This window comes from Lissotriton vulgaris, chromosome 8 (genome assembly GCF_964263255.1).
Source record: "Lissotriton vulgaris chromosome 8, aLisVul1.2, whole genome shotgun sequence".
Lineage (NCBI taxonomy): Eukaryota > Metazoa > Chordata > Amphibia > Caudata > Salamandridae > Lissotriton > Lissotriton vulgaris.
In genome coordinates this window covers 31025314-31097402 of record NC_141696.1, presented here as the reverse complement: position 1 = coordinate 31097402, position 72089 = coordinate 31025314, and positions in this window count along the sequence as shown.

The window sequence follows — 72089 nt, the reverse complement described above, 5'->3', positions numbered from 1 at the left end:
ATAGAATCAGTAAGAGACTTCATGAAAAATTTAACCAGTCCTCATTATGTTAACATTTGAAGAATTATTGTAGTGAAATGAGAGAGTAAAGTACTCAAACACACGTCAGTTGATTAAAGCCCCTTTATCGGGGACTTCTTCTAATAAAGAGTGACTAGTATATTGAAAGAATAGTTTGAAATTAGCAACTTCTTACAGAGCAATAATTAAAAGAGGCAAGTAAAAAAGAAAGTTTTTGAAATTAAAAGCAACACTCAATCATTTAAGTGAATTTCAACTCTGACATTTCAAACTAGGCTAGAGCCCACTGGTTTTAAGGCTTACACAGACAGCTAAGAGGATGCTGAATGTGTCCCATTTGAACAAAAATAGCATACTATGCCAGAAATGTAACAAAAAACCCGAAGTAGGTATAGAGTTGCCCTGTTCCCTCTGATGTAGCTCAATTTATTTTTCATTTTTGGGGTGCTTCATAATCATGAGTAATCCACACTTGCATATATTCTCTTGTTTTAACTTGAGACCGTAGGATGTGAACTGTAAGAGTGTTTTTTGGTGTATTAAGGCTATTTCAATGCAAATGTGAAGAGATTAATGTTAAATCTGAATAGCTCAAAACAATAAACGTGTAGAACTTGTACATACTGCTAACAATTATTCACGTATTAGATGTGCTTATGTAACGTGTTAAATTAGAAGTGCTCAGTAAGAATGTTAATTTTATATGTAATTTCATAGCACCTGTGTGCCATTTTCCTATGTTGGCCAATTTCTGTAAGCCTGAACCGCATTTTTATCGGAAGCTCTTGTAATAATTCTGCATGTTGGATTTGTTCTTTTCTCACGTTTCTGTTGCAGGTGGAAAAACCATCATGATTTGTTAGAGTAATGTCTTTGGGGGATATGTGCAATGAAGTGGCGGAGCGTTTGGTTAGCCTCTTGGGCTTAACAACACGCTCCGCCACTTAGGAAACAAAAGGCTGCACCATATTTACAACAATGTTGTGTGGTCTTGCGTATCCCCCTGCAATGGCACTATGTACAATAACTTAGCGCCAACGCAGGCACCCTTCCACCAGAGTGCAAGGGTGACTGTGTGCAGGGGAGGATTGGTTATGTGTAGGAAGGCATCCCTTCCTGCACATCAAGAATCCTAAAATGCCATGTTGTAACTTTCATGTGTGCTGTTTCATGCAGGAGTTACAAAATGGCATGTTTTAAAAAGGTTTGTTTATGCACAGGAAGGGGCACTTTCCTGTACATAAACAAACCATGGCATTTTGCTTTTTCCATGTCTGCTGCACAAAGCAGCACACATGGAAAAAGCAAAAATGAGGAGAAATAATGCATTTCTCCTCATTTTGTCAAGTCACTGCCTACTATGTAAGCCACCCTTGTACATAGGGGACAGCGTCAAATACAATGGGTGTTGCGGTGGAACGCCCACCACAAACATCCACTGCATGACCCTTTCATGCTAAACATAGCGTGAAAGGAAGCCTTATATACAAGGCAGCGTTAAGCCACATTAGGTGGCTTAACGCTGTTGGCTTGTACCTAAGACAAGGACCCTATCCTGGTGCACAGTCAAAATATCGATTCTCTATTATCGACCTACAGTAATATTGAGTCAAAAATATCGAAGGTGAAGAATTTGGAGGTCAAGAATATCGTTGGACCGAATATCCACCCTAAGGTAAGTAATATCGATTTTTTTTATATCGATGTAAGTAATATCGAAGTTAGTAATATCGATACCAAATATATCAATGTCACTAATTTCGATGTTACTAATATCGATATTTGTTTGTTGTTATGTATTTTATTATGTATTTTATATGTATGTGTTATATGTTTTTTGTTAAGTATTTTATTTGTTTTAAATTATATATGTATTATTTTTTATATATTAAAAAGGTGATTTTCAATTTAACTTTATATTTTAGTACTGGAGCGGGTTGTGGGTTTATAGGGGAATAGGGTGGAATGTAATTTAATTATAGTAAATTAATTATTACATTTTAGTAATTGTAAATGAATTTTAAGTAACTTGTGTGTTTACGGTCTGTAGCGGGTTGTGGGTTTATAGGGGAATTGGGTAGGAAGTAAATTAATTGTAATTAAGTAATTATTATTTTTTATTGGTATTGATGATTATTTTATTTCTAATTAATTATTAATTGGTAATTAATTATTTTAATTGATAATACATTTTTTTAATTGGTTTGTAATTGGTAATTACATTTTTTAATTGGCAAATAAATTTTTGAATTGGTAATTAAGGTTTACAATTGGCAATTACATTTCTTGATTGGTAATTCATTTTTTCAATTGGTATTTTTTTTTTAAATTGGTAATTGATATTTTTAATTGTTAATTATTTTGATTAATTGGAAATGTATTTATTAATTGGTAATGAATTTTTCATAAAAAATACCTATTTTTTAAAATAAATTTAGTGTTTACCATTTTTTATTGTTAATCAATTATTAATTATTATGTTTTTTGTTTTGGAAAATATTTTAGTGTTCAATATTTATTATTTGGTAATTTATATTTATCTATACTACTATTATAAAGAGAGAACAGAAACCTTTTGGCAAGGTAAACTCGGGAACCACACGCCAATCCACACACCCAATACATTGTTGTAATCCTCAGGGTGTGTAGATGGACATAGGCTGCATAAAATTAAAAAAAACGTAAATTAAAAAATGTAACTTTAAAAACAAAGTAGTCCCCTAAAAGTAGCGCCGGCCGCAACGTAGCGCTGGCCGCGACCTAGCGATGTTCGCAACGTGCGTGATGATGACAGGCGGGGAGGAGCGGTGACGAGCAGCGAGGAGTGGCGGTGAAGTCCGGAGCGCGGGGAAGAGCGGCGGCTCAGGTAAGGCAAAGGCGGGAGGCGGGAGAGGCGGGAGGCGGTCTGGGCAATGTCGGGGCGGGCGGGGTAAGGCAAAGGCAAAGGCGAGGCGGGAGGCGGGAGGTGGGAGGCGGGAGGCGGGAGGCGGTCTGGGCAATGTCGGGGCGGGCGGGGGCCAGGGCGGGAGTGCACCCAAGCATGAAATGTTGCCGCAGGCCCCTTCTGCCCCGGACAACGCTACTGCAATCCAGAAATGCTGCCCCCAGCCCCCTTCTGCCCCAGGCAACGCTGGGGCGGGCTGCTAGTCAATTCATATTTATTGGTATTCATTGTTATTTTATTGTTAATTAATTTATCAATTGTAATTATGTTTTTAGTAATTATTATTGGGTATTTGCAAATGATGTAGAGTTATTTAAAAAATTTATTTTACTATTTTTTTTACAACAATTATTTATAAGTATGTTATATTTCACTTCTTCACTATCCAATGCTTTCCCTACTGTTGCACTCTCTGGAGTAGGAATAGTAATTTTTACCACAACGCTATCCAACGCTTTCCCTACTGTTGCACTCTCTGGAGTGGGAATAGTAATTTTTACCCCCGCGCTATCCAACGCTTTCCCTACTATTGTACTCTTTGGAGTGGAAATAGTAATTTTTACCCCTACGCTATCCAATGCTTTCCCTGCTGTTGCACTCTCTGGAGTGGAAATAGCAATTTTTACCCCTACGCTATCCAACGCTTTCCCTACTGTTGCACTCTCTGGAGTGGGATTAGTAATTTTTACCCCTACGCTATCCACTGTTTTCCCTACTGTTGCACTCTCTGGAGTGGGAATAGTAATTTTTACCTCTACGCTATCCAACGTTTTCCCTACTGTTGCACTCTCTGTAGTGGGAATAGTAATTTTTACCTCTACTCTATCCAACGTTTTCCCTACTGTTGCACTCTCTGGAGTTGGAATAGTAATTTTTACCCCTACGCTTTCCAACGCTTTCCCTACTGTTATACTCTCTGGAGTTGGAATAGTAATTTTTACCCGTACGCTATCCAACACTTTCCCTACTGTTGCACTCTCTGGAGTTGTAATAGTAATTTTTACCCCTATGCTATCCAGTGCTTTCCCTACTGTTGCACTCTTTGGAGTTGGAATAGTAATTTTTACCTCTACGCTATCCAATGTTTTCCCTACTGTTGCATTCCCTGGAGTTGGAATACTAATTTTTAGCTCTACGCCATCCAACGGTTTCTCTACTGTTGCTCTCTGTGGAGTGGGAATGGTAATTTTAAGTTCTATGCTATCCAACATTTCTATTACTATATATTTTTTTACTTATGGATCTTGAATAGTATTTTTTTTATTTTGCTATTTTTTGTTATTAATTTAGATAATGTAGTATATAATTAATTTAAAAAATAATAAAGGATATATATATTTTTTTATTTATTAAACATTATTCTTTATTTTTTATTTTTGTTTTTGTTTAATGTTTGTAAATGTATTTGTAATTTATAATATGTTTTAAGAATGTATAAATTATTAAAAGAATATTACAACTTATTGTTAAGTATGTATATATTATATATTTTCTGTATATGTTTAATTAATGTATTATTATATATGTATTTATTAATTTGAACTATGTTTATTTTATTTATTAGTGTTATTTACTTTATTTTACATTTATATTTTCACAGAAAAAACTATATTTTTAACATCGATATTTTTAACGTCTATATTTTTTTCGATATTTTTGTACTTACCATGTTGTAGATAGGATGTCGATATTCTTGCTTTCCATATTTCTGCATCGATATTCCTGTAGGTCGATTTTTTCTTGGTCGATATTTTGTCAGTGATCCCCCTATCACCACAAAAACTTCACAAAAGTGAAGTTCCTATGGCAATAGGGGATTGTACATATACCCCTTTGTTTTAGGAGTTAGGCTTTGAGAGAAGAGAATACATTGAGCATTAGTACAGATAGTGGAGAACTGTTCTACATTCCCATCGGAGCGAGCCTTGGAATCAAGGTAACCTTGCCAAGCTTAGGAGCATTCTTGCCTGGTGAAAAGTTACCTATGAGGAGCTGGCCTGACCGAATGGTGTGATTCACAAAGAACCCTGGGATACTACCCGTGGTATTGATGTATCGTAACTAGGGATAGTGTCTGGGGATTTCTGCCTTGCCTTGAGAGAGAGAGCATCTTAGAACAAGCTCCACCTTAACTGATCTTGCTTTCTTGCTTGGGAAATGCTATGTAGGGATGTCATGCTAGTGTTAGAGTAGTGTCAGATTAATGCTTTATACCCACAAATGTCCAATGCTGGGGACTCTGGATGTCTGCTCTGTAATCTTCTGTATCCTTATTCTGAAACTAATAATTTTGTGAATGTTGCACCACCATAATTTCATCTGTAGATTTGGCTTTGCATTAGATATAATGTATTTCTACACCCTCACTTTGAGGTGCCTGTGTGTCCAGTTATTCTTGGCTTTGTAGTAAATCAACTAATCTTAATTGGGAGTCTGTGATTCATCAGTCATAGTAAATTGGAACAGAAATAAATTATCTGCGAGCGATTTCTCCCACGCTATGCTTTCATGCTGAGAGAAAGAATCATCAATTTGAGGTTCCAGGGTGGGTCTAGAACATGGAACCTGGCACCTCTATGCATAAGCATTTACTTACCAATAAAACTGGACTAGGAAAGGAGCACACACCTTTCTTCTCACACTGATAAATCCCAAAGGTAGATGTCAGAGCTGACTGGACCTCCAATGTAACCTTACAAATGTTGATGGATGATCTATTGTTATGCACACATTTTATGAAAATGCACAAAGGCTCACCTGTGGCACATCAGCTATCACAGGTCGGCTGATGGTACCTGAATATCTGAAGCAGGGCAGAAGGGGAACCCCTGAGCTCAAGCAACTTCACTTCCCACTCTGACACCCATTGGCCTTCATCACCCATGACTCAGCAGACCCTCCCGCTGTGCCTGCACCAATAGGTTACAGGCAGCCAAGTGTGTGGGGGCAGGTTCAGATTTAAGGCACCTGGCTCCACCTTGACATGTCTTCCTACTAGTGGTTCCTTAAATCGCAAAGATTCACCTAAACCTGTCTGCCTAGTATTTATCAGTTAGATTAAACCCGCTAGAGGTAGGGGTGGGTGCATTTTTACCATCCCTAATGATGCCCTTCCATACTCCTGCATCCACTGCTTTCATCTCCCAGGGCTCTGTGGCATGTGACAAATCCTATACCCTACCCCCGCACATGCTCTGGCAAGTTGCCATCTTCCAATGGCACAGGGGCAGGCCTTCCTTCACAATTTTCTGACGCAACTCAATGGACCCTGTAGGTGAACATCACCAGCTGGGCAACAAAGGATAGTAGCAAAGGGTGTTATCTGTTTACTACTCTGTGCCAGCTGAAGCTGCAGGCACAGGCAGTGCTGGTCCTATTTCGATTCTTCAGGTGGGAAAGTATTCAAAAGATCATCATTTTACATTTTATTTACTCCATCAATGCAACATTTTAAAGCAAACTGAAAGCTCTGAACATTCTGCATGGAGACTCATACCGTCCTCAGCATAAGCACTTCAGTGTGGCTAATCTTCATAGGGGATCTCAGACAGCATTGAAAATATGGAATATTGGTGCAGCAGTTAAGCATCAAACCCAGGGGCCTGATTATGAGTTTGGCGGCCTGCCTCCCGTACTGTCAGAGTGGCAGTCCCAAGAGGATATTCTTTCATCTGTGTTGATGCATGTACGTATATTTTTACTGCACAAGTGTTAAATACACACTTATGCATGACCAATGTCAAAAAATACCTTCTTCAAGTAGTTTCCCAATGCGGGCATCCGGCCCATTTGTGCCACTTCCAGTCAATAGGTAAATAGTACAAAATTGAATTACCCGGAACTTGGTGCCAACAGGTTTGTTTTCTTCAGGGTCAAGATGCTGTTGTGAAGGGGGGACCCGGAGGAAGGTATCCACGTGGGAAACTGAAAGAAAGAAAAGGAAACAGCTGTGTATTGCACCCCAGTTCATTAGATTCCGTTAAATCGAAGCAGGCGGTCTTCCCGCCATGGTTGGCTCATTGGAAAGCCAAGTCTTTATGTTAATGGCAGTGCAGAGACTTTTCTGCACCGCTTTCCAACAGCTGTTTTTCCTCGACTGCCATCGTGGTAGTCAGTGAATTTCTAACGGTGGCAGTGGTGCTCCGGTGGTCTTTTGTTTAGCAAACTGACAATATCGCAATATTACAGATGGACTGCCAACTGTGCGTCGGGATTTCTGATGCTGTTTCGATGGCATTTGGCTACTACCAAACTGGTAATCAGGCCCAAAGTTACAGACCTAAGGCATCACGTTTTAGATCGACGTAGCATCTCTAATACAAACCTATTTTTCAACAGGCACTAACACCACCCTACTACAAATTCTGTCAATCATGGACAGGAGGTAGAGTTGTCTTTCTCTTAATCCCATGCCCTCTTGTCTATGCAGATTATTGAAGATATATTGGATTTAAATGCTATTATTCTTTCCTCATATGACTACGTCCTCCAGGTCAAAACTATAGGACATGAGTTTTGCCCATTAAATTCCCCTGTATTTTTCACTTTTGACTACCGTTGCATGAACGAAATCTAAATTACAGTAAATTCTGTGGAAGTGGATGGAACATGCTTATTGCCAGTGTCAGCCTTTTAGGAGATGGTTGCTGCTGCACAGCTAGGGTTAGCTGCACTGAATTGGTTACATGTGAATACGTGAGCACAAATGTGCAGGTTGCACTTGTGAGACAATTGTCTTGCATAACTCAGTATTTGTGCATAGGTAGCCTGTCACAGAATCAATCAATCAATACATTCAGGGTTCCTATTGAGTGTGGCTAATCACCTGTTAGGGTCTCAAGGTACTGGGGAGGGGTACTGAGGTTCATTTGAAGAGCCAGTACAGTCGAAGTGTCAGGTTTTGAGGGCCTTCCTAAATTGAAGCAGTACGGATGATTGCCTGAGATTTAAAGGAAGAGAGAATAAAGGCCAGATGAAGGTACCCAAATACCGGTCGGTAACGGCCGAAAATACCGAATTTAGGCCGTTACCGACCGGTATTGGGCTATTGAGATGTAGGAGCCCAAAAAAGACCGATTCGGTAAATACGAGTCTGTAATTTACCGAATCAGAATTTACCGAATCTGAATTTACAGAATCGAAAGTTACCGAATCGGTAAATAAGAAATGGTAAAAATTAGTTTTGAGATGTAGCAAACTTCTAAAATACTGAATTTCATGAAATTCGGTATTTATGAGTCGGTAATTACCATGGAGTGAAAGCAGGTGGTAAGCAGGTGCTGGCTATAAAAAAGGCCCAGAAATGCAACGATGTGACCAGAATGGCGGCATTCTACATGATAACAAGGCGGCTACGGCTACAGGCAGCAGGAGAGAGGGTCTGGAGATGGGATGAGCAAGTCTACAGGCAGTGGATAACGCTCTTCCAGCTCACTGAGCCAGAGATCTTGCAAAGGTACAGGCTAGACCCCCAAACCATCCTGGACTTGATCAGGGACCTGCACCCACTCCTGGAGCACCCAACACCAAGGGTGCATGCCATACCACCCCATGTGCAGGTTCTCTGTAGCCTACACCTGCTTGCATCTGGGAGTTACCAGGGGGTGATTGCTGCGGTAGGTGGGGTGTCCCTGAGATGCTGTCCCGTTTCTTCTGGAAGTTCCTGGAGGACTCCTGGAGGCTTCCCTGACACACATGCAGAACTTCTCAGGACCACACATCCCAATCTGCCATCCTACAGCCACAGAATACATCTACAGAAACCAAAAGGCAATACACTCAATAAATGTGCAGGTGATATGCAAAGCTGGCAACATAATTACTGACATTGTGGCCAAATTCCCTGAGAGCACCCACGACTCCTACATTTTCCAAAACAGTGGGATCTACACATGCCTTGCTGCTGGACAGTTTGGGGAAGGATAACTGCTAGGTAAATTACTGTGATACACCCTGATAGATACTGCAGATAGATACTGCAGATGAATATATTTTTTTGTATCTAACTAATGGCACTCTCTTTTCCACCTAGGCGATAGCGCTTATGCTGTGCGGTCCTTTGTTCTCACCCCCTACCTGAATCCATCTAACCGGAGTGAGAGACGTTACAATGTGGCACACATAGCAACATGCAACGTTGTTGAGCGCACATTTGGACTCCTAGAAAGCAGGTTCCGCTGCTTCCACAAGAGCAGAGGTGCACAGCAGTACACACCCATCATTTGCTGTAAAATAATTGCAACCTGTGCCATGTCCACAACCTTGCCACCAAGAAAGGTAAAGAAGTTGATATGACTTATCATGAGGACATTGATGATGGAAATGAACAGCCAGAGCCCTATGCAGCAGGAGTAGCGCCAGCAACAGATGGGACACTGAGACGGGCAGAGGTCACACGCAGCTATTTTTAAGTAAGTAAGGCGACACAGCCAGGGGTTGAATGTGAATGACGTAGTTTAATGGGCACTACGGCAAATGTCAAATGACACTACATTGTAGTCAAATGTGTGACAACGTAACTAGGCGGTCTCAGGTTACCTTACCCTAACATGTTCTCTGGAGTGTGGGCAGCATTACTGTGCGGGATGCCCAAGGTTGGGATTCAACATTGGCTGTTGAGCCAGGGCCATAGATTGGCACCTGTATCTCTTCCTTATGTCCTGTATGGGTGTGCTGCTGCTGCTCCTGCTGGTGGTGTCATCAGTGTCCCCCACACCTACATCTCCAGCGTTGGCTGATTGGTTTGTCAGCAGCACTTCCATAGCAGATGTAACCCTCCCCATCCCCTGGAGAGATCTGTGCAGCAGTGAACCAGCCCCTCTTGCATCGCCACAGAACGGCAGCTTAGCAGGGAAGTGGCAGTTGCAAGACGGTTCATGGCCTTTGTGTGATGCTGCATACACTGCTTCTCCCGGCGCCTCTGTGTGCGGTCCTCATCCAATTTTTCACATAGTGCCATCATGCACTGGGACATGTCCCTCATCCCATCTGCCATGTCCCTCATGCTCTGCGCCATGGAGGTGATGCCCCGGTTCATATTGTCCATGTTGCTGTTTAGGTGGCGTATCTGTCTCTGTACAGATGCATTTGCTTTTGCCTGAAGGCGATGCACTTTTACCATTGTGGTCTCCAGCCCGCAGAAGTCCCCGTCACCATGGCCACTTGTGCTTCTCTCCCGGACCCTACAGCGTCTTGCACCTCTGTGCACACCTTCAGGAGTGGACTGCAGCCCAGCAATGTTTGCCTCCTGTGGCTCATTTTGGGTGTCACCCTCCCTTTCCTCATCAGAGGACGTCGCAAGGATTGGTAGAGGGGAACATCATGCCTCCTGGGCCTTAAGACTTCCGACAACTCTGAAGCTGGTGATAGAGACTGTGTTGGTGGGTCCTGCTGTGGAGAGTCATACAGCAGAGGCGATGATGGATGCAGTGTTATGCCTGCCTCTGGTGTGGCAGCTGCCTGTGTTCTGGGTGCAGGTGGTGTTAAAGTGCTTGGCCCTGCTTGCATCCTCACGTCTCTACCTTTGGGGTGCCCTTTTCTCCCTCTTCTGCACAGTCCTGCGCAATGACTCTTCTGTGGACAGATATGGACATTGCTTCAACCCTGTATTTCAGTATTAAATTACAATCCAGTCACACAATTTCATGGTCCTCAACTGCCTCCAAAGGTAGTGTGTGGTATGCCTTGCCTTTTTTCATGCTGACTGTACTGATGTATGTTGCAATGACTACCTTTCCCATGATGCATTGCTGGTGTATCCCAAACCCTGTACTGGAGTATGTAACACACAGCCACATTGGGGTAGGGGGACAGGGTAGGGGGGAGGATTGCTGGTCTAGTTCCTTACCTTGTTGTGTTGCAGCTCAGGCTGAGCTGTCAGCATCACCAATACCAAAGACACTTTCTGGCTCCGGGGTGGACTCCACCAGCTGCTCCAGGTCAGTTAGGGAAGGTGCCCTGCTCCTTCCTCCCCCTGTAACACTGGCCTCTTTCCTTTGTGCTGACAGCTTCTTCTTTGTTATGATCCTGAGATCATACCTGTGTTTTTTGAGGTCATCAACTTCTCTGGTGGTCACCCCTATTGCGTTCACCTTGGCCTGGATTCCCTACCAGGTGTTCCTTTTCACTGCCAAAAAGCTGGGGGTGGTGTTTCACCACCTCCCCCACCAGCTTATGCAAAAAAAGGATGGTGCATCAAAGGTAAAGAATCCAAGGCGTCGTGAAATTGTAGAAAATCCTTCACGAGCTGGCGTTTACTAAGGCGCACACTCCACCTGCTTAGAAGGGATACATGTAGACGGGCGGACACAGGTTTCTATGCGACGAGGGGTTATATACACCCCATTCCTGATATTTTCTCTGAGCTACATGACCGTTACCCTGAATTTGATCTTTTCTACATTTAAACGGAGGGTTATCTAAGTCCTCGGGATATTAGGTCGCCCTACAAGCCGCCGCCTGTTTTCTTTCAATGCACATCACCTAAGAGCGCGCTCCGGACACATAGTGGATACTCCCCACATTGGGTACCTGATTGCCGTACGAGATTGATAAAGCGATTTCTAAGCCCTGACAAAGTTCCGAAATGAATGAAACACGTTGGCCGAGGCCTTTTAAAGCTTGATTGAATAAAGGATTGATTTTCTACAAATTCAGGACATCTTTGACTCTTTAACTTTGGTGCACAATCCTTTTTTGTATAAGTTGAGATCTGTCTCTACAGTGGAGCGTTTGTGTGGCAAGCTCGGATGTGATGTGCACAAAATCAATACCTATGAGTGTACTTTGAAACTGATGTGCTTAACCTTGGTCAGCCACACTATCCGTTTGTTTTTTAACCTCCTCCACCAGCACCTGCAGTTCACCTGTGCTGAACTTTATTTTCCTTTTGCGGTCTGGTGCTTCCCTCTGTGAGTCCTGGGATTCCATACTGCACTTCTGCTCAGCTCAGCTCAGTACAGCCAGTCAGTGTCTCACAGCTCTCCAGGAAATCAGTTAGTCTGCACCTGCATGGGTGCGGCCACTTCCTGGTGTGGGGTGGGGTGGAGGCACATATTGGTTGGCTTCCTCTGTTGCTTGGTTGTGGGGTGGGGTCGATGCACCTGATTGGTTGAATCTTCAATTGCTTGTATTTTGTATCTCCGATTCGGTATTTACTGATTCGTTATTTACCGTATCAGTAAATACTGAATCGGTATTTCCAATTCATTCCTATGGGTCATGAGCTCCAGGGCGCTATGCGTGCCCCCCAGCACTGCAGGGAAATTAGCCCCGCAGGGAAGGGGTTAACAGTGATTGACCCAGTTCTTGGGAAATGAAGGGGTGGTGAGAAAAGCTGATGCTACAGACAGTTTCCTTTTCCCCTGTGTGCATATGCTAATTAACTCCTCACATTGCAGCTGGGAAAGGCCTGGGCTCTTGAGTTAAACCCAGGAGAGGCTGCTATTTGAAGTTTTGGTGGTAAGAGACGAGGCAACTGTTTCTTTTCGGGGAGGAGCTTAGGCTCCCAGAGATCGACTTTTCATAGACCATTTAAAATTGCCATCTTCCCAGAGTGCAAGAGGGTTGGCCAAACGTTTAAAACGTTTAAAACAAAATATGGGAATTAGCGATTCTTTGTGACTTTTGCTGAAATTCTTTTATAAAAAATGCTTTTTGGCCCAGGCAGGGTCCCTGGGGGACCCCAGCACCATGGCTATGGGGTCAGGGCATTCCTACCCCACCCATTTCTTCATTTTTAACTTATGTCTTGGGACCATGCTGAGTGTGAGTCCAAAAATGGCTGCCAACACTTCCTGGTTGTGCTGGTTATCAGCACAATGATGATGTTGCACCCTAGGACTGGCATCGAATACCTTTCCACCCCCAATTAAAATTACACTTGAGATGACATTGGACATAGAGCTGTGATGCTGTAATAATCCCCAGCTGGAAGGTGAAGCCATCTGATACCATTGCAAGAATAGACTGAAGGACGTTAACACCAACTAGCACCCAGGACTACAATGGTTCTCCCCAGGGCCAAAGGAGCTAGCTCCCTAATTGTCATGGAGAAATAGCTGGGGAAATGGTCCTGACAAATGTAGTTAATTGGGTTTTCTTGTTGAGGGGTGAACTCCTACTAAAGCAGCAACTACTATTCTTGCAAGGGAAAACACAAGCAATACCAAAACTACCCTGTTCTTAACACTTTGGTAGCTCGAGGCAAAAGCAGTCAGGCTTAACTTAGAGCAGAGGTCTTCAAACTTTCCATTGAGTACTGGGTATTGATTCTGTTGTCAGCACTCGTCTAGGGTATTATGATTAGCTGTCCAGTTTTTATGATATTTATTTTTGTAACACTTCTGTTTCTATTCATCCATAATTATTTTTTGTCCATCTTATTGCTATTTAGCTTTATTTATGTTGTGTTTTGAGAATAGATTAAGACGTAAAATGGTAAATGTTCACATGTTTATAACTGATGAACCTACACGAATTAGGCAGCCAAATGTATCAAAACATGAATCCCACAGGTAAGTATTACCATTATACTTCATATATATGTTTACATATGCCTATATTAAAGGAAGTATCATCCTGTTTTTTAACTGCCCATGCTGTCTATCTGCTCAGGTATTAGCCAGAAATTCATAAACGAAAGCATGGCGGGTCACTCACAAGAATTACAATTTTCTGTATTTTTCCACTGTTAAAAATAAATACAGACAGTGAACAAATTGTTTCCTGTCTGTATTTATCTGTAAAACTCAGTAAAAACAAAAACGTTGGAGCCTTAATTATGGTATCCATATTCCAGTAGGAAAAGCATCACCTGATCAATGGATAAAGTCAATGATCCAGAAAGCATAAGACTGACCCATTTATAGAATGTTAAACAACAGATCAATATCAGTTTTTCCAATATACATTTACAAGTCATAAATCCAAATCAATACATTCTGGGATTACAAATTCTGGTTTGAATCTGGCCCTCTCTGCCTGATGCCGCTCCCCCATTATCCATTTGGATGAACAGAGCAGGAACTCTGCAAACTGCTATGACCAAAATGCTGGACCGCATTCTATAGAAATATTCAGGAATACTGCCAAGGGTTATGGCTGCTACTATAGGCACTGACACATTATTTAATAGAAACTGCCCTAATTCAAGCAAGAAAAATGCCCAGTCCAATAAAAGATAGGATTTATAGGGACTCATTTACAAGTTTTTGGACAGGGCACAAGTCACTTTGCTGCGCTGCCCTACGTCAAAAGGAAAGGGCAGGGATGCACCGTATTTATCATCCATAGCATTTTGGTGCCTATGAAGCAAGGGTGTCATCGTTGTTGACAGGATTGTTCAAGTGCGGGAAGGTCTGCTTCCTGCACACAAACAATCTATAGAGGCATTTTCCTCATTCTTTGTGTGCTGCAGAATGCAGTTCACATGGAAAGAGGAGAAATGAAAACATTTCTCCTTGTTACACCTGCTCTGGGCGGGCGTCCGGTTTTGGTGCTGCCTCAAGTTTACATGATTTTGTACATCTGGGGCAGCATCAAAATCCATGGGAGTTGCACGGGAACCCTACTGCAATGCCAATGGAACACCTCCTTCACACAGAGTAAAGTGACAAAGAGCTTTGTGCAGACTTGCCTTGCGCCACCTGGGAATCAAAAAAGGTGATGCTCCATAGGGAGCAATGTACAATATTGAAGTTAATGCTTTGAGTTCATTACAGTGCAGGGCTCAACTTTCATAACGTGGTATTACCTGTGGGTAGTTGAAGACACCCATAATCCTGGCCATTGGGACGGTCAAAGAGGACATTGTTTCCCCAATGACCCCAGCCAGTGGTGGGTACTTCTCACAACTATAGCCAGGAACCGGCTCCAATCTTCCTGTGAGAAGCTCCAAGACTCCCTGGATGGCTCGGCTCTCAGACATGCAGGAGTCAAAGATGCGGAACCCCAGGGTGATGTTGGGCAATAATTCTTGACTTTCATTGACTTCTTCTATGGCAAAACTCATGGCCAGAACATCCCGGTAATATCGTGTGTAGAACCTAGAAAAGAATGCAGCGCCATTGTTTCAATAACGTCCGGAACGTTTGTGAAAATTAACAAACAGAGAGCACTTTAGATGTTGAATAGCAGCATGTACGTACATCACATTTTAAATACTAGTTACATGTTTTAGGCATATTTATATCAGCTTGACATCTCCCCTTTTAAAAACACTCAAGACACTATCTGGGGGTGAATGGAATATATTTTCCTTGTCCATGGGTACAGGGAAGCCTTTACTTGAAACCATGTGCCTGTGTGTTGTGGGCAATATTCTGATGTGGGCTGTGGATTACCACAGAAGCCCTCGGGGGACTGTTCCATTGGTGAGGAAGACTCAGGCGATGCTCCGAGCTCACCGCGTGTGATAAGAGGCAGTGAGTGAGGGGCGGGGAAGGCCCGGTGGAAACGGGAAAAAGGGCGGGACACCGAAAATTAACACACTGCAGTGCCTCAAAGTGGAAAAATGAGGCACACAACGTGCCAACTTTTTAATGGTACAGGCACACTGACTGGAGAGCCTGTACTGTCCCGTAGGGTGGGAAGCTGCCATTCCGACGGGCTTGGTGGTGCGCGAAAATAGGACCAAAGGCCCGCACTGCCATAATGCGTGACATCCGTGAGGTACAGAAAAGGACCCGCTCTGACATATGCAGCGGCATTCTTGATTGCGGCGACCTTCTGCCTTCTCTCCTTGGACTGCTGCGCTGCGGGATCTTCATCAGTGGCAGCCTCGGACGATCTACAGAGGGCTGGAGATGTGAATTGCTGTGCTCTGGCTGTGGAAGCGGGACTGCTGTCTTCGCCTGCTCGGCCTGCTTAACCAAGATAATTAGCAGAGCGGGACGGACCCCTTTGATCTTTGATCTGGGGTGGGGGGAAGCACCTGGCTGTAGAATGGACTCTAGCACCATTGCTCCTATGATCCGATATGGCCTGAATTCTCGGGGGGGGGGGGTGGCCTGGCACATTATGTGACCCTTAAGTTCAGTGGTTTACATAACGTGCAACCCATTTGTTTGCCTCTAATAGTGTTTTGGTGGAGGTTTGGCATCTATTTTGGCCTCCTCCCATGGGAGCTGGTGAAGGGCACCACGCCATAAGCACTAGGTACTGCCAGACATGGAAACTGAAATGGGCTTGCTGTGTATTGCTGGGCATGGAAAGAGAGAGTGGAGAGTGTTCCTTCCCATCACTTGCGGCCATCTTGGAGTGTGTTCTTCCTATATATCACACTCATGGCCGGCTTTGTTTGCACCATTTCCGCATTGTTGATGGTGAATATCTCCTATATGGCCTTGTATGAAACTTCCTGCCTGAACTGACTACCCTCTGAGGTTTTTTGTATGAAACAGCCTGCCTGAACTGCTTCCCTCTTAGGATTTTTAGACACAGTTTGCCTCCTTGGAGTTTATCCTAACACATGTGACTGCATAGTTTGCCCTATCTCCGCAAAGTTGAAGTTGCCTCAAAGTGACGGTCCAGTGATGTGTCTGGAAACTGCCGGCGTAAAATGGCAAACCACCATTTTGTTGTTTCTTGTCCTCTTCCTCAGTCCATTGGACTTCATCCTGCCGACCCTCAGACATTGCTCCTTTGCTGGAAGGGCTTATCTATTTCTCCCCCCCTAGGCCCCTGTCTCTCCTATCACCTATTTCATCTCATCTCCCTCTTCTCCCTCTCTCAACCCCCTTGGATATCTTTTTTCGCTGTTCACTCTGTTGAAAAGTAATATACCATCATTAGTCTCTCGCCTTGTCTGCTACGCCTCCTAACCCCCTGTACCTTGTGTCCTTTAACTAAGCACTCCTTCTCCCCTTGTTGGGGTAAGATCCAATTACTTATACGCTGAAGTCTCAGTGATCCCTCTGAGAGAGTCCTCTCTCGCCAAGGGAGCCACTCACAGTTGAGGTATGGTATGGCGCCCTTTGCCAAAGCACTCCCTCTCCCCTTTTTGGAGAATGATCCAGTAGGTAGGCCTTGGAGTCTCAGAGACCCCTCTTAGAGAGTCAACTGCATAAAGGGAGCCTCACACAGCGGAGATGAGGGAATGATACCACTTCCCCTGGGATCACAGCTTACCTGACCTTGGACCGGTTTGTGCCCCCTTCGCCCTTCTCCCTCTTTCATGATCTCTCTCACCCTTCCCGACCGCTTTCCCACTTTCATTCTTTGTCTACTTCCCTTACTCCTATCCCCTCTCTCTTTAATCTCTCCCCTTGCCTGCTACACCTCCTAGCCCCTGTCCCTAGGCCCCTGTCTCTCCTCTCACCTATTTCATCTCATCTCCCTCTTCTCCCTCTCTCAACCCCTTTGGATATCGTTTTGCTCTGTTCACTCTGTAGAAAAGTAATATACAATCATTTAGTCTCTCCCCTTGCCAGCTACGCCTCCTAGCCCCCTGTCCCTTGTGCCCTTCAACTAAGCAGTCCTTCTCCCCTTGTTGGGGAAAGATCCAATTACCTATAGTCTGGAGTCTCAGTGATCTCTCTGAGAGAGCCCACAGTGCCAAGGGAGCCACTCACAGTTGAGGTATGATATTGCGCCCCTTGCCAAAGCACTCCCTCTCCCCTTTTTGGGGAAGGATCCAGTAGGTAGGCCTTGGAGTCTCAGAGACCCCTCTTAGAGAGTCAACTGCATAAAGGGAGCCTCACGCAGCGGAGATGAGGGAATGACACCACTTCCCCTGGGATCACAGCTTACCAGACCTTGGACAAGGTTTTTACCCGCTTACCGGTTTGTGCCCCCTTCGCCCTCCCCCCTCTTTCATGCTCTCTCTCACCCTCCCCTACTGCTTTCCCTCTTTCATTCTTTGTCTACTTCCTTTACTCCTATCCCCTCTCCCCTTAATCTCTCCCCTTGCATGCTACTCCTCCTAGCCCCTGTCCCTAGGCCCCTGTCTCTCCTATCACCTATTTCATCTCATCTCCCTCTTCTCCCTCTCTCAAACCCCTTGGATATCTTTTTCGCTGTTCACTCTGTTGAAAAGTAATATACAATCATTTAGTCTCTCCCCTTGCCTGCTACGCCTCCTAGCCCCCTGTCCCCTGTGCCCTTTAACTAAGCACTCCTTCTCCCCTTGTTGGGGAAAAATCCAAATACATGTACTCTAGAGTCTCAGAGATCTCTCTGAGAGAGCCTAAAGTGCCAAGGGAGCCACTCACAGTTGAGGTATGGTATGGCACCCTTTGCCAAAGCACTCCCTCTCCCCTTTTTGAGGAAGGATCCAGTAGATAGGCCTTGGAGTCTCGGAGACCCCTCTGATAGAGTCCACTGCATAAAGAGAGCCTCTCGCAATGGAGTTGGGGTATGATACCACTTTACCTGGACTCACAGCTTACTGGACTTTGGACGCAGCTATTACTAGTCTACCGGTTTGTACCCCTGTCACCCTCCCCCTTTTCGTTCATGCTGTGTTTCTCACCCTCTCCCTCCTCTTTCCCTCCTTAATTCGCTGTCTACTTCCCCCTCTCCCCTGAATCTCTCCCTGTGCCTGCTTTTTTTCCCTTACGCATATGTCCTTATTGTTTGTCTCGACCTAACATGTAACTATATAGCTATGTTCTAATAACTGTGTAACCTTTGTAACAATGTAACTTGCAACTATGGTCTGTTTCTCATGTAAAGCGCTCTGATACCTCCGGGTCTAGCCAGCGCTATATAAAACCTTTCAAATAAATTAATACATGGGTCACAATAGCAGTGCACTCCAAATGACTCTCTTTAAATACTAGGTTAGCATGCAGATAATACAGAGTAGCAAGAACTAGCAATCAGTAACTACTCTTAAACTTAAAGAGGGCTATACAACATCAGTGTCCAGTCAGTAATTTACATTATAAAAGGAAAAATAGCTCTGTATATAGTGTACTTAAACGATGTACTCTCTGCAGAGAGTCCAGAAAGTCCCAGATTGGTATATAGAGGCGAAAGTAGATAATACTAACGCTCTATTTTCGATAGTGTGGGTGAGCAGTTAGGCTTATCGGAGGGTAGTGCTAAGCATTTGTTGTATTCACACATGGGACATACATTCAAGAATAAATCTGAGACCAATTAAAAAAATAATACTTATTTTTATATAATTTTTCTGACCTAGAACTTCGTTCACAGGTAAGTACTTATTTTCTTATGAATTATCAAAGTTTGAAAAGTAGTTCAATATTGTGTGCATTTAAGCACAATGATTTTCAATTGGAGAAAATACAAAAACGAAAATCGTACAGTCAGTTCCGGGGACTCACCTTCAAGGTTTAGTCAGTGTAGTAGCAGGCCAAGGTCCAAAGTTCCACCAGTAGATCATCAGGGGAGTCCCAGATTCAGATTGGAGCAGGGTGCTGAAGTCTTTGTTAGCTGGTGCACTTTGAAGAACAGGGGCCACCTAAAACCAGGCTGTACAAGGAGACTTGAAGGCAAGTCCTAGGGCTCCCAAATTGAGGCTCAGGTCGCAAGGTGTACTAGAGCATAGGAGTACTCAGGCCAGGCTGACTGGGTGCAGAGCAGGTTGGTCAGCAGGGCTCGGTGCCATCGCGATCAGGGACAAGCAGCTTGCAGGGGCAATTTCAGGACAGGTGAGCTACTCTCAAAGTGGGTCTCAGGGGCTCCAATGTCCATCAATGGGTGCTTGCTTCCCGGAATGTTGGTGTCCGTAGTCGATTCTTTCAGTCAGTGCTGGTCACAGGTGGTTCAATACCCTGGGGGTTGGTACACATATCTCGGGTAGGTCCTGGTGTCTTCACACTCAGTGGAGAGACAGATCAGACCGCCCAGAACATGAGTACCCACTCCTGGATGGCCGCAGCATTTATCGGGCTGGTTAGCTGCACAATTGATAGGGTGGACTCTGCAAATTCAGTGCCTGCGGACTGCAGGGGAGTAGCTTCTCGACTCCAAGGGAGTTGGTGGGTGATTTATTTTCACTGCTGGAGGTCCTCTGGGGTTCCGAGAGTCCTCATAGCAGCACAACAAGACAGCTTGCCATAATGGTTGAGTTGTACAGCAGCAGGAAAGGTTTCGCACCAAGGTCCCCAGCAGGCACTCGGTTCTCAGGTTTCAGGAGCTCTTCTTTGTCCATTTTCTTTTTAGGTCCATCAGCTCTAAAGTTCGGGGGCCAAGGGGTGCAACCTAAATACCAAATTTAGGGGCGTTAAAGGGATTGACAGATAGTTGCCAATGGGTTACCTACCTTTAGGGCGATTCCATCCTCATAAAATAACTATTGTTGGAAAGTCGGCATTATCCTGACCCTGGTTGGCTCATTCTCTCCAACATAAGATGGAGGAATGTGAAAAGTGGGGTCTACATCACTTTCTCCCCCTCAGAGTTGGTGCTGGCTGAATGTGGGCACATCTCCTAATATAACTAATTTTACCACCAGTCCTCCCGCCAAAAGTGGAGCAGGACATTCTCCACTAGTTGTAGACGCCAGGGTTGGCATTCTTAAAATGCTGCAAAAAATCTTGGACTTCCTTCCACTAGATGCCAAACAAACCATTGTACAGGCCCTTGTTACATCCTGCCTAGATTATTGCAACATCCTGTACTTAGGAGTGACCACAAGAAATCTGAACATCTTGCAGAAGGTTCAGAATGCTGCAGCTTGGTTAATTCTGAATATTCTTTGGTGGGCCTTGGTGGGGAGGCCTTGAGGAAATTACATTGGCTCCCCATACAGGCTAGGGTCACCTTTAATGCCTTGTGTTTTGGCCACAGGACCTTCAACAATAAAGGGCCAAGTTTTTTGCACCCTTTCCTTACCGCATATAGACCTGCTCATCGTCTAAGGTCTTTGACCCGCCTGCTGCAGAGCCACCCTGAAGAGCACCCACGGCCCCTTCGCCTGCCAGAACTGCTGCCTCTCCTGCATCGAAGATGCAGCGACCCCCGCCACGAAAAAAGACAACCAGCTCAGATGCATACTGATCAACACCCGCTCCACGTGCAAACATGCCATTGAGCTCTGGGACCTACTCGACACCGCATCTCCAGATGTCGCCTTCCTGACCGAGACCTGGATGAACGAAGCGTCCTCCCCAGACATCACCATAGCCATCTCCGACGGATATAAGATCGCCCGCAAAGACCGCACCAAGGGAGTCAGAGGAGGAATCGCCATCATCAACAAGAAAACCATCAGGGTCTCAACAAACACGGACAACACTCTCAGCACCACCAAACACATGCACTTCCAGATCCACAGGGACTCCAACACCACCCTAAGAGGCACCCTCGTCTACAGACCACCCGGACCCCAACCGCAATCCTGCGTCGCCATTCGCCGACTTCATCAGCACGCACACACTGACCTCCACCGACTACATCCTCCTCAGAGACCTGAACTTCCACCTTGAGAACAACTACAACAGCAACCCTGATAGACAACCTCGCCAACCTCAGACTGGAACGGTTCGTCACATCGCCAACCCACACTGCCGCACACACGCTCGACACCATCTTCTCCTCTAGCTCACACGTCTCCTTCAGCCACATCTCCAAACCCACCTGGACCGACCACCACTGCATCCACTTCACCTTCCGGAAACCCGTCGCACATCACCGTACCCTACAGATCTCCTGTCACTGCTGGGGCAAAATCACCGAAGTACAACTACAGAGAAACCTCGCACTCAACCCACCGACCAACCCCGACAAGGGTGTGTGCACTCTTAGACGATGGATGGACGACTGCGCCAACACCTTAGCCCCCCTGAAAAAACGAACCCTCAAAGACACCAGCAAGAGAGCCAACTGGTTCACCCTGGAACTCCTAGCGTCAAAGCTCACCTGTTGGAAGTTGGAGAACATATGGCTCAGCAAGAAGTCGTTGCGCAGCCGCGCAGCCCACAAAGACGCCATCTGCAACCACCACCACCAAATCAGGACAGCCATTAGGACCTCCTTCAAAGACCACCTCAACAACGCACACAACAGCAAGGAGCTCTTCAACAGTCCGGAAGGAACTCTCCAACCCAAGCTCCAACACCAAGCCCTGTGCGACTTCCTCACCTCTTTCTTCCACCGCAAGATCGCCGACATCCACAATAGTTTCAACCCCCAGATGTCCCTAACAGGCCCCAACACAGCGGAACCACCTCACCCCACCAACGACGACCCCCTGACAACCTGGGCCAACGTGAGCATCGAAGACACAATCAAGACCATGGGCACAATCTACTCCGACTCGCCGTCTGACCCTTTCCCACACCAAATCTTCAACAAAGCCGGCAGCTCCATCGCACCCCACCTTGCAACATCATCAATCTCTCCTTCGAAACCGTGACCTTCCCTGAAAGCTGGAAACACGCTGAGATCAATGCCCCACTGAAGAAACCCAAGGCGGACCCAAGCGAACTGAAAAACGTCCGGCCCATCTCCCTGCTTCCATTCCCACCTAAGGTCATCGAGAAGATAGTCAACATCCAGCTCACCCGCTACCTCAATGACAACAGCATCTTGGAGCCCTCCCAGTCAGGTTTCCACAGCAACCACAGCACTGAGACCGCCCTCATCTTCGCCACAGACAACATCAGGATACTACTAAACAACGGCGAGACGGCGGCCCTCATCCTCCTTGACCTCTCTGCTGCCTTCGACAACGTCTGCCACCACACACTACGCACACGACTTCACAACGCAGGGATCCGAGACAAGGCCCTGGACTGGACCTCCTCCTTCCTCTCCGGCAGAACCCAGAGAGTCCGTAGAACCACAGCCGGAGGCAAATCCTTCACCCACCGCGCCGCCAAGACCTGGAACACCCTCCACCTCATCCTACGATAAACCGAAGACCTTCTAACCTTCAGGAGACAACTCAAGACCTGGCTGTTCAACCAATAGCAACAGCACCCCCTTCCTCCCCACCACTCAGTGCCTTGAAACCCTTGCGGGTATGTAGTGCACTTTACAACTTATATGATTGATTGATTGATTGATTGGGCACAGCAAAGATGATTGTGGCTAAGGCGCGGAAGGTACAGGCTGGAGGGTGCTCCTTTGTATTCCTTGCGGCTAAGGCCTGGAATCACCTACCTGTTGATTTAAGGACATGCCCGTCGGAGATTGTGTTGATGGGGCCGATAGTAGGCTTTTACCTGTTCTTCTGGGGACTCAGGCTCGAGGGAGGGAGGGAGTTTCAGGCCTGCTGGCAAGGTATTGTTGGTGTTCTAGCATGGGGACACTCCGTTAGAGTAACCAGGTGCTCTTTAAGCTGAAGAATAATAACAATAATAATAATAATCATAATTATAATATTAATAATGTGCACACATCTCCAATATAACTAATTTTACCACCAGTCCTCCCGCCAAAAGTGGAGCAGGACATTCTCCACTATTTTGAGCCGCCTGGGTTGCATTTCAAAGGCGGCATTGCCTTTGAAGCTTACCACCTTGAAATGCCATTCCCGCCTGGAGGAAGTGTTAAGCACCTCTGCCCAGTGAAGACGTTTTTCCTGGCCTCTGATAGTGAAGGCTCTCACCTCATGAGGCTAGAAACATGTCTGGTGGTGGCAGGCTGGCGAAGACTAGTCAGAAAATACACTAGTAGTTGAAAGAATTTCAGGGGACACCTCTAAGTTGCCCTCTGCGTGCATTTATTAATACATCCGGCACTGACCCTTCCAGTAACACTCCCTCTAAATACCTCCTCATATTCACTTGTGTATTATCTAAGGCAGTAAATATGGCAACATATTTCCTAGGCTTTTAACTAAGCCCTGGCCAAACAAAAGCCCTGTGGATATTTACTCGGCTACTTCTCTGTCATATCTCCCAACTTGAGAGTGATCTTCATTAAAATGGCCTTCCTCCTTTCTTCCATCAATCCTGCTTATGCATTACCCAACATAATTATAGCTCCCTGACTCCATCCCCCGAGTAACTCCAAATCCCCTGCCTACTCATCGACATGAGTCTCTTCTGCCAAATCAGATATCTTTGCCAAAGGACCAAGTACATCCAGTATCTTATATTGGCACAGCTTTAATGATTGTTCCAGACCTTTCCCTGGGTTTCTGCCCAAAAGTAATAAGACAAAATCATATTTGGGTCTAAATTTGGTGCAGCAAACCTTCTCATAAATAGCTGGCCTTGACCGCCCAGCTTCGAGGTCTCAGCATTCTTCTCACCTCTTTATCTCACAGTTTCCACATCCATTACTTAATGAATTTACAAATTACTTACATGCTCCATCAGCCACTAATCACCACTACTTGGGTGCCTAATATTGTATAGAGAAAACATTTCCTCACCTAGATGATTTTTTAGTACTATCTTAGAACTTGTCACCTCTGAATTTTCAAACTCAGCACTGAACCGATCATCCAGCTGAATGTCAAATACATACTCATCAGACTCCTGATTATCATCCATTAGGGAACCTTAGCCCAATTCCATATTTGAGAACTCATCCTCTTGTGTGCCGCTAAGGAATCCTTTTCTTTCTGTGTGGCAACAGACAGCTTTATCATTGATGGAGTTCAAGCCATCATTTCCTTTTCTTAACAAAGTTATGCCTTTCAAATGTTTCAATCAATCAATCAATTAAATAGCATTTGTAAAGCACTATTTATCACCCAGCGCTGCCAGTCTCAGTTGAAGAGCTAGGTCTTGAGTCCTTTCCAGAAGAGGTTGAGTGAGTATGAGGTGCGCAGTTTGAGAGTTACAGTGTTCCTGGCCGTAACAGTGAGTTGAGAAAAGCAGCGTGCTCTGGTGCAACAGATGTGTGGCATCTGTGTGAGGGCGAGGTATATGTAGAGCAGGTTTCTGTGGCTTGGTGGAAGGTCAGTTGGTGGTTCATGCAGTGTGGTCCAATGTTGTAGAGGGCTTTGTAGGCTGGGTCAGGAAATTGAACTGGCAAATCTTACCGACGGGGATCCAGTGGAGGTCTTTGAGGTTTGGGGTGTTGTGCATTCTCCTGGGCTTCTGCGTTCTTCTATAAGTTTTAGAGGTTTTATAGGCATAGAGTACATTGCCGCATTCAAGTCGTCTTGAGATGAGGGATCATGCCATTGTTTTCCAGGTGCTGGTGGGGATTCGCTTGAAGATTTTTCGGAGCATTCAGATGGTTTTGAAGCAGGCTAATGTGATGTTGTTGACTTGGCGTCTCATGGAGAGTTCACTGTCTAGTACAATGCTAAGTTGCATGTGGGGTCTTTCAGGGTAGGGGGTGGGGCTGAGCTCCGTCGGCCACCCTGAGTCGTCCCAGAGGGTGGTGTGTCTGCCAAAGATCAGGACTTCAATCTTGTCCATGTTTAGCTTAAAGCAGTTGTCTTTCATCCAAGTTGCTACATTCTTCATTTGTGGAAGTTGATCTTTGTCTGGGTGGGGTTCGCTTAAAGTGAGAGGGCCAGTTGGGTGTCATTGGTATAGGAGATGGTGTTAATTTTGTGTGCTGTGATGATATCTGTGATTGGTGTTATGTAGATGTTTAATTAGGGTGGGGTTGAGAGATGAGCCTTGGGGTGCTCAGCAGATTGTGTGCTTGGGCTGCGAGATGAAGTGGGGAGGCGTACTCTCTGGGTGCATACTGTGAGGAAGGGCGCCTATCATCTGAGGGCATTGTCTGTGACTCAGATCTGGCAAAAAGTCACTGGATGGTGTGAGATGGTGTTAAAAGCTGCAGAGAGGTCTAGGAGGATGAAGGAGGCCCTTTCTCCTTTGTCGAGTAGCACTCAGATGCCACCTGTTGCTGCGATGAGGGCTGTCTTTGTGCTCCCTAATTGGGATGGGTCCAGTAAATTATTTCTTTGCAAATGTTCGTGAGTTGGGTGTTGAGGGCCTAGGACTTTGGTGGGGAACAGGAAGAGGTTGAACGGACAGCAGTTCTGTGGATCTTTTGGGTCTGCAGATGGTTTCATGAAGAGGGGTCTGGCCTATGTGTGCTTCCAAGCATCATTGAAAGTTGTTGTGGTTATGGAGGCATTTAGGATGGAGGTGTGTTGGTGGCTGAATTGGTTGCTTCCGAGGTTGACGAGCCAATGAGGGCAGGGGGTCAGTGGGAGCCCCTGAGTGAACTGATTTCCTCAGGGCAGGGGTTGTTGGTGTGCTGAGTTGTTCCCGTAAGGTAAGCACTTAGTTGTTGGTTGTGGTTGATGGGTTACTGAGGATGTTCGCTCTTTTTGTCATCTTCTTACCAGCTTTTTTCATCTCTTATTTCCTTCTTCTCTTACAAGGAGTACATTTCATACCCCTGACTTCATTTCCTTTCTTTTCTTATTCTAAAAAAAATTGTCTCTAGTCTTCTTAACCTGTGCATTCATTTCATGTTGAATCAATTACATAATAACTTCCTCACTAGTCTTTGATCCATTTATCTCTTAACTCCTTTCCTGCTCTGAATCCATATCTAAATCCAAGTATACAAAAACCTATATGCTGTAACAAACTACTAATAACTACAACCAACCTTATAATCCACACAATATACTACACTAACCTACCACTAACATATAATGCATAACCTTTTTCCCAAAAATGCTCTCCTCTAACCTTGTGCGCATTGTCCACTTGACCAAACAATAATTTTTTATTGTTCTCTTGTTCAAACAATGTTTTACAGAGCTCTAACGCATATACCAGTATTGTCCCCAAAATTTGACCAATCCAAGCTGGCACCCAAAAACATGAGATCACTTGCAAAATTCCAACTTAATGCTTCTCGGCACTCTTCAATCTTCTCAACACTGATTCCCCTGATTTCCTATTTCTCACAGAAACCTGGTTCTCCTCTGATTCTCTTCCAGACCTCTTGGCCATCCTTCCTAATACCTATTATGCCCTCCGAGCAGACCGCCCTGACGGCAAGGTTGGAGGGGGTGTGGCTATGATAATCCGCTCTTCCCTGAAATTCCAACTTCTTGCTCACCCCCCCATGCCCAATGTAGACTACCTGGTGGCCCGTTCCCTGAATCTCCCTTCACCTCTCACTGTTGTCCTCATATATCACCCCCCTCAAGCTATGCCATTGTTTGTGTCCATCCTGCAGGATCTCCTGGCCACACTGGTGGTTAACAACTCTTCGCTGCTACTGCTTGGCGATTTCAACTTTTGGCCGGGCGACCCCAGGGAGGACTCTTCGTCTAAAGACTTTTCTGCTACACTTCAGTGTCTCAATTTCTCATCTCACGTCTCGGCCCCCACTCACATCCAGGGTCACATCCTGGACCAAATCTGGTCTTCACGTTGTAACGTCTCATCTACCTCCATCCTCCCCTGCGTCTGGTCGGACCACTCTATGATCTCATTCTCTATCCACTTGGGTCCAGCCGAGAAAGCCCCTCTGCCTAAAAACATTCTGGCTCGAAGTTGGAACCAGACCGACCTCAACGCTCTCTCATCTTCCCTGGCCTCATCTGCCCCTGACCTGACTGACCTGTCCCTGGAAAGTCAGGCTGATGTCATCAGCACCTGGCTCTCTTCCTCCTGCGACCAGGTTGCCCCGCTCAAGAAGGTCAAATCCGTCCGCCCCTACGACGCGCATAAATGGTTTACCAGCGACCTTAAAGCCCTTAAACTAGATCTCAGGCTCTCGGAACGCCATTGGAGACGGAACTACTGCCCCACTCTCTGCCTCAAATACAAAACTCTTCTCAATGACTACAAAAAAGCCATCCTAGCGGCCAAAACTAAATACTTCACTGAGAGAGTGGCCCTCTCTGCCAATAAATCCCGAGAAATCTTCTCATTAGTCCATAACCTCGCCACTTCCGATCGCACTTGTTCTTCTTTTGTTCCATCTCAAACTTTCTGCTCCTCACTGAACGACTATTCCATCAACAAGATCATCAATATTAAGGCCAACATCCCCATTGTGCCTCAACCTGAACTCTCTGGTTCCCTTTCTCTGCCGTCCTCCTCTTTGGACCATTTTCAACCCATTTCTTCTGAGCTTTTCCTCGACTTGCTTATTAAGGTTAAGTCTGGTTCTCCTGCGGACTGTGCTCCCGCACGGATTCTTAGAACGCTCTACACTAGTTGCCCTGTCCCTCCCCTCACTTTTCTTAATGCTTCTCTGGCTTTGGGTTCTGTCCCTTCTTCATTCAAATCGCTACAGTTCTCCCTATTCTTAAAAAACCTGGTCTAGACCCCTCTCTCCTAACTAATTTCAGGCCTATCTCTCTGCTCCCTTATCTAGGGAAGATCCTTGAAAGCCATGTTACATCTTGCCTGTCCACCTACATCGAGGAGAATCATCTTCTGGCCTCCCACCAGGCGGGTTTTCGCCCTGGCCACTCCACTGAGGGAGTGGTCCTTGCGGTCCTGGACGAACTCAGGAGTAAAGCTGACAGCAACCTCCCCCAAGCTCTGGTCCTCCTCGATTTGTCCGCTGCGTTTGACACGGTCGATCATGCCATTCTTCTCGATCGTGTCAGCGCAGCGGGCATCCACGGCACTGCCTTATCTTGGATCGCGTTCTTCCTTCAAGGCAGGTCGCAAGCGGTTCACCTCTCCGGTTTTTCCGCTCCCCCTCGTCCGGTCACCTGTGGGGTCCCTCAAGGCTTCTCCCTCTCCCCACTTCTCTTTAATCTTTACATCCGCCCTCTTATCTCTTCTCTTCTCGAGCTGGGGGTCTCTGTGTACAACTACGCAGATGACCTCCAGCTCGTCTTTGATCTTTCGTCCCCTTCTGACTCCCTTCCCAAGTTCTGTTCCACATTAGTTTTTATTTCTCAGTGGATGAGCTTCAATCATTTGAAGCTCAATCCGGACAAGACAGAGCTTGTCCTCACTGGCGGTCCCTCCAACCCTTGGTCCCGGTACACTGGCCCTTTTCCTTTGGTAAACCCCTCCCTCACCAGCTTCTTCTGTTCGGATCCTGGGCATCAAGGTCAGAGACGATCTGTCCATGCATGCCCAAATTAGCTCCGTTGTGTCTTCCTGTTTCTTGTCCCTTCGTTTAATCCGTAAGATTTCCCGTTTTTTTTCTGTAGATGCCCTCAAAACAATCGTCACGGCTCTCATCACCTCTCGCCTGGACTATGGGAACGGCCTGTACGTAGGCATCCCTGCCTATGAAACCCGCCGCCTCCAGGACATTCAAAACCAGGCGGCCCGCCTCATCCTTCGCCTTCCCAAATCTTCTCACATCACCCCTGCACTCAAGTCCCTTCACTGGCTCCCGGTTCATTTCAGATCCTACTTCAAACTAGCCTGCTTGTCCTTTCGGGCGCACGCTCGCTCCGCCCCACATTTCATCAATTCTCTCATCACCTCTCACGCCCCCAGCCGCACTCTCCGCTCCTCATCACTTTCTCTCCTCCACGTCCCACGTTTCCGTAAATCACGCACAAGGGGCACCTGATTCTCGGTTCTGGCCCCCCGGTTCTGGAATAGTCTTCCTCTTTCCATTCGTTCTATCCCTATCTACACCCACTTTCGTAAGGCCCTCAAAACTTTTCTTTTTTCTCAGGCATTCCCCAGCTAGTCCCCTTGGGTTCCCTCTGTGAGTCTTGATGAGTCCTCAGCGCCAGGAAGCCGCTTGGCCGCAGTGCGCTTATCCAAGTTTCTTTTTCATTTCATTTGCTTTCCTTTTTTTGTGCTGCACTACAGGCTTATGCTGTCTTCAGCTGCCTCTGTGGGTGCCCCTCCGCTTCACTTATCAGCATTCACTGAGCTCTCATGGAAGACAATGTCGCACCACTAGAAAGCGGACACTCAAGATAAATCAGCCAGCGCTCACACCTTGTTATGCTCCGTGCTCGCTCCCCGCTTGGCGACTTCACGCCGAAGCCCCCAGCCTCATCAACTGCCGGTAATCACTCTACTTTTCAGAAAACTTTCCAAAAGGTCTATAAATAAGCGACAAGTTCTTAATATATGCTTTGGTCTCCAGATACACTTAAAATATGTATTAAAAAGCATAAGATTTGAAAAATACACATTTTAAACAGAACATCCTTCTTAAACCTATTAACCCTATATCCTGCTTCTATTAGAAGCCTAACCCATAGTTAAACACACACTTTTCATATACCACTACAAATATTAGGTACTTATCTTTCCAGGCTTTCCACAGCAAGGATCCACGCATCTGTGGTTTTGGTGCACGTTCCAGATGGCTAATAAGCTGGGACAGATGTAGTGAATTGTGCAACCCACAATGGTTGTATGCAGTACAGACTGAACAGCTGAATACAACTGGTTCAGTATTACACTCATGATTTATTCACGTGTTTTTTATGTTTTTGTCACATATTTGCACTTAATCCCTGCAGGAGCTGAATATAACTTACCCTGAAGAAGGCTGCGACATTATCTAGGTCCCTCTGGCCGAAACATGTTGGTCTAGTGATTTACACATTTTGACTCTAATGTTGACAACTGTGTTACCAGCTCTTTACTGTTAATATTCCTGACACCGGGTAGCCTAATAAAGTTAATAAAACTAACCCTGTAGCCAGTTTTAACGTTCACATCGCAGCACTGAACATTCTTTTACACACACACCTAGCTCACATAGGGGTTTAGTACACCCCGCCTGACTCAATAAAAACATCCCTGAGCTCCTCCCTCATAGAGAGGGGGTTGTAGCCCACGCAAAGACTAGATCTTTTGTGTGAGGAGGCACCCCTATGATGAAGCATGACACCTCTGGTGAGTGAGGGGAACCGCCCTGAAAAGGGAAACCCCTGTCTTCCACAACAGACTATATTCTAACAGTTTATTAAACTCCTCCAAATCCGGACCCCTGGCTCTTTTCTTGTGTGACATTAACTTGGTGGGGCGTTAGCTCACGCAGGTCCTTAAAACTCCTCAAGACCCCGAGTGTATTAACATGGTTAAGAATGTCATGAAACACAAACACTTGTGACACCACCCAGGTGTGCTCATGGCATCATGTTATCAGGATTTATGCATGTTCTAACATGCTTGGAATAACTCATGACGTGCTGTACATCAGAGATGCTCGTATAATATTGATGAACAAAGTGAAAACTTTGTATTTGATCATCACCTTTCTCAAACTGTAGGGTTTATCTTCAGAGGGGAACTCGTTGTATTCCCTCCTGACATCACAAGCACCACATCAACCATTCTACAGCCATCTGACAATGAAATACTGCACTGCACCAGCCCAACACATGGCCCAGACCACACTAAAAACAATACATAACGCCATACTACGCAACACAGTGACTGCAAGTTAGAACTCATATACATCACCTACTGCAAGAAGCCACTTGAAAAAAGGAAAGTTGCACAAAACAACTGAATAATATAACTTGACATCCTCATCAGGACAGTGTTCATCAATACAAATATACCACTCAGCAAATGAACACAAACCACATTCACTTCAGAGCCTTCACCTCAATTCACCCAATCACAGAAAATGCCTCAAACACCTCAGCACAGTTTCAGGTAGGTAGTACTCTTTAACCTACGTCATGAACTAGAGGACAGGTCAAAAAAGTAGACACAAGTACATGGAACCACACACACAGTTGCCTTTATAGCACTCTCACACATCCATATGACACAAGAACATCATCTTGGGTTTGGTGGATGTAGCAGGCACAATCCCCTCCCAGCTTGTACCAGCTCTTCAAATGGGACTATGCACCTCTCATAACATTCACAACAGCTGCAGCCTCACAGGTAGGATTTCCCTTGTTGAACATAGTCGAACACCCCTACCCACAACACCCAGGAAAAAGACACTAAAGTGCTGCCACAGAGAAATCTACACAGCTAGCAATGCAAATGGATCATATCTGTAAGCGAATACCAGTTACGTCAGAGGACATTTACACCAGCAAAAAATAAATTGGTAAACACTACCCATTACAGAACTAAAATAACTCAACAGCACAACACTACATAACATAATATAACATGACATGAAAATAATAAGTGGGTCTTACGCTTCACAGACAACTGCTTGAGGCTTTTCTGTGAACGAGGGCTCATTGAAAGAGAACTGTGAGTGAACGACAAACACTCCCCCGATGACAAGATCTCCGTTGTGTGAGTAGCTGTCCTGTTCCCCGCTCCGGAGCCTACAAGCAAGGTCCACTGAGCCCTTTGTGACAGTGAAGAGAAGGACCAGCATGATGCCTAGTGCCATTGAATCCAGAACTTCAAAAGGAGCTACAGTTCAAAAATGGCCCTCATCAAGTACCAGGGGCCTGGATGAGGCCTCAGTGCCAGGGGAGCCAGGAGCTTCAGCCTAAGATACTGAGGAAAAATGGCCTCTCATCAAGTACCATGAGACAGACTGGTGTTTTAATGTGTTACAACTTGAGAGTAATAAGAAGGACATCAAGGTTGCAGACGTCTTCAAAACTAGCCAAATCCTACCTCTGAGGAGAGAGCGCTATTCATAGCCTTGAACGCAAGTTTGTGGCCGATCATGCATCACTGGCATTTGGCAATGCTACTTCAGAGTGTCAAGGAGGCTCTAAGTTAAGGAGATTTATACTAAATCCATCTCAAGGGATACCTTTGTTTAGATTAACCTCCAAGGTGACATTCTCCCTGCCTCATCATACATCCCTGGAGCTGTTTGATCATCCAGCTGCTGTCTAATGCCTGTACTTTGTGTAATAACTACATTTTGGAAAATTACAATGTGTAATATAATGACCTGGGCAAGTGCTGATCAGCCCATCATATAAAGAGCATTATCCAAGATACTGCCTCTGGGAGCAATTGAATCACTTCACCGAAGCTGTGAGGGCTGAACATGTGTGTTAACAATAAGAGAACAATATCAACAGATGTGCTTTTCTCATTTATTCATATGACAGTTAATTCCAATATTGTTTGAGAACTTACTTTGAAACACTTACCTTCTCTGTGGGCAGTTCTCTTGGACATTCTGAAATGTTGCTGCCTCGTAGCTACAACGCTTTCAACACAGAGCACACACTATTCACACTTCTAGGTGATCCAGGCATTCACCAAAGACTGGGATACCTGTTCAGGGAGATATCAGCTGCTTAAATGCATGTGCTGAGAACTGTGAAGGGGTTTTAAGTCCCAGATGCAGCATTGCCCAACAAGATCACATTTTGACCATCAGAAGAACTGAGGTCCAGGTAACAAAGGGCTTGGGTTGCCCTTGTGCCATGCTTGTGTGGCTCTGCGTGTCTTAGTAAATCCAGAGTCAGCCAAGGTTGGGCAAATTGCTGCCTTGCGTTGCTCTGCGCCGGGAACCTGTTCCATAGGCGGAGCATGAGTACTCCCACACATCCACCCATGGATTTTGTTGCATTCCGAGATTTACTAAGGTTAGTAAACCTGGGGTTACATCACAATGGTACGCCTTCTCCACAGAGGCGGACCAGGGAGAAATATCTGTGTTTCTCCTCATTGTTTACTCTTCTACCTTGTGCAGGAAGGTGTACCTTGCTGTAGAAACAATTCCTGTCTGTAACGCAGGGTTATATGCATCATGGTGCAAGTGTGCCTGCATTCGCGCCAGGCAGCATTCAGTGCACTAGCGTAGGGAAAGATCAGGAATACATCATATCTTTGTGGATATAGTGCAGTTCTGTTGTTTCCCTGTCATGCATCGCAGCACAACAAGTTGTCTTGAAGTGTTGCTTTGTGTGACTTTTTGATAAACATGCCTTTGTCTCCTATAACGGTAGCCATGGTCATCAATTTACTAAAAAAACTTGAATGACTGGAGGAAAGACATGGACAGGTGCATGTTCCGGGAGAAATATGTCTATGTAGCAAGGGGATGCCCCATGGAAATGGTCCTGCATCTGGGAGGGTTGGACCGAATATAGAGGGAGTACCTGTATCCCGCCGCCGATGCCGGCTCAAGATGAAAAATTGTAGACATGTCACGAATCACTAGTAATCACCATATAGTTTATCTGTACTTGTCTGAAAACCTTGTTTACGATAAGCAGTGATAATGTAATGCTTTCTGCCTTGTGATTTAGATTCCTATTGTTAATAAAAAGAATTATCAAATAAAAAAATGTACTAAAAGGTCTGGCATATCAGAAATTACATTAGACATCCCTTCATCCTTATGATATCACAAGAAATTACCTTTGAACTTGAATCTTCCCAGCAAGTGATGTCACATGACAGTAACCCTGATGACATCACAATATCTTAAGTGTCATGATAACTGTATGATTAATTAAACAACATACCACAAATGTCTATTTTAGTTGCTACTTATATTAAGGTGCTAATGTGGTCTTTGAAAAAGGTGAGATGTAACACTTACCAGAATTGTAGCAAGCAAAGCAAATGAGTCAGGCCTGTTCTAGGGAGTTTCAGTAGGGAAGAAATTAGCATCATGTGCCACAGCCAAAGCTAGGCTTGCAAGCATAAACCACATCATCACTCATGCTCATTTACACTCCTTCAGTCAAACTCATTCTTACTCACTCATACTGCTCTCACTCATTCTCACTCACTTACACTCACTCCTTCGTTCTCACTATTGCACTTCCTCTTACTCTCATTCACACACTCACGATCACTCTGTCTCACACTTTCCCACTCCAACTCTAAGTCACTCATTCTCACTTATTATCACTCACTCTGATTCACTCCTTCTAACTCACATGTTCTCACACTCCCTCCCCCTTATTCTTATCCATTAATTCTCACTCATCCAGTCTCACTTGCTGTCATGCTTGCTCTCACTCAATCTCTTGCATTCTCACTCACTACCTGAAACTGTCGCTACTCACTTTCACTCACACACCTGCTCACACACTCTCTTTTACACAAACACACTTCAACCCTTGAGCATGCAAATAACATGCATTTAAAAGCCCTTTTTACTTTTTTCAGCTGCCAGTGAGGTCCCGTTCCAGATCCTGGTGGTAAATCATTCTTCACTATCAGTAGAATAAATATTGGACAGAGTCATTGACAGTAGCATTCAATTATACAATTTTTATGATGTTTGCTTAGTCCAGTACCCCGTAAACAGCAATGTCACTATTACCATATGAGATGGTGAAGTATCCGTGAAGGAATGAAGTAGTAAGCTCAGGTTATCGTGGTAAGTTATGATTTATTGGTAATGCGAGATCGAGATAACAGGAGCCCACGCCAACCGCTGCACTGGAATCACCGGAATACCTAGGCATAGGATTCCACATTCCAGAGCATGCGATGTGGCGAGCGCAGCATGAAGCACGAGGATACAACACATCCTCCTTACTAGAAAAGAAAAGAATTAACCTGGACATGTAATACATACAAGCAAATTAATGAGTGCAGAATTCATTACATTGAGAACATTTTAAAAGATGAGGGTTGTGCAGAATTCATAACATTGAGAACAATTCATAACATTGAGAACATTTTAAAAGATGAGGGTTATACACCTACGACGTAATCTTTATGCCATTTAGGAGCTTTCCTCTGACGGGAAAAACTTTAATGAGGAGTGTGCATGGGAAAGGGCTGAAGAGAACGTGGGAAAACAGGAGAGTGATGAGAATTGGAACAAGAAGGAGTGGTCCTTGAATGGCTGGAAGAACCGGAACTGCTAAGAAGATGTGGAACTTTGACAACTTTAGAGAGACTCCACACATTCCTGTCCGATAACTCTACAACTTGCCTACCAACTCTAACAACTAACAACGGGTCAGAAAAACGTGATACACCAGATCTCAGAAAACCAGACTTTCTCACACGCACCCAATCACCAACCTTGCAGGGATTGCTGGAATTGGAAGACACCACAGGAGCACGACAACTAGCACGTTTACCATCCACAAGGTCTCGCATCCAAGGTTGGCTTAAATTACATACACCTTTCCTCCCTCGCATCATTTCAAAAGGAGACAGATCACCATTACCCTTAGGGGTATTCCGATAACTCCATAAGAGTTTTCTAACAGCCTCGTAACAATTCTCACCATTGCACACAGCAAGTTGCAGACCCTCCTTGAGTACCCTAATCCACCTTTCAACCATGCCGTTGCCTTGAGGATAGTAAACAGAAGAGCGCTTGTGTGAAATGGCATGATTGCAACAAAAGGATTTCATCTCAGCAGAGGTGAACTGTGTGCCATTATCGGAAAGAATAGAAGAAGGAAAACCTTCCTTTTCAAAAATTGAATTGAGGAAATCGATAACCACCCTAGAAGATACATGGGGAACAAATTTCACTTCTGGCCAACTAGAGAACTGGTCTATTAGGACAATGGCGTACACTGGACTCTGACCAAAGGACATTGGACCGGCTATGTCTACAGAAACGCATTCCCATGGTTTTGACGGTCTTGAGATAGAATCGTGGTGATATTTAACGGGCTTTTGTGATTTGTCACTCACACAACATTCGACACATAACCTTACTTTTCTCTCGATTAATTTGTCGACACCAGGCCACCAAAACTCACTCCTTATTTTTTTTTTCATACTGGACATGCCTGGGTGACCCTCATGAGCCATGTCCAAAACGGTGTTTCTTAAGTTATCCGGAACCACTAACAGTAAACCTCTCAAGAGAGTTTCCCCCTGGATGGAAAGTTCTTGAGCCACTTGAAAATAAGGCAAAACATTAGGGGAAAGACTATTTTTGGGAGGCCAACCATTTTTGACATAGGATACAACATCTAAGTAATCACGGTCACTATTACAAGCCAAATTCCAATCATCTTCACGAATGCATCCATTGGACACTTCACAAATTGACACTACTTTGTCAGGGTCATCGTCAGGTGCAACATGATTGTCGTCTTCGATGGGAAGTCTGGAAAGAAAGTCAGCAAGGACATTCTTTGTACCGGGAATGTACTCAACAGAAAAATGAAAATCTTGTAGTTTATACTGCCACCTTGCAATTCTAGAAGTGGCTTTTCCACAACCTTTGGTCGTGAAAAGATCTACAAGGGGACGATGGTCCGAGCGTACAACAAAGTCTGTGCCATATACATACCAACGAAAGTATTCAATACCCCACCAGCAAGCTAATGTTTCTTTTTCAAGAGTGGAATATTTTGTTTCAGCACCCCGTAAAGGCCTTGATGCAAAAGCAATGGTGACAAAACCGTTGTGTTGCTTTTGCATCAGAACCGCACCAATGCCAACGTTGCTAGCATCTGTGACAATAAAGGATTTACAATTGGTGTCAAATGGTGACAAAGCAGGAGCAGAAATAATACATTTTTTGATAAAATTAAATTGACATTTGCAGTTATCATCCCAAGTAAATTCTTGATGGTTCTTCATTAAATTGCGTAAGTGAGAAGTTTTATCAGAGAAAGATGGAATGAATTTGGCATAATACTCGGCTAAACCGAGAAAGGATCTAAGTTGATCTTTGTTGACAGGTTCAGGTGCATTTTCGATTGCCTTAACTAAACTCAATTTGGGAGAAATGCCTTGTTTACTAATGGAATGACCCAAATAGTACACTGAATTTTTACCAAATTTGCACTTTTCTTTGGTGAGGGTGAGACCGTTGTCTTGTAGGATGGAAAGGACTTTAAACAAAACTTCAGAATGTTCACATTCGTCCTTACCGAAAACTAAAATGTCGTCCTGAAAATATAACACGTTAGATACATTCTTAAACATGTTGTGCATTACACGCTGAAACACTGAGGATGCGGACACTAACCCAAAAGGCATTCTTTTATATCTGTATGCACCCTCAGTGGTTATAAACGAAGTCAGATGCTTACTATCATCATGAAGTGCTATCTGATGATATGCGTTAGATAAATCCAATGTGGTGAAAATAGATGCATCCTTGAGCTTAGCAAACATTTCTCCAATATTGGGTAAAGGATGTCTATCCACCCACACATTTGAATTTAAATCGCGCATATCCACACACAAACGAATTTTCCCATTAGGTTTGTGGGCTACGACTACTGGCGAAAGCCACTCGGAGGATTCAATTTCCTCGATTACGTCTAAGTCGCATAACCTCTGAAGTTCTTTTTTTACAGATTCACGTAAGGCTAAGGGTATGTTGCGTACTTTATGTACTTTGGGAACAGCATTATGTCTGAGAATAATTTTGTGTTTAAAATTTTTGAGTAAACCCAAAGTAGGGGAGAAAACTTGTGGAAAAATAGTTTCCCATTTGTTGTCGGGGGACACATCAACAGAATTGATGAAGTCAGAGTAACCTAAAACCTGATCGGGGTGATTGGGATCAAGTTTCATCATCAATTCTCTCTGTTGTGGCCAACCCAGTAAGCATGATCCATCCTTAGCAACATAAACCTTAGCATGTATTGATTTGCCTTTAAACGATAAAGTGGAGGGAAAGTATCCAAATACATCAATGGGTTTTTTCCCATACCCCCTTAATTTTATGTCAGAGGGAAATAATGATATGACATCTGGAAATTCTTTTAGCAATACATCATCACCTATTAAAGTGTACTTTGCACCAGAGTCTGCCATGACCTTTATAGATTTGGACCCAATTTGAAGCATACAGAAGGGTGAGTCTTTTTTTTCCTCTCCAACTTCGTAGACGGTGCAGATGTCGTCGTACTCATCGTCATCGATGTCCACAGGTTGAACTTCAGAGAATCTGGGGCGTCTAGGGTCAGAATTAGAATACTTCGATCTGTTGCGACTCTTACACATCCTGGAGAAATGACCCCTAGACTTACAATAGTTGCAAAATTGTCCTATGGCGGGACATCTCTTGTCCGTTGCTACATGGCCAGGAAAGCCACATTTGAAACAAATAACATCCTTTCTGAAATTTTGATGTGAAGTAGAGGTCAACATAGGTTTGTTGGAAGTAAAAGTAGATGGATTCTTCTTGACATTTTGGACTACTGATATACTGGGATTTTCGGAAGAAGATTCTTTAGGTTTTTTATCAGATAATTCTTTTATGCCAAGCTTCATATCTTCAAATCGGTGAGCGATGTCAAGTGCTTTTGAAAGAGATAAGTCTTTTGCATCAAGCAATTTTTCTTGAAGTTTCACATCAGAGACGTTGTGCACTAGTTGGTCTCTAAGCATTTGATCTTGGAATTGTTGATAGTTGCACTTGGCAGCAAGGATCCTTAAATCTTTGATAAAGGAATCAATTGGTTCCACAGGAAGTTGTTTTCTGCTAAGAAACTTGTGACGTGCCACGACTTCATTAACTTTTTTTATGAACTGTTTGTCGAGCTGCATAATTGCATTTTCGTAGACATCAACTTCTTCTTCGGATGAATTGTCTAATGTCATTGGAGGCAGATGAGAAAGTATTTGTCTTCCTTCTGCGCCAAGAGAATGCTTAAGTATGGCGAGTTTGCGTTTGTCCGTGTAATTCTCACCACCAATGGCTTCAAGATAGGCTTCAAATCCTTCACGCCATTGTTTCCATTCCAATGGTGGTTCACCAGGACTCGCTAAAAATGGCGGAGGGGCATTGAAGCTTTCCATTATGATGTAGAAAAATAGATGAAAAAAAAATGAAGAGAAATGTGATTTTAACAATGTGTAGCAAATGTCTTAGAAAAGTATTGTGATGTCATAAATAACAGTGGTCAAAAAGTTCTTGAAAGAAATTATGCCTTGAACAACAATGGAAGGACTTCCTTGAAGAAGAGCTTTGTGACGTCACAATTGCCAAGAGGACGATCATATGTTAAAGTGGAGATGTTGTTTGCTTGTGCTGACGCTGCCAGAACAGAATGCAGAGAATGATGAGCGCATGCGTTTGCTCGCGCTGAGATTTCTAGACGCGTGACAGTGCGCACGCATTAACTCGCGCAGATAAACTAACACGTTGAAAAGGCAAAAGCGGAAATAAATGAAGATATTCTCACCGCTTAACCTGGAAAAAGCGGGATTTTCAGCATAACGACATCAGATCGATCAGAAAGGCTCCGAAAACATAGAAGAGGAAGTCCAGTACTTTAAGTCAGTAACGGTAATCTTGGTCCGGGAAATCCGGGGCTGCAGGCTCCGAAATCGCGTAGGTTCGTTCACACCAAGTCCCCAGTGAAGTATCCGTGAAGGAATGAAGTAGTAAGCTCAGGTTATCGTGGTAAGTTATGATTTATTGGTAATGCGAGATCGAGATAACAGGAGCCCACGCCAACCGCTGCACTGGAATCACCGGAATACCTAGGCATAGGATTCCAAATTCCAGAGCATGCGATGTGGCGAGCGCAGCATGAAGCACGAGGATACAACAGATGGCCTTCAACATATTGACCTTAGGAGGATTAAAAGCTATGTTGGCACTGTCTGAAGTGGAGCTCATGACCTATAACTCATACCAGATATCAGCAGTGAGTATTTATTTAATTAATTGGACCATCTTGCATGCTCTGCATCTGAATGTAGCATAGGGCAGCATTGCCTGTCTTCTGTTTTTAAGTGGCTGTCCACCGCTCAATTCAAGTGCAATGAAGAGAAGTCGGAGATTCTCCTCTATGGTAAATTCCCCTCCAACTTTAGAGAAATGCTCCGGCCACCCGAGTTCCCTTTAGCAACATCAAAAAGGGAACCCAGCTAAGAACCTGGGGTGTGGTTCGAGGCGAATCTCTCTTTTTCTACTCAGGTGAAGAAGCTGGCTGGCAACTGCTTCAGACTTCTTAAAACTTTAAGGACATTTCTCCCTCTTCTTCCCAGGGCTGGGAAAGAAACGGTTAACCGTGCGCTTATCCTTTCACGGCTGGACTATGCCAATGCACTGCTCGTTGGCATCCATGGTTACTTGCTGAATAAACTCCATATAGTCCAAAATGCGGCTGCCAGGCTTCTTCTTGACATTCCTTTCAGGAGCCGTGTGAGACCTGCGTTCTCTTCTCTGGCTTCCAGTGGCTGATCGGGTTAAGTTCACATCCCCAGTCATCGCCCACGGGGCCCTCTATGGTCAGGGACCTTCCTATTTGCAGATCATTCTCCTTCTATACCCCTCCAAGTGTACTGCTCTCCTTGAATGAACTTTTAGCCCAGGTCCCCTGTTTTTTCCCCACAGGATGGGGGGTTGTTCTTTGGCCCAGAAAGCTGCTTCTGGCTGGACTACCCTTTCTTTCACGTTACAGAACATCCAAGATCCTCTGGTTTTTAAAAAACATCTGAAAACCTATCTGTTTGTCTAGTGTTTACCCTGCTGATCCCTCTAGGTCCATGCAGGGACACTCTTCGGAGTTGCTGTGCGCGCTATAAAATAAAATAACATAACATAACATAACAGGGCAACAGGTAACCCATGGTTATGCAGCCACAGCTTTTTCTGTGTAAATAGCAATTTCTCAAACCTGCCACATAATGCATCACCTGTTCAATAAATTGCTTTTGTTATTAAATTAAAAAATACATTCCTTGCTCTACAGGATAAAATGGTGCCAGGTACAATGTCGGTTGGCCTCCTTTAATCTGATCATGGCTGTTATCATGCATCAAAGAGGTGACACATTTGCTCAGGTGGTGTTAAAGTCCTCATCAAATAACTGCTGGAAGGGAATTTTGTTGTCACTGAATTAAAAAAAAACAATTCAATACTTTACTTTGATCGGGGACCCTCTTTTAGGTTTAGGATAATCAAAATGATTTATGACTGGATCGAGTCCAAAAAGTGTTTTATAGTTTAAGGATACACTACTGTCCTCTATTAAGACATTGTCGTAACAAAGTCTATCACACTCAAACCTGTAGTCAGGTGGGTTGTTTTTGATCTTCTTTTTGTAGCTTTATTAGTAAATTATGAAGTAGAGCAAGCAATTAGAATGCATGCAGGTTTAGCTTTAATCTGCTTCACTCCCCACTCACAAAAGCATGCCACTACAGTCACAAGGGCACTCCACTCACTGTGCTCTTAAAGAGCCTTGGTGCACACCATGCAATCACAAAGAAACTCAGCTCACAAACTGCATACCTTGGACTCACATACTTCTCACCCATCACTTACACTGTACTTACATGTAAGCTACACAGAGGGTACCCTGCACTGTTACACTCAGCCCTCACACACCTCTAAACCTGCATACACACACCTCTCACCTTCCAATCACACACCCCTCACACTGCACTTGCAGACCTCTCACCCTGCACCCACACACTTGTGTAACACTCACCATGGAATCAGACTTTGCTCACCCTGCAGTCAGACACAATTTACTCTGCACTCACCCTGTGATCACCCACCACTCACCCTACACTCATACCGCTCTCACTGCACAAGCACACACCACTCACTAGGCTGCTTTTCAACAGCTGGAGAAGTTTGTGGAATCTTCAGGGGCTCTACATCCTGCCCAGCTCGGGTTCCGTACCTCATTTAGTACCGAGACCGCGATCGTGGAAGTGACCGAGGCCATCAGGGAATGTCTAGACGGGGGCGGCAGAGCGGCTCTAATTTTATTGGACCTCTCTCCCGCGTTTGACACGGTTCCCCACGCCCAGCTTCGCTCTAGGCTGGAGGACATTGGCATCACGGGCGCGGCCCTCAGCTGGGTCAAATCCTTTCTCATAGACAGGTTCCAACAAGTATGGCTACCCCCCTACCATTTGTCGAACAGCAGGGTAGATACAGGAGTTCCACAAGGGTCGACTTTGAGTCCCCTGCTTTTTAATGTTTATTTGACCCCCCCTTGTCTGCTTGGCTGAGAGCTTGGGTGCGAAAATAATGGCTTACGCCGACGACACCCAACTTCTCTTTACTTGGGACAAGAACAACCTCTGTGCAGATGGTGTCCGGCAGTGCCTGTCCTCAGTGTTTGCCTGGCTTGCCCGGGCCTGTCTCAAGTGTAACGAGGACAAGTCAGAGATACTTCTGTACGGCCACTTTCCGGTGGCCTTTAAGGAATCTATTTGGCCTAGGGGATTGCCTTGCCCCACCGTGGACTGTGGGTTTGCAAAGAACTTAGGGATCTGGTTCGGAGCTGACTTATGCTTCCGGGAACAAATCACGCGATTGGCGGGAACTTGTTTTGGGACCCTAACCACTCTCCGGAAGTTCTTTTCTCTTCTTCCCCAAGAGACAAAAGAAACAGTGGCCAGAGCACTTATTCTCTCACGTCTGGATTACGCCAACGCCCTCTACATAGGCGCGCCTGACTTTTTGCTTCACAAATTGCAGGTGGTCCAGAACGCGGCAGTAAGGCTCCTTTTTGACATTCCTAGGAGACTCAGCGTACGCAAGCAGCTCTCAGAGTTACATTGGCTTCCAGTCGCTCTTAGGCTCCTAGAGTACGCTTTAAGATCCTGACTCTGGCTTTTAAAGCCTTACATGGCCCGTGTCCATCCAACCTAAGGGACAGATTTGCTTTCTACCACCCTCCTCGTCAACTGCGATCTGCCACCCCTAGACATTTGGTCATTCCCAGATTTAAGAGAGTTCGTCTAGGGGGACAATCCTTGATGGTCAGAGCTGCTCAGCTGTGGAACAACCTTCCCGACGTCCTCAGGCATACGACAAACCTCACATATTTCAAAAAACATCTGTAAACTCACTTATTTAGGCAAACCTTGTAGACCTTCTGCTTTCATTTTAGCTGACATCTGGATCCTCTCTCGCTCCAGGACAGTCTCGACTAACAGTGCGCGTTACAAGCAACCATATAACATAACATAACTCATACACCTCTTCCCTTCTACTCACATACCTCTCACTCTGCATTCACATCGGCACACCACTCACTGTGCACTTATAGAGACAGAAATCATACAGAAACACCACTTACACAATCCATACTATGTACTCACAAAAGCATACCGTAGAGGCATAAATCTCTCACCCACCACTTACTCTGACACAAACTCACCCGCTGCTCATCCTGCGCTCATCCACCACTCACCCACTGCTCACCCTGTCCTCAAACACCTCACCCCTGCACATACACACTGCTCACACACCTCTCGTCTTCCACTCACATATCTCACACTGCACTCATACACCCCTCACCCTGTACTCACACACCTCTCACCCTACACCAATTTCCACTCACCCTGAACACTTGTACACCGTTTATCATGCAATTAGAACCATCTCTGCCAAGTTTCCCAAATCCAGGTGTTATTTGCTGCTCCAGTCAATGTCTTTTCTCTGAATTCAGGGTTTTGTAGTTGTGTTTACGCCTTTATAAACAGGAATGCAAGTAACAGAAATCAAAGACAAAAAAAATGGACTAGGGAAGCACATCATGGATGGACCTGGAAAATCTGGCAGTTATGTAGACTTTTATCACCCTTGCAGTCGAACACAATTCAACCTGCACTCAGACACCTTTTACCTTACACTGAGACACTGCTCACCCTTTTCTGAGGTGCCACTCATCGTGCACTCATGCACCACTCAACATTTCATTTTAAATGCTATCTTAAAACTGACATTTTCACCTAATTATAATGCCACTTTAACCTTTGTTTTTTCAGTGAATTGCTAAGGACTTTTTTCAATGTAAATTATGATAATATTACCATAGCTAACTATAATATCACTTTAACCTTTGTTTTTGTCAGTGAATTTCTAGTTTTGTTTTTACCATAAAACTATATTTTATTACCATATGTAACTATACCAACTGTGAGGTCAGGCCCTGTTCCCTGCCCTATGAGCAGCCAACCCTGGGCAGTGCACGGCTGTTGGACGTGCGTTGTGCAGGTTTGACCGAAGGGCCTGGCTGGAGGTCAGTTCATCCCCCACCTCAGCTCCTTCCTGGAAAGTTTTAGGGTGATCCATCAAGGGTAGCCAAGAAAAAGGGGGAGCTTGTGAGAGTCCTGCTGGATCAAAAAAATATTTTGTAATTTGATCACGGGCAGCAGGGGTTTTGATGCCCACAGAAGAGATTGGGTGCAGACATGAACAAAGTCAGTGCATGGCAGGGGGATAGGACAATGAAAGGGGATTGAGCAAAGGACCTGGCCACAGGCCAGGCCTGTATTAACCGTGCACTGCACACGGCCAAATGCCATCCGCGGTGGGAGGATTTGCATAGTTACACACGGTAATAAAATCTTACTATATGCTAAAAAAATATTTTTAAAAATCACCAAAAAAAGATGAAGGTTAAACTCAAATAACTCGCTCCAGACCCTGACACTAGCAGCCATGATAGTTGTTGGTTTTTGGGCACTTAGGTACACCTATGTTGAGGCCCTAACAGTAAGTTGAATCATATTAAATTTAGGAAATGTTATCATTACCTACGCTTCTATCTGAAGAATTGTGGTAACTGCTTCATGTGAAGTGCTAAACAACACAGTGGTCCAGGATACTTAATTTAGGTCAAAGTTCAACTCAAGATCTGGCTGTTCGAGCAGTAGCAGATCCCCCTCCCCAGCGCCTTGAGACCCTCTGGGTAAGTAGTGCGCTATATAAATGCGATGATTGATTGATTGATTGATTGATTGAAAGTTTACCAAAAGTGACTCATATAACTTGAACATTTGTAAATCAAATATTAACATCAAGAATGGCAATTCAGCAAGTTGTTCTTTCAAATCCTTTATTGGTGACTTCTTTTTTCAGACAAGATAAAAGACCGTAGCCAACGCGTTTCCTCCTAGCGGATTTCTTCCAGGCAGAACACATCACACTGTCTGGGGTTCTTGACTGTCTTTATTGCTTTAAGTAGTTTTGCCTTCTAAAATCTGATCATGTATGATTGTATCTGATATTTCACATATAGTATAGGGTATCAGTCTATCCTCCTTTGCCAATTTACCACGGTTGGCATCAAACGTGTTCCAAAGGTAAGAGTGTCCTGTACGCTATTTCATAGATGATTCTGTTCTTGTATCAACCAGCAGGGTGGCGTGGCGTCCAATGTTCCTACTTTTTCAAACATTGGCCACCTTACCATGCCGGCGTCCAATGGTAAGGTAAGGTAAGGTATAACAGTCTGGTTCCAGATCTTCCTGTGTTATGTTTCACAGGTCATTGCAGCATCTGAATGCACTTGTAGCCAGACATGCTGCATGTGTTACTGAATTGGAACTTATAGTGAAAATACCAACAAATATTAGTGCACAGATAGCACCATCTCACTTACAGATGCAGAGCAACCGAATGCCTCTCTCAAGATGCTTTATTTTTCAAACAGGCTCAACAAGAAATAGTTGGTCTTGAAAAGAAAGCATCTTATTACATGCGTCGAACAAAGATTCATTTTGTACTAATACAATGTACAAACTCTTATTGTAGAAGGAGGAAGTTGTGCAATTGCTGCAATGAAAGCTAACCTATGAAAAAATGTGCAATGGAGTGCACCTCATATCTGCCCCTTCATCTCTGTCTATAGGCTGTAGTAATGTGCTGTACAAAAGTGCTTCCTCACCGAAGCATCATGACTCTAAATAATACAATTACACACTGGGAATGACTGAGGAATCAAATCAGCTAGCCAAGAGATCTGGGGACCTTTTCTCACAGGGGGCCAGTAAAGCTGTAGCAATGCAGATGCAATATGTGAACAATCAGATGTTCAGTAAATAAGTTGAGTAGCTGCATTTTGGACTCACTGAAGTTGCTGGATTAAAGAGTCTGAGGTGGCTAATAAACGGGGTACGTGCTAGTACAACAGGGTCACAACCTTCAGTGTGTGTTTCCTGTTCATGTCACATCAGTGGAATCTTCCACTGAGTACCATGTTATGCAAGAAACAGAAGAATCATTGTCTTGCAGACCGTTTGGGGTGGTACATTAAGGCCCAGCTTTGCAAGGACTTTGGGTTGGGACTGCATTACATTTTTAACACAAACCTGACATAAGCAGTGGTGGTGTTGTGTAATCAATACTATACCTTTGCAGTATTGACCAAATGTTTGTTAGTTTATTTTATGTTTTGATATGCCAATGTAGCTCTCATAGGTTCAGCCAGCTGAAGTATTGAGGGCAAAAATTAAAATGTCACTGTGCAGGTACAACTAGTTGTGAACATGACAGCATAAAATGTGTTACAACATCATACCTCACTCTATTACAACAACATGTAAGGTAACATGGACTAATTTGTTCACAGCATATACCCAAGATTCGGTTGTGAACATGCTGCAAGTCTCATCACTACTCTTAGAGAGCCAAGCACTGGTCAAACTGGGCAATCAAAGCTTCAAAATGTCTCATGTCCAGGCATTCCTGCCCCAGAATACTGCCTCAGCTGACATTCGGTGAAGGAGGGCTTCACTGCATGCCAGTTGGAGGAAGATTTACTAACATTAAAAAGTGATGCAAATAGGCAAAAAACATGTTGGGGGGTTTACTTTCCAAGGAAAATCCTTTCATTGCTTTGCATCAAGGGGGTGCACGGTGGGGGGTACATGGCCACCTATGCAACCACCTATTGTTTTTGATGCAAAGCTCTATCTACTAACATTTGTAGACAGGCCTTTACACCAAAAAATAATGCCTCTTTGAGTCTGGCATTAAAAAGGAGAAATGTTTTTATGTCTCTAAACATTTCTTACTTTGAATGAGTGCTCCACTGAATACCACACAAGCAAAGTAAGAACAGTTTGTCTAAATTCTAGTGAGCCTGACAGATATAGAAAGAAAATGATCTAGGAGATGGAGGAAGAAAGAAAACCGAAAGGTAAAGAAATAGAAACAAATGGGAGAAGATAAGGAACTAGTGAGAGCATATGCAATCTGTCATAGGAACAAAGCAATGAATGAAGCATAGTAGTAGTAGAAAAGCTTTATTCGAGTTATAGACTCATAAAAGCACAACATGCATATTATAAAAACATCACACTTAATCAGGACATTTCATTCAGTACATTAAAACAGTTGCGCAAGCTTAATCATTGTAAAACAAAACATTATACAAGTAAAACATAATCAAGAAACATTAGGAGAAACAGAAAGGGCTCTCCGCCTAATGGACCAAGCCCACCCCAGGTACTTTGCTATTCCCATAACAATAGGCTCCTCAGAAGTAGTGCAAATAATTCTCTGCGCCTCAGCCGCACTGGATGTCCCAAGGTTCTTGCAGATAGGGGTTAACCAGACCCTTCTTGGGGAGGCATAAGCCTTACAAGCAAATAGGAAGTGTCCCACACTTTCCTTAGTTGCGCCGCATGCTGGGCAGCACTGGGTGTTCAAACTCTTCCACCTGCCTGTTAGATCTCTCAACGGGAGGGAACCAGATCTTAATTGGAAAAACAATTTTCTGTCCATAAGAACAGTTATACTGTCCCAGTAATTTTCTAGAGCAGGACACATTTTACTTTCCAAAAAGCGACCTCCCATTGAGTCAGATTTAACCCTTCTCCAAAGCCTCTCGTCTATCCATTCCCAATATAGTGCTTTAAGTGTATTTTTGCTTGGGAACACTTCCCCCGACGGATTGTCCCAAAGGTTGGAAAGACCTAGTTCGCCTAGCAATACCCTTAGATTTTTCAGCCATGATATTTTATGGAATGTATCACTCTTGATTATTGCCAGGAAGCCTTCCCCATAATGCCTAATTTCAGGGGTGGACCAAAGTCGCCTCCAGTATAAGATGGGACGCAGTCTGGCTCGGTCGGTTACCGATCTTCTTCCCAGGTCAAGACTAAGAGGGATTAATGGTGTACTCTGGGGCAATCCCGTAATACCCCGAAGAAACCTGTTCTCAGCTATCTGTAATGAGGTTAAGTTGTCAAAACCAAACAGCTCCGCCCCATATAAGGCCGATCCTATTGCCTTAGCATCGTATACAGCGAGGACAGGTTTTATGGGTTTTGTTTTGGATCTATTGTGCTCCACCCGTAAGGCCCCCGATATTTGCTGATGTTTCAGGACCGCCTTTTCTATGTGGTGGGACCAACCATAATTACTTGCAATTTGTACCCCTAGGTAGGTGAACTCCCTTACGACCTCAAGCCCAATATTATTCAAGTGTATCCTAGGGCGAGGCTTCTGTCCTTGGGAGAAAGCCATCAGCTTGGTCTTGCCTATGTTTACTTCCAGGCCATGCTCCTGGCAAAAGTCATCAAAAACATTCAGGGCCCGTTGCAATCCAGCTGGGGTTTTGGATATTATCAAAGTGTCGTCAGCGAACATCAGGATCGGAACCCTGATGCCCGCCAACGAAGGCGCATCCACACTAGCGTCCTGCATCCTGCTGACTATCCCATTGATATATAATGTGAAGAGCAAGGGCGCCATTGCACAACCTTGGCGCACCCCACGCTCCACAGGGAAGTCAGTTGAGGATTGGCCATTTGTCCCCCACTGTACTTTGGCAAAATTGCATTCGTGCAACCTCATAACCAAAGTAAGCAATTCTGCGGGAATGCCTATCTTACTTAACACTGCCCAGAGCTTACCCCTTGGGACTAGGTCGAAGGCAGCCCGCAGGTCGACAAAAGCGACATACAGGCTGCCCCCACCAAGAAGAACCGTCCCCCACCGTAACATAGTGAAGCGAAACACCTGGTCGATGGTACTGGTAGCCCTTCGAAAGCCTGCCTGAAAAGGGGAAAGAGAATCATTTTCGTCCACCCAGTCCATAAGTTTGTTTACCACCATCTTCCCAATTACTTTTTGGACGGTGGCAATCAAACTTATGGGCCTGTAGTTAGCTGGAAGGGATCGATCTCCTTTTTTGTGGACGGGTATAATGATGGCTCCCCTCCACTGTTCCGGGACTTGCGCACCCTTTGCAATTGCGTTCCCCAATAGGAGCACATATCTGCCCCACCTATCTTTATCATTTTTAAAAACGTCCGAGGGTATCCCGTCTAATCCCGGGGCCCTACCCCCTTGAACGGAGCTAATTACAAATTCAACTTCCTTGGCGGAAAACAAATCATCCTTAGGAAATACAGCCAAGATTACATCCCCACCACCCCACTCCTTTGTTTCAGCATATTGGGGCCTAAAGTAATTCACCCAATCGGATTCAGCAACATTATTATCCGGTTTGTTTGGGGTACCGCCTCTGCCCCACTTTACTATCTTCCAGAAAGCCTGGAATCCTTTGCTCCAGAGGCCTCCTTCAGTTCCTCCCAATGCTTCTCATCCCAGTCTTTTTTGGCCAAGAAAATGCTAGTGTTGTATTGCTTCCTGGCAGTTTTGATTGCTACACTGTCCCTGCTTCTGATAGCATTACCCAGTGTTAATCTGGCTGCCCTGCACTGTTTGTTAAACCACCCTGCTGGTTTAGAGGAAGCTGTGCGATTACCCTTACATGTTCTCATAAAGTATGGCTTTAGGGTGGCGAAAAGATTGTTATGGATTTCGGTGATCGCCCTAGATCCTGGCAGTGTTGCACTAGCTAATTCCATGGAAAGAATTGCTTTGTCCACTTCAGACCCAATAAAATCCATGGAGGCTGCATTCGCCAACACCGAGGGCCATTTCAATCTACGCATATTATTCGCCATGTCTGGGAGCAACCCATTACTAGCATGTAGATAAGGCTGAGTGTGCTTCCACCAGGTATGGGTCACACAGAGGGGGTTGTGATCACTTTCTATCCTGCCCTTGACTTCCATGTCACAAACCCCCTGCCAAAGATTAAGACTACAAATAACGTAGTCTATCCTGCTTCTATTATGACCATTATCATATGTGCACATACCTTCCTTATCTCCCTTTGTTCTACCATTGAGGGCACGCATCCCATATTCTAAACACATAGCATTTAAGGAAAGAATATCTTTAGACCAACGTTTGACAGGGGCAAGATTCAGGGAGGGAACACCCCATAGATTGTCCTCTTCCTGTCCTAATGGGTTTTCGGTACTGTCTAGAGGCTCAAAAGTCCTATTTAAATCCCCAGCTATTACTATTCTGTTCCCAAGGGACTTTGATTGCAGAAAATTAAATAGAGCCTCTAAAGTGGGGGAACTCCCATTATTGCAACCTCTGGCATAGACATTATATAAATCTATCACACCCCACTCTACTGAGGAAATTCGTAGCATTTGAATATCTCTGCAGCCCAAGTCCCACATTTTCACAGTAAGTCCGGAACTCTGTCTAATCCAGACTGTGAGGCCTCCTTTGGGTCTACCCCTAGGGCCTCGACATGCCGGGATTGAAAAATTTAGGTAGCCTTGGAGGTAAATAGGATCACAGGCCCAAGTCTCCTGGAAGAAACACAGTTCAAACCCGTTAATGAAGTCGGCCCACGATTGTAACATCAACTTACTCCCCAATCCTGCAATGTTCCAAGATACAAAGCTTTCCATAGCAGGGCTATCACTACCCATTATATCAGAAATGGGCAATCCCACGGGACTCAATTGTCCACCATCCTCATCTCCCAAATTGTGATCATTGTCCACAATATTCTGTTCCATTAACACCTCACCACTCATATTTTGCATTAAATCCCCGGTATTTTCCTCTACAGATGCAACATTTTCATCGCCTTCTGTTACCTTCAACACAACATCAATACTCATTTCCGGGGTTTCGGGGACCCAACTTGGCTTCTGGTGTGAAAGGCATCCCCTTATATTAAGCTTTGGTCAATATCCCCAGTTCAAACATTGAGTGTCTTCCAGATTATTATGATTTGAACCAATATTTTGGGGTTGCCATTGCAGTAGGGTAGAGGGTGGGGGTGCAATCATTACCAACGGAGGATTGGTGGAACTATTTAGATTCATGGGCCCGCCTTTTAATAAGCATGTTTGTCTTGGGTAGAAAAAAGAAAGATCCACAATACCAATTCCACCACTACTTGTACCCCAACCCTGCCTTGTAATCCAACCAGCCACCCTGGGGTCTTGAAAATTGATGATAATACAGTCACCCCCCAAGTTTTTACTGGTGTACCCAATCCAGTCGATCCTCCTTGCCCCTATTATCAACCCGTCCAGCCCCCCCGGGAGTGGTCTATTTTCCTTCAACCAGTGCATTACTTTATTTTTGAGCATCTGGAAGTTTTCTCTTTGACCGACTAAAAGAGGTGGAACATTAGTGAGAACCGCCACGAAAGGGTGGGAATCCGGGGTAAGATTCACAGGAGGAATCTTTCGGGGTTGTTTCTCCAAATAAGTCGGTGGTGGTCTATTAACCGGGGCACTAGGACAAGGGTTAGGGATATTTGATTTTTGCTGAGGATTTGTGGATAAAGCTTTAGTTGTCCTGGGGCCATTAAGGCCCTCTGCTCCAATATTTGTGTCGGGATTGGAAATACTTGGCATTGGCTGATGGTTACTTGCAACGGTGTTGCTGTTTTGTAGGCCCGTCTTATTCTTGTCCTTTACCATAGGGTGTTGGACCTTAGATGCTTTTTCCCTTGCACTAGTGCTCGGACAGACCTGCTCTGGTGGAATAAGCGGTTGGCTTGGTCCCTTTGCCTGGGTCTTACTTATAGTGCAGCCTGCTTGGGGGAGTGTTACAACAACAGGCAGATTTTGTGCTTTTTCTGAAATTTCCTCAGCCCTACTAGACTCAGTTATCCTGGGCTGTAATTTAATTAGTGACTTAGTATGGAAAAAATTGTCCAGGGTAGCCTGCTCAAAGTGGTCTAGTCGATCCATTAACTTATTTACTTTGGCCTCAATGGGTGTCAAAAACAACCTTAGTAATTTCTCCAACTCAGGTATCAATGAGTCTATTGGAGGAATGTTCGCAGCCAACCCGTTCCCCTGGGGGTCACTAAATGGTGGATTAGAACTCTCTATAACTACATTGTCCCCCTCATTTGGTAAGTCGCCACTTCCACTTACCCCGTTGTGTGCCTTTTGTGTAAATAAAGGATTTTTTACCACTTTTCTTACCTTGTTAGGGGGTTTGGAAGGATGGGATTTCCTTGGGGCAGTAATCCTTTTCCTTTTTACACATGGTTTTGGGCCTGACATACTAGTTTTAATTATGGTTTTCACTGTAGATGAATGAACAATGGGGTCTAAAGGTAAAGATGTGGACAGAGTGGCATTGTCCAATCTTTGTAGTGGGCCGTCCTCAATCTCCAAAGTAGAGGGAGAAGTGTTTTGTATTTCAATCACCCCAGGCAAAGTTATAGAGGACAGAGGGGTTACCAATGCCGGATAAGCTTGCGGCAACCGTTTTTCCATGGAGCTTTTAAGAAGCTCAATGGACAGCCTACGGTCTGCACGTTTCTCTGCCAGTGAGATCTCTTTGTCTATATCTTGGTTGGGACGATTGAAAAAGAATTTGTCCAAGGGGCCTAGAATGGTCGTACCACCCTCAGAATGGGGAGGTGGTAAGCTGGTGGTATTTAACATGTGAGACATTATTGGTAAGATTTACGAGTTCATAAACACAGTGGGGCACACAATATAATGAATCAATGTAGTCCCGAGAATAACAAATTACAGGAAACAGATCTCAAGTCCTACTCGTCAGTGGGGTGGCCCAGCCCGGCCTCCTTCGGCCCCTGACGGCCACAGACGGTCCCGCCCTTGTCCCGGGCTTCTCCCGGCGCCCTCCCGCGCAGCGGAAGAGCAGGGCCCGTAATATATGCACGAATAGGTGAGAAGGGGGGAGGGGTCGGGGAGAGCGGCCCAGGTGTAGCAAGTCAGGCAGGCAGGCGGGCGCTCCTGGGATATGTAGTCCCAGTGCAGCGCGCGCGCTCGCTCGCAGCCCCTACCAATATCCTTCCCTCAGCGTCCCTCTGTAAACAATGGCAGGCAGCACTCCAAGCGCAGCGGGACCCGCGGAGCGGGTTCTGCAAGAAGTGGGTTGATGGCTGATGGCAAACTCCAAGCTCCCAACTCCAACCAGGTCACAGCAAAAATGCAGAAAGGCGTCCCACTCGCCAGATCCAAAGAACAGCTGATAAATGCTCGGTGAGAGGGGGGAGGGGTCGGGGAGAGCGGCCCAGGTGTAGCAAGTCAGGCAGGCAGGCGGGCGCTCCTGGGATATGTAGTCCCAGTGCAGCGCGCGCGCTCGCTCGCAGCCCCTACCAATATCCTTCCCTCAGCGTCCCTCTGTAAACAATGGCAGGCAGCACTCCAAGCGCAGCGGGACCCGCGGAGCGGGTTCCGCAAGAAGTGGGTTGATGGCTGATGGCAAACTCCAAGCTCCCAACTCCAACCAGGTCACAGCAAAAATGCAGAAAGGCGTCCCACTCGCCAGATCCAAAGAACAGCTGATAAATGCTCGGTGAGAGGGGGGAGGGGGGAGGGGTCGGGGAGAGCGGCCCAGGTGTAGCAAGTCAGGCAGGCAGGCGGGCGCTCCTGGGATATGTAGTCCCAGTGCAGCGCGCGCGCTCGCTCGCAGCCCCTACCAATATCCTTAACTCAGCGTCCCTCTGTAAACAATGGCAGGCAGCACTCCAAGCGCAGCGGGACCCGTGGAGCGGGTTCCGCAAGAAGTGGGTTGATGGCTGATGGCAAACTCCAAGCTCCCAACTCCAACCAGGTCACAGCAAAAATGCAGAAAGGCGTCCCACTCGCCAGATCCAAAGAACAGCTGATAAATGCTCGGTGAGAGGGGGGAGGGGTCGGGGAGAGCGGCCCAGGTGTAGCAAGTCAGGCAGGCAGGCGGGCGCTCCTGGGATATGTAGTCCCAGTGCAGCGCGCGCGCTCGCTCGCAGCCCCTACCAATATCCTTCCCTCAGCGTCCCTCTGTAAACAATGGCAGGCAGCACTCCAAGCGCAGCGGGACCCGCGGAGCTGGTTCCGCAAGAAGTGGGTTGATGGCTGATGGCAAACTCCAAGCTCCCAACTCCAACCAGGTCACAGCAAAAATGCAGAAAGGCGTCCCACTCGCCAGATCCAAAGAACAGCTGATAAATGCTCGGTGAGAGGGGGGAGGGGTCGGGGAGAGCGGCCCAGGTGTAGCAAGTCAGGCAGGCAGGCGGGCGCTCCTGGGATATGTAGTCCCAGTGCAGCGCGCGCGCTCGCTCGCAGCCCCTACCAATATCCTTCCCTCAGCGTCCCTCTGTAAACAATGGCAGGCAGCACTCCAAGCGCAGCGGGACCCGCGGAGCGGGTTCCGCAAGAAGTGGGTTGATGGCTGATGGCAAACTCCAAGCTCCCAACTCCAACCAGGTCACAGCAAAAATGCAGAAAGGTATAAAAGTATAAAAGATGCACTCTCAAGAAAAGAACTGCAAGATGCAGCTTAGATTTGATGACTTTAGGCTGATGAATCACTGTGTAAATTGAGGCAACTTTAAGAATGGGAGAATGGGTTTGTTGGGTTTGTCAAAAAGGGGTTATGGAGTCTGTAAGATGGCAAATCTGCAACACCGGTGGTGTGACTATGCACAATGCTTTGTCGAACTACAGATTTGAGAATACTATGGTCCATGTTAAAGGATGTTGGTATTAAAATGTAGGTAAACGAATTTTAGAAAGAACACATAGTGAATGCAATTACAAAGCCTAAAACCCAGGAAACATACAATAATTAATACATTAAATATTATGACATGTAGACAGTATTAATGAAAACCAAACATTTTGTTTGTATACAAAATAGTATTTATAGTTTATTTATATTCTTATCTTCATTTTTGTTTGGGATTTCTTTTATAAAAATACATAAAAAGTACAGTGCCATATAATTTATATTTCAAATAAGACAATGTAAGGACAAATAAAGAACAACATAGAGAAACGAAAGAGGTGGGTCACAAATGACTAAGTTGTAAATGGGGCTAGTGGAGTAAGCAAAGCGGTGGACGGAGACACTTAAAACGTAGGGCCTGATTACAATATAGGCGGATGGGATACTCCGTCAAAAATATATCTGTCATAATACAAGTTCCATAGGGGATAATGGAATTGTAATAGGGTTGGCTTAATGTGACGGATCAACTCTGTCTGCATAGATTGTAAGCAGACCCTCAGTCCCAGGTGTGAAAATGAGAAAAGGTTTTACCGCCAAAAATTAATTTGTTTCCACCGCAAACTCAATGAAGAAAAAACAGAAGTGCTCCTCATCTTGAACAAAGATGAAAACCCCCAAATTCTAGAATGGCTCAAAGCCTTAAACGTCCTGAATGTTCCTCTTGTTCCTTCAACCTACATAAAATCCCTAGGGATCACCCTTGACCCCAAATTGGACATGAAAGAACACATCTCAAAAACTGCCAAAAGTGCTTTCCTGAACCTGAAACGTCTCTACAAACTGAAACCCTTCCTCCCCACGAAAGACCTGAAACAGGCCACTCAGGCTCTGGTACTCTCCAGAATTGACTATGGCATTGCTACTCTGACTGGAACATCCAAATCGCACCTGGGACCTCTGACCTCTACCCTCAACGCCGCAGCAAGAATGGTCACAGAAACTACGAAATACGAGCACATCTCCCCGGCTCTCAAGGATCTGAAGTGGCTCCCTATTGACCAACGAGCCAGCTTCTGTACAGCCTGCCTCACACACAAAGCCCTGCATACAGGCAAACCAGAATACCTGGCCAACAAGCTCAAAAGGTCCGGTCAGTCTAGGAATCTTAGAAGCTCCAACACGCTCCTACTCATACCTCTGAAATCCCAGAAACACAAAACATCTAGCAAATCCTTTGCGGGTAATGCTCCCAAGATTTGGAACGCCATCCCCCCAAATATCAGAATGACCAATTTCTTCCCGAAATTCAAGATGTTACTCAAAGTCCTCTTCCTTGAGCGTTCTGGATTGTACTAAGAACTCCACTTTTGACTTTGAAGGACCATTATCTCTGCGATCCCAGAGCCGGTTGACTCGCTTATGTTTCTCCGCCCTGTTTTGCGCTCTTGCTGCTATTGTACAGACTTTACTTCGCCCATGTGCTCCCTGCCCTGTTTTCCGTCCTCACTGTCTTTCTGATGCCTTTGTACCTGTTGTGAAGCGCTCTGGTACCCTCGGGTCCAGCTAGCGCTATACAAAACTTTAATAAATAAATAAATAAAAGAAAAATATTGTTGAATATCATTCTCTTATACAATATAGGAGAAGCTAACAATGAATTAAATAGGTAAAGATTCAGTAAAAGGATGACGTCAGATAGGAAGTCTATCAACAAGTAACCAATTTGACATATGCAGAATTTCTTTGAATGAAAAAAAAGGCATCATAGAATTTTTACCAATTACCTAAGGAGGTAGAAGTGCAAAATAATTGCTGTGTAATAGACAACAAGCCTGACGAACAAGGAAAGAGGCGGAATATATTTTAGAAACCGAAACCTAATACCACCTTCGGTGTTGGTACTATGAGTTTTTGAAAAACTAATTCCGGATGTTTTATTTTTTCAAAGATATTGAGAACAAATCATTTGTAAATGATTAGCAACGTGCAAGATAGTTTCCATGGAAGAGAAGATTGGTCAAACAATATAGCTGGAACAGTCATTTTGTTGATAGAATCTAGCCTGCCCTGCCAGGATGAATAAATAAAGAAATCACTCAGATAGTTTATCCTCTAAAGCAGAAAAGGTGAGATAAAGATTATTTTTGAGAGTAGATGTGAACCAAATTCCATGACTTTTTTTATTTTAGTAGAATTCCAAATAAAATTAGTCATCAAGCATGTGACATAAACATACCTTGATAATAGATGCAACATCCAATTTGGCTGGGGTGGTGGAGGGTTTATTCGAATCTCAATTGGAACCATTATTGGTGAACTTGGCCAAAGACATTGTGGACACTCTTAAATTATGTGTAGATAACATCATGAAAAAATGTGAAAGGATTGAAAAATATCTTACGGAGCCTAATCCACATTGCCCACATTGTCAGCCCCATACCAGAAGAAAAGTGGCCCCTGAGCAAGAGGGGAGGGTTAAAACACCAACTGACGCACTATCTAGTTCACCAAGGGAAGTGCACAGCACGCATTATTTACCCGCACCTATTACACTTGATAAGAATACTGATTTATCACGGGGCCGCATTCAGCAGGGGTCGAGGAGATAGGGTTGGTTAATATGTTAGCAACCCCTACACCACAGGAGCACCCCTTTAGCGAGCCCAGTAAAAGACTGAGCCGTCCAGTGGATCTCCCTCCGGATGCAGCAAGTCTAGTTGTCATTCTAACTGGGATTCCGCGCCTTAAACCACAGCAGAGGGAATCGGAACTAGACTTGCTAAATAGAACTAGGAGATGGTGTATGCAGTTCAGCAGTGGAAGCCTGGATGTGGGCAAACATATCATAGCTGCACGAAGGGTAGACTGGGTGGGGAGGAGGCCCAAATGCATCACTGGAGATTGTGTGATTGTTAATTTTAACACACCCAATATAGCAGATTCCCTACTTTGGGATTGTTCTGATCTAGGGGGTGTAGGCATCAGACCACTTCCACTAGGGTACTTCTTTCCTCCCCCCACCTATCCTCAATTCAAAACAAATTACCCGTATATCCCAGCCCCCTCAGGAAGAGTTGAGGGCTTGAGAGTGAAGCCTCATGTATCCTACCAAACCCAGCAGGCATTATTGCGGGCAAGACCAAATACCGCAGTAGCACTAGCCTCCCAAGATCATCATACTCTCAGTCAAGGGCAAGGGATTGCACTTAGCAACAGGTTCCATCCTCTCTTAAACACTTCTACGCTAGACACTAATGATTGACAACCACCCACCCTTTCACCATGTCGGGATGTCATCTCAGTAGCTAGCGGTCGCCATGTCACTGTAATGAGTTGGAATATTGCTGGGTTAAAGAAGAAAGTCTCTGATGATAGATGGTTAAATCTAGTTACACAATACGATATCCTGGGTTTTCAGGAAACTTGGGATTCCAGTGACGATTTCTTCTTAGATGGGTACCGTAGCTTCTCGATCAAAGCTACTCCTGGGGAGGGTGGCAGATATAAGGGTGGTCTGTATATACTTTTCTCCATAAAATTGCGGGGTACCACACGGAAAATTGCTCACACATCTGAAAACATACTAGGTATAGAGTGGGCAAGGCCAAATTCCCCTTTAATTTTGATAATCAACTTCTATAATGCACCCGATAGAGATAGAAGCTGTTCACAATTGAGTTCCCTATCTTCCTTTTTAATAACATACAAGTCACAGCAACCTGCTTTATTCGAAACCCTGTTATTGGGAGATTTTAACGTTCACCCGTGCAGCTGGGGATGTCAGAACAAGGAGCAATTGGGCCCTCCAGGAGCTCTTAGCACTCACTTTGAGCACACCCTACAGGGGGCGGAATTGGAGAATTTACTAGCAAACCAAAATGTGTACGAGGCACACGGGTCATGGGGGGATGTGAGAACACCGACCTTTGTTCGCAGGGATGCTAGCACGGTCATTGACTACATTTTTATTTCTCCAGGGATAATCGATATAGTGGTATCCTATGAAGTGATTTCCTCCCCATTTAGTGATGATAACCCGGTGGCCTTGCTCCTGAACATGGGCCGCAATAGCATCACCCAGGTTGAGCGTCTGGGGGGACGTGGCGATACCCTTGTCCCTAAGGATCAGGGCCGCAGACTGAATTGGGCAAAGGTTGTGCCGGATACTTTTATGGAGAATCTTGTATTGAAGTCCCAAGACGATATGACAATCTGTATGGATAGTACATCCGAAGGTATTGCCATTATCAGTTCTCTTACTACTATTTGTTCTAACATCAACAGGGACTTAACATGCACTAAGAAGCAAGTAGATCCTTCCATCCCAAGATGGTTTGATAAAGAATGCTCAAAGACACACAATGACTTACTTCAAGCCCTGAAACAGCAGCCAAGAAATAGGGACCTGGTGGCAGGGCTTAGGAAAAAAATATAGACAGGCCACGAGAAGCGTAAAAAGTCAATTAAAAGTGAGGCTTGGGACAGCCTAATATCGGCCAATGTCTTGAAGGACAGCTCCAAATTTTGGATGGTTATTAATCATCCTTATTTTTCTACATCAACTAACACTGTTATGGACTGTGTAATTCCCGAAGACCAATGGGTTGATCACTTTAGCAAAATCTACAACAGTGATATGCTTCCAGCACCCAGTAGATCCCACCAGTCTATGACAGAAGCCCCTCTTGTTGTTTTTACCAAATTGGAGGTCAACAAGGCTATAGATGAGATGACCAAACACAAGGCTCCAGGACCCGATGGTGTCCCGGCAGACCTATACAGCTCAAGTCCACCCATGTGGGCTAAAATACTTACTAATGTTTTTAATGCCACGGTTATAGCGGGGTTCCCTTATTCTTGGACCACCTCAACTATTGTCCCAATATATAAGAAGGGGTCAAGAAACGATCCAGCCTGCTATAGGCCGATATCGCTAATTGACTCCGCAGTCAAGATTCTTGGTAGAGTTATTTTAACCAGATTGAGCAATATTACTAAAGAGAAGGGGGTGCTCTCTGAACTCCAGTACGGCTTCCGTGAGAAACGGGGCACAATTGATCAGTGTCTGAATCTACATATGCTGGTTAGCAAGTATACTATGGCAAAGGAGGGTCACTTATACCTGGCATTTATGGACCTCTCTTCGGCCTTCGACTTGGTCAACAGGGCCAAGTTAAGGGCCATATTGGCTGGTATAGGGTTTGATCCTCCTCTTATAGATTTCCTGGCCGCACTCCATGAAGACCTATCAGCATCCATCAGAATAACCCATGATGGCAACACCACCAGACCTTTTAAATCCAGAAGAGGTGTGAGGCAAGGCTGTATTTTAGTCCCTCTCTTGTTTACTTTATACATTACTTCTCTGGATAAAGCCCTGGAGGGGTCCACACTTGACATCCCGTATGTGGGGGGTTCAGCAGTGCCTGTTCTGCTATATGCAGACGACGCAGTCCTCCTAGCCCGCACGGGAGTGGGGCTACAAAGACTTCTGGACGTGTTTGGTGACTTTATGGCAAAGCTTGACCTCCTGATCAATAATAAAAAATCACATGTCATGGTGGCCGGGAGGCGGCAAAGGCCGAAAAAGCTAAAAACTTTTACCTGTTGTGGAGAGGGGGTCTCAAGGGTACAAGTCTTTACCTATCTGGGTGTGATTTTTGAAGAGAAGGGCTCATGGAAACCACAGGTGTGCGCAACATCACTGGCCGCAACTCGTTCAACCTCAGCTTTGCTAAGTTTTGCAAAGCGACTAGGCTCACGACCAATGGAGGCATTATTGAAAGTCTATAAAACGAAATGCCTATCCATAGCCACCTACGGCGCAGCACTGTGGGGTTACTACTCAACTGGTGACTTGCAGATTGTGGAAAACCAGTTTCTTAGAACCCTATTAAGTGTTCCACAATCCACTCCACTTTTTTCCTTACACTCAGAGTTAGGTTTAGGTTTTATCACTGACCAGCTTCTCTTGGCACCATTGGTGTGCTGGGCCAAAATCTGGCTGAATAACGATATTAGACTTAACCACACCATTCTTAGGGACTGCATGGCGTTGGACAACGTCTCAAAGATCCTGTGGTTGGCTTACGTAAAGGGCGCTCTGGGAAGTCTTGGCAGGCCCAATCTTTTCAGCCACCCAAACACAATCTGCAAGGGGGACGTGAAATGGATCAAGGATAACTTCCTGAGGAGGGCATCGCTAAAGCGGGAGAGTGAGGAGATGACCAAACCTAGAGCTGGAGCCAATTTCTTCCTCCTGACTACGCCCTCGATTGAACCTTATCTAATAATTGTAAGCCGCCCATACCATCGACATCTTCTTATTAGATTTAGGTTCAACATTATACAGTACTCTTTAGGAGTGTTCCCTGTATGGGGGGTCCCAGATGAGTCATTCATTGGGACTGATTTTTTAATTGTTTTTAACCATATGAATTACATGATATGTAAAAAACTTTTTAAAATTGTTATAAACTGTATTGTCTTGTTGCTTTTATGATTTTAAGTAATCGAATAAAGCTGGCTTTTGACTTTGACTTTGAGATGCAACATCTGTTTTACTCACATTAAGCTTAGAACTGTAAATGTGATAGTACAGATTAACTTCAGCAAAAAAGTATAACTGAGAAGCGGGCCAGGAATTTGATTAGAATTATCTACTAAACGAATATTGTATTTTGAGCCTTTTGAGTTTCTTGGACTTCAGTTCATTAAAGTATGTTTCCTAAAGAAACATGAGATTGGTCTATATTTTAGTTTTGTGGAACAGAATTTTCTGTATCCTAAAAGGATTACCTCAACTGTAAACATTTCATAAAGTAAGGTATTTTTATAACAAAATTTGAAAAACAACTCTGCAGAAAGAGTGCTACAAACAAAAGTCTAAGGGCCTGATACACGAAGGTAAACTTATATTTTTGAGTAGGATTACAATTTTTTTGCTATTTACAAGCTACAATTTATTAGTAAGTTTCCAACTGTAGAGTATCCACAGTCGGGCGTGGAGAGCTCCGTACATAAAAAGATCGAGACAGGCCCATCTTTTTATGGGTAGAGTTCTCCACCTCCACTGTGGAGTTATAATCGTACTATTGTAAATTTGTAAATAGCAACAAAAAAAAGTAAACTCAAAGAAAGGTGTAAGTTTACCTCGGTGAATCAAGCCCAAGAACTATATGTGAAGGAGAGGAAACAGGTTAAGACAACAGCAAAAATGGCACCAAATAAGAGAGAGGAATATAAACAAAGGGAGAGGGAAAATGCAAGAGGAAGAAGGGATAGATGGCCCACAAAAAGATAAGGAAATTATTAAAGAGCCTGCAAGAGTGGAAACGGTCCTGAATCCAGAAATGTAATCACAAACAGATGAAGAAGCTGTAAGAATTGGGTTATTAGTTGCAAAAGATATGAGTCCTTCACAAGTAATAAGTCCCCAATTGTACCACTTGACCCTCAGGGTACTGAAGCAGAGCAGTCAAAGCCTACTCAAAATGAGGTGGTAAGGGCTAGTAAATTAAATTATTGTCCTGCCAGTGCTTTTAAAAAAGTGAGATTACTTTTATGACACACACTCTACTAAATACCACACATTAAATTAAAAATATATAGGGCCCGATTTACAAAGGCAAACTGAGACGAAAGTCTAACTTCAAGACTTACAGTATTCAAAAAGGGGATTTTCCTGTAGTAAACTTAGACTTCACTTCTTTCTTGAAGGAGGCAGTTGAGGGAATTCAATCTGGTTTCTGGGTGCAGTGAGTTCCAGATCCTTGGGTGATCCCAGTGAAGGCTTGGTTGTATGTTTTCTTTTTGGAGAATCTCTGTGGTTTAAGCAATAGAGCGCTTGAGCTTCTGGAAGAGTTTTCTCCATAAGAGAGCACCAACGTCTGAACCAGATATCACAGGGTATTGAAGTGAATGGATTTATGGGTAATCTAAGCATCTTTAATTGAATTCTTGCTTCATAGGTGAGACAATTGAGAATAATACGATCATGGAAGATGGGGTAGTTTCTTGTAGATCCCATGATGAGGCTAGCAGCCGAATTAAGGGAGGCTCCTAGAGAAGTCGTTGTAGACCTGGGCAGACCGCAAAGGGTTGCACTACCATAATCTAGCCTAGGGATTACTAGGGCTTGTACTTTAGATTTGAAGTCATTAGGGGGAGGAAGTGTTTTAATTTCTGCAGGAAGCTCAATTTTAGGTTTGGTCCTTTGGTTGCGGCACTGACTTTCTTCTGCATGTTAAGGTTTTTATTGAGAGTTATTCCCAGAGATCTCACTGAGTCTATTACTTGGGGCCGACAGTTGATTGCTATTAGTTATTCTAGCCATTCCTCAATAAGGAGTGACTGGATGAGTGGAGCGTTCAGAAGGAATTCGGTCATGAGGGGGTTTAGTTTGAGGTGGTTAACTGCAAGCCAGGATTAGGTTGTTTCTAGAATTGAATTAAGGGATCTGGGGGCCTATTATCAACAACTAGAGATATTTATCGCTAAATTGGCTTAGCGCATTTTTTATTAACGCCGCCTATCGCTGGATATTATCGCAGAGATAACATGCTATTAGCAACGTTTATCTCAAATGCGATAAAATATCCGGCGACAGCGGCCCAGTGCGTGAATATTGCTCAAAATCCAGCGATATTCAGGCATTATCGCCAATAGGGTCTTAACCTGAATATCCACCTCCCATTGTATATATAGTTTAAGAAGTGGTCTGAGCAGGGTTAGGTTTTGGCAATATTCGCGCTTAGCGCACATTTTCTAATCGCTTTGCCTGCCTTGCTAATAGGCGATAGCTGTGTTAGCGACTGTTTTCAGTCGCTAACAGGTAGGGTACGCCCACTTTGCATGTCATTAGCGATAAATATCGTTGACATGCAAAGCGGGCCCCAAACCTGTGGCTATAGCCTAAGAGCTGTTGCTAACTGCTGTTAGCGACAGCTTTTTAATAGGGTGATAAAATTATCGGCGCTTTAGCAGGAAAAAGTCCCGCTAAAGCGGCGATAATGCCCTTGATAATATGCCCCCTGATGTCTTCAGGGGAGGTGATGTTTAGGTACAGTTTGGTGTCATCCACATGCATATGATAATGAATGTTGGATGAGCCCAGAATTTCGGCGAGAGGCTCCATGGACAGGTTAAAGAGTGGGTGAGAGGTGTACACATGAGAAGGTGGTAGATGAAATCTCTGCTTATAGCGTGCCAGGGATGTGGTGGTATGGGAAGCGCCTGTAAAGGACTCCCTGGTGTCTTATATGTGGAGACTTCCCAGGTGGCCATAGGGGGAGTATAGTCTCAAAAAGATCCAAAAGATGGTCAGTTACACCCAGTAGCCTTCTACTCAAAACGGTTTCTCCCGTCAGAGCAACATTTTACAGTGGTTTAGAGAGAATTATTGTCAAGCAAACTAGTTTTTGAGGAATGGCATCATCATTTGATGGAAGCAACACATGCAGTCATCATTTTCACAGACCATATGAATTTGCAATTCTTTAATTTAATGAAAGCTCTACCCCATGACAAATGCGCTGGGTGCATTTCTTTAGCAAATTCTGCTTTATTATCAGATACTGCCTGGGAACAAAACAATTGCAATCTGTCATCCTTTCCATCACTCCTGCATCCAAAACTGACCAACAGTCTCCTGAAATAATACCAGCTGATCAAATATTATCGACCACCTTAGAAAGTGATTTCTTTCTAGAAGTCCATTAAGCAGCACAAGATCTGGCTTCACACAAATCGTATACGCAATCAGAAAATATCATAAAAGATTAACTTTCCTATTATAAGAGCCGTCTGTATCTACCAATTCAAAAACTGTGAGGACAAGAATTACAATGGACTCACAATTCCCCTGCAGTGAATCATCCGGGGATCTACAAGATCTTGAGTTTTGGTGGGAATCAATGCATAAGGTGGGGAGAAATTATATAATTGCATGGCTTACTTGTTAATAAAGTAATTACTCCATATCTGTTTTCACTTAACAATTGTGTATTAACATAACTTGTTCTTAACAGAGGTCAAGAGAATCACCCTCAGCCAAGGCAGTCCAGTGTCCTGAGAGACATGCAGAACCTGTATGATCTGCTTCTTTCTTTCTCTCTCATTCCAATTCCCCCTTCTCCTTTGGGAACTTTCACAGGGGCAGTGGGATACCATTAATTACTACAAAAAAAGGTCCTTAGTGAGAGTCAAGTTCCATCGTCACCCATTCTGGACTTCCCGGTGTTCAGGGGAATGGCTTGTGACACCAGATAAGTACCTAGGAGGGGCTCTATAATTTGTTCATGAAGGAGCACATATTGGCTACTTGCCACTTATAGGATTTACACCAGCATTTAGTGAATTCAAAGTGTTCTAGCCCCAGAGAGCTGGCTGCAAAAGATGATGAATTAGTGCAACCTAGAGTAATCAAGAAATCCCATGAGGAAGACTTCAAGAATGGGGGGGTAGGCCCACAAAAGCAAAAGGAGGGAGGTGGTAAGCCCACCACAGCAACTCCCTCAGTACTCCAGAACTCTGGAAAGGAGCAGAGTAGATCTCACCCCCACTCTGATATGCAGAGTTAGCAGATTCAGGGCTAAAAAAGATACATGGACAAAAGGGCTGTCAGCAGTCAGGTCATTTCAGGGTTGACCCCGCCTGTTCCAAGAAGGTGGTAGCACTAGGCTGTCCAGTGTAGCCTTGGAGGAGGACTCCTCAGAAGAGGATCCCTCATCGTGTTGTGCAGGGAAACAGGTACAGATGGTAAGCTGGTAATCCCTGAGTATGGCAGTAGGCACTCTCACTCCATTCAGGTGAATGGAATCCCTGCCATTTGCTTGACCACACCCTTGTTTGTGTCCACAGACCTATATTTACCTGGAAAAAAAAAAGAGTCAGGATAACCACGTATGAGGTCACAACCAAACACGTCACTTTAGTCCCCCTAGAGAGGGAGGGAACCTTCAACTGGTATAAGTTGGTAAGCTGTTCTGACCTCCTCTTATATTGTCTCCTGGGCAATGACCTCCCAGAGGTTGTTCTTATCCAAGTGGGGCAGTCGCCAGAGCGCCCCAAGCCAAAGTTCCTGGGGAACCAGCCCCTACAGTTAGGAGACAGGAGTTCCAAAAGAAAGGGAAAAAAGAGGAAGAGTAAGCCACTCCTATGAGGGTGCCAGTGAGCGACGGGTCTTCTGTCCCAGTAAGGGAGAAACCCAAAGTTGGCACTCGTGAGACTTCAGCTGGCCACAAGGAAGTCCTGAGCAGTCAGGAAGATGTCAAGGAGGAGGGTGCCCCCCGTCCCTTACAGAAGGAAGAGTGGAAGAAGGTTGTCCGCCACAGGATATGGTACCCTCCACTATAAAAAGCCAGAGAAGATCCGCTAACCCACAGTTGACCCTAGTGCAGCTTAGTCAACTGTCAGTGGAGAGCTGAGGGTATGGTTCTGGATACTGACAGCTGTCAGTAACCTCTGAAGGGTATTGGAATATGTGGCAGAACTGTACTTGGCATGGGCGGCAGACACTGTAGCCAAAAGTAAGTTAGCCCCTATGACCCTGTTGGCCATGGTCGGGTTGCTCAAGTGGTGTGCAATCTCTGTGGTTAAGCAAGATATTGCCCTAGCAACATTAAGGCTAGAGGAGGTGGGCATCTCACCAACCAAACTAAAACGCAGTGAAAAAACATGAAACAGCTTTCAGTTTAAAATGGGTCCTGTTACTGTAGAGAAGAGTAGGTTTCACAGAGGAAATGACCTTGGCAGGAGGATGTAAGGCAGAGTTAGCCCTGCAATTGTACAGCCTGGTTTCTTTACTTTCTTACTTGCCTGACAGACCATTGAAATTCTCCCAGGGTTGGGCTGAGTCTCCTGAGCTGCTGGCTTCCAGGGAACGGGTTTGCGGGGAAACCTTTTTGCAGTTTGCCCCCAGTTTTGCCCCCATTTTGATACTAAATACAGGTTCCTGACTCTGATTGTGCCCTGGGCTCTGCTAACCATACCCAGATCTGTGCCCTGTGTAAAAAAGGTACATAGTAATTAAGTATGATTACTATTGGTAATGACAAACTACCTATAAGTACCTAGTATATGGTAGGGCATATAGATTTAGAGGCCCAGTAGATTTATTTGATTTAAGAGTGCACTGCTGTGTTGCCTTCTATCATTTTGAAAATCAGCCCTCCTTTGCAGGCTGCTTTGAAATTGAAATTATATGCAAATTCCACTTTGTAATTAAATGTACTTCTGAAGTAATAAAATACCTTATTTTTTAATATAAGTAACCCCTATGGTCTGAGCTAGGTGCCCCCGGAGTAGGGTGCCTTGTTGCTATAAGCAGGGATATATTAAAAGATGTTTTATATGCCCTGGTGAAGGAAAAATGCATATTTCATTTTTCCCCTTAGTATCACTTGCTCCATAGGCTAACATGGGAATATTATAATAACATGCAACTATTGACATGAGTGAGCGAAAAGTATTTTTCAAAGACTTAGAAGAAATGTTACTATAAATCCAACAACTTGCCAAGGTTAGATATATTGTAACTATTACAGAAGAGTAGTTATAGAACGTGCTATTCTGTTGTGCTAAAATCCATCTGTCTAGCAGCCTCTCCTGATTGGCCAGCCTTTGACAGGCTGAGTCAAACTGCTCTGATGAGGTGTGACGTGGCCTGCAGAAAGACAAAGAACATCTGGTGGGAGAAGATTTGCCAGTTGCAGAGCAAAAGGCAAAATGGGGGAGGGGTAGACAAACTGGTCATCAAAGAGGGAATGACAGTTTGGACAGGACACAGACTCACCCTCACATCCTGCAAATCCAGTCAGACAGGAATGCCAGTAATTGAATTAGTGGGCCTGGAAGGTTAGCCACACCAGTGGGTTCGCTTAGCCGGATCTTAACCACTAGGAGAAAGTTACTCCATTTTCGATTTTACAGTGCAGCTGAGAGAAGAATATGTCACACTTTGGATGAAGCTGTCATACATCTGGAAGGCACCCTGCGCCCCATTGTTCAGGGGCCCCCTGCTGCTTGTCACCCAAAAATACTGAATGAGAGAGATGTCCAGCAATTCATATCTCTGCCTTGAACCTACCAGAAGAAGGACTGCCCTGCCGGACCCTTGGACTGCACAAGAGAGGACTGCACTCATAATGACTGCAGCTGCTGCAAACTTTGGTCTTGAACCCAAAAAAAACTTTGCCTTGTTTGGGAAGTTGAAGGAGTGAACTCATGGAAAGCAACAGGTTCAAAGAGCTCCACCTGCAACATCTCCACCAAGAAGAAACCAGCTGGAAATAGCGCAAATATTTCCAAAAGTTGGTAATAGGAGATAGCGATGTTAGCGACTGTTTCCAATCGCGAACATCTTGGCACGCCCACTTTGCATGTCATTAGTGATAATTATCGCTGACATGCAAAGTGGGTCCCAAGATGATCGCTATCTCTGACTAGCTGTCGCTAACTGGTGTTAGCGACAGCTAGGTAATAGGGCGATAAAATTATCGCCGCTTTGCCGGGAAAAATTCCCGCTAAAGCGGTGATAAGGCCCTTAGTAATATGCCCCCTGGTTCTCAAGTAAATCACTCCATTACCTTCAGGTCAAGTTCTCTCTACATTTCAAAAACTGCTGAAAAAATGCACTAAGAGGTCAAAACAAAACCTTAACATAAGGGAAGACAAATACACACCCATTTACTGGCTGATTTGTACTTAATGAAACCAAAAAACCTGGCTAAATGGTGGCTTCTCGGCTTAAATTGTGTGATCGTAGGCAAATATTTTTTTCATTATCACTTATGAAAGCACTTTCAAATATGCTTTTCACTTTAATTAGTGCTTTCAGTGCAGTGCTACAATGTGTCCTATTAATGTCAAAGCTTCTACGTATTAAAGAAATACACTCTTTTGATTTTTTAAAAGACCTTATCATAGTTTACGTGTTGTTGTGTATGACATTGATAGGAAATAATGTCAGGGCTCGGCTCGTGCATGGGCTCCAAGATCCGAGCCGGACCCTTGGCTCGGTTCTGGCTCGGCCCTCCTTGTTAATGTTGCCTCGCCTACCTTATCGTGCCAGTGCGTGTTAAACTCTCAAATGTTGACCTTTTTCAGGGGCCATTAAACTCATTCATGAGGACTTTTACCAAGACACCTAGAATTAGAAATGTGTCCATTTGGAACCTTCCTTTCAAACACATCCGGCCTTTTCATATGTTGTGCGCCGCAGAAACATCTGTTAACACTGCTTCCTGCCAGCTCATTGGCTGGAGCCCACCCACTGCTGCCCTGTTTAGGGAGAGGCCCACAGCGCTTGCATGGACTCTAGGCGCACATGCACAATCCAGCGCTAAGCCTTTCATCTGTAGGAGGCGTGGAGCAGCGGCGACCCCTGCTGGTCACAGCGAGAAAAACACACTCAGATGCGGTACATTTACACGCACAAAGCTGAGAGGGAAGGACACTGACAGGCATTCCTGCGGGCATATAATAATGAATGATGAATCATGTCTGATAACTTTAATTATACACCCATAATATAATAATGATACGGTTAAAAAATGCTGGCGTTTGTTCTAAAAACGACAAGATCTAAATGCGAATCCTCTCCCCCGGGGGCTCCCCTCGGCAGAGAGTGTGAAGCGGGATCACTCCCCCTGGATGAACCGCTCTGTGGCAGCAGCTCTTTAGGCAGGATTAGGTAAAAGAATGCACATCTTTCCAAACTGCCCAGCGTTTGGAAGCTATGCTCTGGTAACGAGGGGAATTCATTGCACATGCAGAGCCCCAGGCACCCGTCACTCATCTATGCGAGCCCTGTGTATTCTTTGAGGAAGGGCACGAAGATTCCTGCAAGACTAGTCTTTGACTATCCTCATTCTTCTTAGGGGCCTCCTTCATCATGGGGCTGCTTCAGGGGCTTCTTGGTGCAAGATAGAGTGTGCAGCCCTGAACACAATGCCTGGCTCACCACAAGCTGTGCCCCTACCCAGGGCTCTACCTATCAACGGTGCAGCAGGCTGCTACAGGACACTGTTTTCTTTACTTCCTTCAGGTTTCACTTGGGCTAACACGTCATTTTCCATATGTAAATTTGCTCCATGCCCATATCCCACTTCAGCCCTGTTCTTCTGTTTCAGCTCATCTTCAAATCTTGACAGGCAGGTGAATCAGAGTGACCTTCAACTAAAAGATGCTAAAACAAACGTGATGCCTTGGGACCACAGAAAGTCTTGCACTGATTCCAAAGCCCAAAGTTACTCAAATTTGAGGCAAGACAACTTGCTGTGCTGAGCCAAATTGAAAGAGCAGTAATACACGGGGCCTCATTTATGAAAAGTGACACATCACTGTTTGAAAGCAGCGATGCGTCACTTTTCATTACGCCCTCTTTGCGACATGCTGGATGCGTCATATTTATAATGACGCATCATGTCGCAAGGAGTTACAGATATATCAGTATTTCTGACGTATCTGTATGGTGTAAAAGTGACGCATTGCTGGAGTGTGTCACAAAAGTGACGCAACTCCAGCAATGCGTCCTTTCACATGGGGCAAGCCCCATGTGAAAGGGCCTGCGTCAGTCTTACGCCTGCTGTGAGGCAGGCGCAAGATTTTGACGCAACTGCGTCCTAATAGTGACGCAGTGAAATCTCATAGATTTCACTGCGTCACTATTACGAGGCTTTTTGCGGGGGAACGCCCCCTCTGCATACATTATACCTGACGCAGGTATAATGTGGCGCAGGGGTTTAAAAAGTGACGCATCTACCTAGATGCGTCACTTTGTAAATATGGTGCAACAAGGCGCATTTTTTACGCCGCTGGTGCGTCACAAAAAGTGATGCACGGCGGCGTAAAAGTGACGCACCGCCTCATAAATGAGGCCCACCATATTTACTAAGATTTGGTGCATTTCCGCTCTCTCTCTGTGCTGGTGCAATGATTGTTGCCTAGCCCCAATGCAGACAACTTGCTGTGCTGAGCCAAATTGAAAGAGCAGTAATACACGGGGCCTCATTTATGAAAAGTGACACATCACTGTTTGAAAGCAGCGATGCGTCACTTTTCATTACGCCCTCTTTGCGACATGCTGGATGCGTCATATTTATAATGACGCATCATGTCGCAAGGAGTTACAGATATATCAGTATTTCTGACGTATCTGTATGGCGTAAAAGTGACGCATTGCTGGAGTGTGTCACAAAAGTGACGCAACTCCAGCAATGCGTCCTTTCACATGGGGCAAGCCCCATGTGAAAGGGCCTGCGTCAGTCTTACGCCTGCTGTGAGGCAGGCGCAAGATTTTGACGCAACTGCGTCCTAATAGTGACGCAGTGAAATCTCATAGATTTCACTGCGTCACTATTACGAGGCTTTTTGCGGGGGAACGCCCCCTCTGCATACATTATACCTGACGCAGGTATAATGTGGCGCAGGGGTTTAAAAAGTGACGCATCTACCTAGATGCGTCACTTTGTAAATATGGTGCAACAAGGCGCATTTTTTACGCCGCTGGTGCGTCACAAAAAGTGATGCACGGCGGCGTAAAAGTGACGCACCGCCTCATAAATGAGGCCCACCATATTTACTAAGATTTGGTGCATTTCCGCTCTCTCTCTGTGCTGGTGCAATGATTGTTGCCTAGCCCCAATGCAGGCATCCTTGCACCATGGAGCAAGGGTGCTTACGTTACAGGAAGGATTGCTTTGTGCAGGAAGGGGACCACCCTGCACAAAAACAATCCTCAGAGGCATTTCCTCTTTCTGCGTAAGCTGCAGAATACACAACATGTAGAATGAGGAAGTAATGAGGAGAAATGAACATATTTCTCTTTGTTATGCGTCTGTTGGGATGGCATATCATTTTGACGCTATTCTCGGTCTACTACCCTATGTAAACCATGGATTGTGCCAAAGTTCACGAGTGTATGCACGGGAAACACCCACACTCCACTTATGAACACCTTCCCAAATCTGCAGCCTTGCGTTACTCTGGATTTATTAAGCCTCCCAGAGCCACACAAGGTGGCTTT